Source organism: Pholcus phalangioides, unplaced genomic scaffold (genome assembly GCF_987345545.1).
Source record: "Pholcus phalangioides strain wild (caught in Gottingen) unplaced genomic scaffold, Ppha-v1.0 ptg000016l_1, whole genome shotgun sequence".
Classification (NCBI taxonomy): domain Eukaryota; kingdom Metazoa; phylum Arthropoda; class Arachnida; order Araneae; family Pholcidae; genus Pholcus; species Pholcus phalangioides.
The window spans coordinates 10,473,405-10,545,493 of record NW_028301609.1 but is presented as its reverse complement, the minus strand read 5'-3'; the positions used below and the strand labels follow the sequence as shown (position 1 = coordinate 10,545,493).

General features: G+C 37.7%; 1 protein-coding gene and 1 non-coding gene across 3 annotated transcripts; both read right to left on the bottom strand.

The window, feature by feature from the left end:
* Positions 1–15,467: 15,467 nt before the first annotated feature.
* LOC149075029 (BTB/POZ domain-containing protein 9) lies at positions 15,468–65,482 on the bottom strand. Of its 2 annotated transcripts, none has more exons than XM_089246048.1 (10): positions 65,441–65,482; positions 63,599–63,779; positions 35,217–35,373; positions 31,618–31,783; positions 29,237–29,370; positions 25,679–25,795; positions 25,413–25,522; positions 23,696–23,954; positions 23,270–23,448; positions 15,468–19,755 (listed from the first exon to the last, which is right to left on the bottom strand). In XM_089246048.1, exons 2-10 carry the CDS (start codon positions 63,775–63,777, stop codon positions 19,572–19,574), a joined length of 1,485 nt encoding a protein of 494 aa, XP_089102174.1. In that variant the 5' UTR covers positions 63,778–63,779; positions 65,441–65,482; the 3' UTR covers positions 15,468–19,571. The 2 variants fall into 2 exon arrangements, with proteins under 2 accessions (XP_089102174.1, XP_089102175.1); XM_089246049.1 differs by lacking the exon at positions 65,441–65,482 and adding an exon at positions 65,405–65,423 and having other exon boundaries at positions 19,479–19,755.
* Positions 33,342–33,413, bottom strand: TRNAA-GGC (transfer RNA alanine (anticodon GGC)). The gene has a single exon. It is a non-coding gene; the product is annotated as a tRNA-Ala (tRNA).
* Positions 65,483–72,089: the final 6,607 nt, after the last annotated feature.

The following is a 72,089-nucleotide window of genomic DNA, read 5'->3' as shown; positions in this document are numbered from 1 at the left end:
TACCTTTTGACATTTCAACTCACTTGGTCACTCACTTGGTCAAACATACGGTCAATTGTATGATCAGTCACTTGTATGATCAGTCACTTGTATGATCAGTCACTCAGTCATTCACTTGGTCACTCAAATGGTCAATAATTCCGTCACTTATATGATCACTTGGTCACTTATACGGTCACTCACTTGGTTACTCATACACAGTTAATCGCTCGCCACTGTGGTGGTCGAGTGGTCATAGTGGCGGACTCGTGTCGCGAGGTCCCGGGCACGAACCCCGCCGTCGCTATAGCGGTGGTCAGCTGAAGTTGGTTTTCTGTGGTTCCCAACTTCAAGGCGCGAATGCGAGCCGATCTCCCCTTTAAAAAGTCGAACAGCAGACCTACAAACAGTACAAATGTAATTCAATCACAACACATCACTCACTTCACTTCTGAAATATAGATGGCAGCACTGAAAAATCGAACACAACACTACATACTCACTCAAGACTGTTAGGTACCCACACACAGTTACACTTCCGGCACAACTCACTAGGTAGTAAATCGCCCATAGATGGTGATAGACCTGAGTTGTGTTCGGTTTGAAAGAAAGTCAATCACTTGGTCACTCAAATGGTCAATCATTCGATCACGCACTAGGTCATTCATTTGATCGTTCACATGGTCATTCACTCAATCATATAATTTCTCACGTTCACATGCTCATAGAGTCACTCACTTGGTCATTAATTGGGTCACTCACTCAGTTAATCATGTGACCACTCACACGGTCAATCACCCGGTATATCACTTGATCACAATTCATACGGTCACTCATAAAGTCAATTTTATGCCCTCATTCACTAATATGGTCACTCACTCATGCAGTAAATTTCATACTCACTGGGCCACTCACCCACTAATTATGTTCACTCACTCATACAGTCAATTTCATACTTACTCGGCCACTCACTCACTGATACAGTCAATTTCATACTCACTCGGCCACTCACTCACTGATACAGTCAATTTCATACTCACTCGGTCACTCACCCACTAATTTATGTTCACTCACTCATACAGTCAATTTCATACTTACTCGGCCACTCACTCACTGATACAGTCAATTTCATACTCACTCGGCCACTCACTCACTGATACAGTCAATTTCATACTCACTCGGTCACTCACCCACTAATTTATGTTCACTCACTCATACAGTCAATTTCATACTCACTCGGCCACTCACTCACTGATACAGTCAATTTCATACTCACTCGGCCACTCACTCACTGATACAGTCAATTTCATACTCACTCGGTCACTCACCCACTAATTTATGTTCACTCACTCATACAGTCAATTTCATACTCACTCGGCCACTCACTCACTGATACAGTCAATTTCATACTCACTCGGCCACTCACTCACTGATACAGTCAATTTCATACTCACTCGGCCACTCACTCACTGATACAGTCAATTTCATATTCACTCGGTCACTCACCCACTAATTTATGTTCACTCACTCATACAGTCAATTTCATACTCACTCGGCCACTCACTCACTGATACAGTCAATTTCATACTCACTCGGCCACTCACTCACTGATACAGTCAATTTCATATTCACTCGGTCACTCACCCACTAATTTATGTTCACTCACTCATACAGTCAATTTCATACTCACTCGGTCACTCACCCACTAATTTACGTTCACTCACTCATACAGTCAATTTCATACTCACTCGGTCGCTCACCCACTAATTTACGTTCACTCACTCATACAGTCAATTTCATACTCACTCGGTCGCTCACCCACTAATTTACGTTCACTCACTCATACAGTCAATTTCATACTCGGTGTCATACTCGGTCACTCATACAGTCAATTTCATACTCGGTGTTATACTCGGTCACTCACCCACTAATTTATGTCCACTGACTGATACAGTCAACGTCATACTCACTCGGTCACTCACCCACTAATATGGTCACTCACGCAGTCAGGCATTCGTGCGTTCAAGGCAGGCGAAATTTCCGGATCCCACTTTCTTAAGACGTTAGAAATGGAAAAAAAACTGGAGAAATTGAGACATTTTTTTTCTTTTCTGAGAGGTTGCCGTTGAGAAATTATCGCCATTCCTCAACGTCACATCGAGTTTATATCTTGTTAGAAGAGAGGAGAGAATTTTCTTTCAATCCTCAAAACTTCGCGCAACTTTTTCCTCTTCCCCCGACCATTACTTCCTAATATCTGGAAAACTTTCCTGGGAAAAAAAAAAGGGCATGTATGTAGTAGGATGTCAGCCAATTGCCAACGTCTGAGACAGGAAAAGGAAAACCGGAGAAGGTAACTAATGTCGAAAAAAGACATGACTAGAGAGATTTCTCCTATAATTTTTAGAAAACATGATGAAAAAATAATTTTCTTCTGAGATTTTCCTCTTCAAAAGAGGAAAAAATATCTGGTATATAATATGTATGTTATGGCAGAGGGTTCTCCTTTATTTTTTCAGTAAAAACAACAAAAAGATCAGCTTGGAGCGACCCATGGGACTATTTAGTTTTCGAAATTGGTAAAACCCGTGATGCGATGAATGCATTTCTAACAGGACTGTAAACGAGTTCGTACGACTCGACTACGAATCAAGTCTAGGTTGTGACCCATGGCTCAATAATTGAATTTTACGAACCGTCTGGACAGCCCTTTTTCAATCGAGTTTGAATCGGGACCCATAACTAAAGAGATTTCTTACGACCTGTCTCGGAAGCCATTACGAATCGACTTTGAATCGGGACCCATGGCTAAAGAGTCCTTTGCTGTAAGTGGGTTTGCACGACCCGTCTTGCAAGGTTCCCTGTGAATCAAGTTTATGTCGTGACCCATAGCTGAAAAGTACCGCTGTGGTCGTCAAGTGGTCATAGTGATGAACTCTCATCGTGAGGTCCCGGGTTCGAAACCCCACCGTCGCCGCAGTGGTGGTCGACTGAAGTTGGTTTCCTGTGGTTCCCAACTTCGAGATACGAATGCAAGACGATCTCCCCATTAAAAAGTCTCGCCGCAGAGAGTAACAGGCCTACAATGGTAAAATCTTCAAACCTTACACTTCGATCATAGTTCGAAAAATATGTAGTAGATGGCAGCACTATAAAAAGCATTACACAGGAACAAGCTTCATGTTAGGTTCACAACACGCACATTCCATCATGTACCAATTCGTTAGAAGTTCTGCAGAGGAATATGGACGAGGTGTGGTTTAGTAGTAGCTCAAGAGTACCCTGCTGTTAGTGCATTTTTTTACGACTCATCTCGGAAGTCCCTGGCGAATCAAGTTTGGGTCGTGACCGCAGGCTCACGAGAGTCCCTGGCTGTAAGCCGAGTCGTATAACCCTTCTCTGAAGCCCCCTTCAAATAAAGTTTGGTTCGAGACCCATAAGCACGGCCGCAATTGAGGGCGGCGGTCGGGCGGGTTTTGTGCCCCGGGCACCGATCGCTCCCTTTAACTGATTCTTCTACATTACATGTGGGCGCCAAAATGCGTTCTTGTCCCGGCTTAAAAGTATGTAGTTGTGGCTCTGCCTATAACCCCAGAGCCAGGCTGTTAGTTAATCTAAACGACCCATCTCGGAAGCAACAGTGACCCAAGTTTAGGTCGCGAAACACAGGTAAACAATCCCTGTGTTACGGTAAATTTAATAAATCGATTATTATACATAATAACTAGTTTTATGCATATTCTAACCATAATTTAAGGGGTCACATAACCTTTTTAACATTGGGGGGGGGTAAACATAAAATATCATTAAAAATACTATGTTAATCATGGATTTATTAGAATTTTTTAAGCAAATTTTCGATTAAATAGGCTATTCTATGCTTGTGCATAAAATTTTACATATCTATAATACTCAATCTTTTTTTTAACATTTTCAAAAAAATACATTAAAAGCAACTTACAATATTGTGACCATAAAATATTGAAATTAAAATGAAGAAAATGGGTTCATTTCATAAAATGAACTAAAAGGTTGAAATCTCATCGACTCATTCTTTTTTAAAATTTAAATTTTCAAAAATTCAAAAAAAATGTATATATTTTTTTTTACAAATCAAAAATTTATGTATGGATCTTCAATGCTTTTCATTCATTTTATGAAAAATGAGCCGTTTTTTCTTCATTTTAATTTCAATATTGTATGGTGGTCAACATTAATGCCGTGTCATTTTTATCATGCGCACACACAAGCTGTTTTTAAATTAATATTAAATTTATGTATAATGTAGGGAATTTTTTTCTGAGCAGAAAAAAAAACTATGTACACGGAAGCATTCTCATTCATTCTCAGACCCTAATATATGATATATACTCATAATGTTAAAGTTATATGAGTGTAAAGTTATGTTTTATACTGGCATAGGATAGCATATTTAATGAAAGATATGTCTAATAAATCAATGGTTTTTATTTATTTATATATATATTGTTGTGGATAATTTTCCACAAGACTTCGGGATTGCAAAACAAGAAGCGGTTCGACGGACAAACACAGATTCATTTACAGAACAGCAATTTACACGTATTTACAGGCTAATCAGACAGCTAACAACTTTCTCGCAAAGTTTAAACACGACTGACTGAATCTCCTTGTGCCTCTCTGAGCCTGTCTAGCTTCTCTCAGTCTGCCATCTTGCGAGCGCCACGGTATTTATAACCCGGATAGAAACTTCGAGAAAAAGAACATTCCATTTCACAGTTTCCTAGTCGGCGGCGCTACCGTATGGAGGGGCGGGACTTTCTAGATTTTTCTCTACACGCCCCGCCAGTCGCTGCGCTTAGACCGAAACCGGTATCGACTGATTTCGACATTTTGAGAGCCATCGAATGAATCGCGCCATCTATCGTCGAAAGTTCGTAACTATATATGTATGTATATATATATATATGTATATATGTATATATGTATATGTTTTTAATGATATTTTAACTTTACCACATGTTAAAGGGTATATGAACCCTTGACTTACCATAATTATTATGCATACTTATCATTCGTCTTTGTAAGTTTGATAAATTTATCACTTTTACTGGCGATTATGCGTAATAAACAAGTGGGGTTAATAAATTTGATGAATACCTGAAATTAACCACCTTTAGCTGCGACTATGCATAATACCCAAGTGTAATTAATGAATTTGATAAGTATGAAATAACTACTAATGAATCTAGTACAGAGGTTTCCAACGTAGAGTTTCTCGTGGAACCCTCGATGGTTATAAGGCTGTTCAGCGGAACACTTGATGACAATGAGACTGAGATAGATGGCTTTTTTTTTTCTCAGCAAGAGATATCAAGGAAACAGTTATTTTCCGGATATTTTTGCTGAGGTGAACTCGGAAAGAAAATTCATCACATCTCCGCCGGGACTCGAACCCAGGCCCTCTTGCATACCGGGCAAGCATGCTACCATCTACACCACTGGAGACATGACCCTGCCTTCCTTATTTCACGCACTGTGGCGTGAGGCGCTGAAGTAGAGGCATTAGTAGCCTCTCTTAACTTCAGGAAATGGCCCCCGGGTGAGACGGTTAAGTTAAGAGAGGCTACTAATGCCTGTACTTCAGCGCCTCACGCCACAGTGCGTGAAATAAGGAAGGCAGGGTCATGTCTCCAGTGGTGTAGATGGTAGCATGCTTGCCCGGTATGCAAGAGGGCCTGGGTTCGAGTCCCGGCGGAAACGTGATGAATTTTCTTTCCGAGTTCACCTCAGCAAAAATATCCAGAAAATATACTCACTCGGCCACTCACTCACTGATACAGTCAATTTCATACTCACTCGGCCACTCACTCACTGATACAGTCAATTTCATATTCACTCGGTCACTCACCCACTAATTTATGTTCACTCACTCATACAGTCAATTTCATACTCACTCGGCCACTCACTCACTGATACAGTCAATTTCATACTCACTCGGCCACTCACTCACTGATACAGTCAATTTCATATTCACTCGGTCACTCACCCACTAATTTATGTTCACTCACTCATACAGTCAATTTCATACTCACTCGGTCACTCACCCACTAATTTACGTTCACTCACTCATACAGTCAATTTCATACTCACTCGGTCGCTCACCCACTAATTTACGTTCACTCACTCATACAGTCAATTTCATACTCACTCGGTCGCTCACCCACTAATTTACGTTCACTCACTCATACAGTCAATTTCATACTCGGTGTCATACTCGGTCACTCATACAGTCAATTTCATACTCGGTGTTATACTCGGTCACTCACCCACTAATTTATGTCCACTGACTGATACAGTCAACGTCATACTCACTCGGTCACTCACCCACTAATATGGTCACTCACGCAGTCAGGCATTCGTGCGTTCAAGGCAGGCGAAATTTCCGGATCCCACTTTCTTAAGACGTTAGAAATGGAAAAAAAACTGGAGAAATTGAGACATTTTTTTTCTTTTCTGAGAGGTTGCCGTTGAGAAATTATCGCCATTCCTCAACGTCACATCGAGTTTATATCTTGTTAGAAGAGAGGAGAGAATTTTCTTTCAATCCTCAAAACTTCGCGCAACTTTTTCCTCTTCCCCCGACCATTACTTCCTAATATCTGGAAAACTTTCCTGGGAAAAAAAAAAGGGCATGTATGTAGTAGGATGTCAGCCAATTGCCAACGTCTGAGACAGGAAAAGGAAAACCGGAGAAGGTAACTAATGTCGAAAAAAGACATGACTAGAGAGATTTCTCCTATAATTTTTAGAAAACATGATGAAAAAATAATTTTCTTCTGAGATTTTCCTCTTCAAAAGAGGAAAAAATATCTGGTATATAATATGTATGTTATGGCAGAGGGTTCTCCTTTATTTTTTCAGTAAAAACAACAAAAAGATCAGCTTGGAGCGACCCATGGGACTATTTAGTTTTCGAAATTGGTAAAACCCGTGATGCGATGAATGCATTTCTAACAGGACTGTAAACGAGTTCGTACGACTCGACTACGAATCAAGTCTAGGTTGTGACCCATGGCTCAATAATTGAATTTTACGAACCGTCTGGACAGCCCTTTTTCAATCGAGTTTGAATCGGGACCCATAACTAAAGAGATTTCTTACGACCTGTCTCGGAAGCCATTACGAATCGACTTTGAATCGGGACCCATGGCTAAAGAGTCCTTTGCTGTAAGTGGGTTTGCACGACCCGTCTTGCAAGGTTCCCTGTGAATCAAGTTTATGTCGTGACCCATAGCTGAAAAGTACCGCTGTGGTCGTCAAGTGGTCATAGTGATGAACTCTCATCGTGAGGTCCCGGGTTCGAAACCCCACCGTCGCCGCAGTGGTGGTCGACTGAAGTTGGTTTCCTGTGGTTCCCAACTTCGAGATACGAATGCAAGACGATCTCCCCATTAAAAAGTCTCGCCGCAGAGAGTAACAGGCCTACAATGGTAAAATCTTCAAACCTTACACTTCGATCATAGTTCGAAAAATATGTAGTAGATGGCAGCACTATAAAAAGCATTACACAGGAACAAGCTTCATGTTAGGTTCACAACACGCACATTCCATCATGTACCAATTCGTTAGAAGTTCTGCAGAGGAATATGGACGAGGTGTGGTTTAGTAGTAGCTCAAGAGTACCCTGCTGTTAGTGCATTTTTTTACGACTCATCTCGGAAGTCCCTGGCGAATCAAGTTTGGGTCGTGACCGCAGGCTCACGAGAGTCCCTGGCTGTAAGCCGAGTCGTATAACCCTTCTCTGAAGCCCCCTTCAAATAAAGTTTGGTTCGAGACCCATAAGCACGGCCGCAATTGAGGGCGGCGGTCGGGCGGGTTTTGTGCCCCGGGCACCGATCGCTCCCTTTAACTGATTCTTCTACATTACATGTGGGCGCCAAAATGCGTTCTTGTCCCGGCTTAAAAGTATGTAGTTGTGGCTCTGCCTATAACCCCAGAGCCAGGCTGTTAGTTAATCTAAACGACCCATCTCGGAAGCAACAGTGACCCAAGTTTAGGTCGCGAAACACAGGTAAACAATCCCTGTGTTACGGTAAATTTAATAAATCGATTATTATACATAATAACTAGTTTTATGCATATTCTAACCATAATTTAAGGGGTCACATAACCTTTTTAACATTGGGGGGGGGGGTAAACATAAAATATCATTAAAAATACTATGTTAATCATGGATTTATTAGAATTTTTTAAGCAAATTTTCGATTAAATAGGCTATTCTATGCTTGTGCATAAAATTTTACATATCTATAATACTCAATCTTTTTTTTAACATTTTCAAAAAAATACATTAAAAGCAACTTACAATATTGTGACCATAAAATATTGAAATTAAAATGAAGAAAATGGGTTCATTTCATAAAATGAACTAAAAGGTTGAAATCTCATCGACTCATTCTTTTTTAAAATTTAAATTTTCAAAAATTCAAAAAAAATGTATATATTTTTTTTTACAAATCAAAAATTTATGTATGGATCTTCAATGCTTTTCATTCATTTTATGAAAAATGAGCCGTTTTTTCTTCATTTTAATTTCAATATTGTATGGTGGTCAACATTAATGCCGTGTCATTTTTATCATGCGCACACACAAGCTGTTTTTAAATTAATATTAAATTTATGTATAATGTAGGGAATTTTTTTCTGAGCAGAAAAAAAAACTATGTACACGGAAGCATTCTCATTCATTCTCAGACCCTAATATATGATATATACTCATAATGTTAAAGTTATATGAGTGTAAAGTTATGTTTTATACTGGCATAGGATAGCATATTTAATGAAAGATATGTCTAATAAATCAATGGTTTTTATTTATTTATATATATATTGTTGTGGATAATTTTCCACAAGACTTCGGGATTGCAAAACAAGAAGCGGTTCGACGGACAAACACAGATTCATTTACAGAACAGCAATTTACACGTATTTACAGGCTAATCAGACAGCTAACAACTTTCTCGCAAAGTTTAAACACGACTGACTGAATCTCCTTGTGCCTCTCTGAGCCTGTCTAGCTTCTCTCAGTCTGCCATCTTGCGAGCGCCACGGTATTTATAACCCGGATAGAAACTTCGAGAAAAAGAACATTCCATTTCACAGTTTCCTAGTCGGCGGCGCTACCGTATGGAGGGGCGGGACTTTCTAGATTTTTCTCTACACGCCCCGCCAGTCGCTGCGCTTAGACCGAAACCGGTATCGACTGATTTCGACATTTTGAGAGCCATCGAATGAATCGCGCCATCTATCGTCGAAAGTTCGTAACTATATATGTATGTATATATATATATATGTATATATGTATATATGTATATGTTTTTAATGATATTTTAACTTTACCACATGTTAAAGGGTATATGAACCCTTGACTTACCATAATTATTATGCATACTTATCATTCGTCTTTGTAAGTTTGATAAATTTATCACTTTTACTGGCGATTATGCGTAATAAACAAGTGGGGTTAATAAATTTGATGAATACCTGAAATTAACCACCTTTAGCTGCGACTATGCATAATACCCAAGTGTAATTAATGAATTTGATAAGTATGAAATAACTACTAATGAATCTAGTACAGAGGTTTCCAACGTAGAGTTTCTCGTGGAACCCTCGATGGTTATAAGGCTGTTCAGCGGAACACTTGATGACAATGAGACTGAGATAGATGGCTTTTTTTTTTCTCAGCAAGAGATATCAAGGAAACAGTTATTTTCCGGATATTTTTGCTGAGGTGAACTCGGAAAGAAAATTCATCACATCTCCGCCGGGACTCGAACCCAGGCCCTCTTGCATACCGGGCAAGCATGCTACCATCTACACCACTGGAGACATGACCCTGCCTTCCTTATTTCACGCACTGTGGCGTGAGGCGCTGAAGTAGAGGCATTAGTAGCCTCTCTTAACTTCAGGAAATGGCCCCCGGGTGAGACGGTTAAGTTAAGAGAGGCTACTAATGCCTGTACTTCAGCGCCTCACGCCACAGTGCGTGAAATAAGGAAGGCAGGGTCATGTCTCCAGTGGTGTAGATGGTAGCATGCTTGCCCGGTATGCAAGAGGGCCTGGGTTCGAGTCCCGGCGGAAACGTGATGAATTTTCTTTCCGAGTTCACCTCAGCAAAAATATCCAGAAAATAACTGTTTCCTTGATAATGAGACTGTTCAGCGGAACTCAAACAAATTTTTTAATATTTATCCCAAAAAAAAAACGTGTCCCTATACCGCCGTCTCAACAGCATCATAGCCCACAGGGCAAAGTAAAAAAAGCATTGTTGCCTGACAGTTTTTTTGCCCATTTGGGGCATTTGCCCTGCTCTGACGAAATTTTAAAGTAGCCTATCGTTCAAGTCGGGTCCCATTTGGTATATATATGCAAAATTTGGCGAACGATCGATCTAAAATTGTAGATTTGTATGGAGAACACACGCACACAGAAAATCAATTTTATATATATAGATTTACGTACAATATGCGAGAGAAAGCGTTCGAGTAGAGTTACCAGAAATTTTAAGCTGGGACATATGAGGATTCATGTTCACGAATCTTCACCTATGTTCCTTACATATGTTTACAAGAGATGGCGTCACTACACCAACAATGAACAACAATTATTTTTCAAATTAAACATTACCGCACCTCCAGTACTTTCAACAGGGTATTTATTAATTACTAGCTGATACCCGGCGACGTTGCCCGCTCCGTAAAAAAATTCATATATGTATAGCTTATTAATTATTTCTTAATCAAAAAATTTCTGCATCAAGTAAAAAAAAAATTACTTTTATTTTTAAATATTTTAATTAAAAACTTCAGGCAATCGCTTGTGGATACACAAATATTTCTTGTTTTTCCACGTGGTGTGTAGATGTACAAACTTTTCGGATTACCAACACGCGAACAGGTGACGTAAAGCTGTCCGTGTGAAAAACAGGGCTCAAGTAGGTTGATACCTGCCACTGCTAACGACTGGCCTTGCGCTTTGTTGATTGTCATAGCAAAAGCTAAACGAATCGGGAACCGCGATCGCTTGAAAGTGAATGGCATTTCGTCGGTGATAATTGGGATAATGAAGAGAGACGTCTCCTTTGGCACATCCAGTTAGAATCGTTGCTTCAAGGATGTAATTGTGCAATTTCTTCACCCAGAGTCTCGGTGTCTCCAAATTTCGTAAAATAATTATAGGTGCTCCGACTTTGAGGGTCAAGATGTGTGGTGGCACATCCGGAATATCCAAAGAGTTCAGAGATTCTGCCGGATACAGAACTGTCTGCGCTGTGTCTGTGACAGTGCCAATCGATTTGTAAGATGTGGAGTCTCCTGGAATAATTTTTAGGATTTTTTCGTTGATCTTGTTCATGCTGTCATTTTCCGGCGCCAGAATTACTCTCTCACAGTCACTCATGCTTTTTGTGATTTTGCTGAATGTTTGGGAAGACTTTGTCTCCAAGTTCTTGAACTGAGTTTAACAACTGGCAAAATCCATTTGGGAATGTAATCAGTCCAGTGCTTGGGTCTATGGGAATTCTTCCATTGCCAAGTTTGATCAACTGATGGGAAAATGATAGCAGTGAGTGCTGAGTCATTTTGCAGTTGAACTCGCATGTTGGTGGATAATGATAATTTTTTAACTTCGTGCCAGAGTGTCGATGATTTGAGGCAAGCATTGAGTTCATCAGCTGGCGTTGAACATTTTTATTCCCAGTTTTGTTGTCGTAGTTATTGCTCTCTGTTGTTAGTGACGTCACACGTTCAGTTTGTGCAGCGAATATTATTCAAACGCCTTTTAAGCATTTTTTAATTTGGAACTATACCTCTACGATGGGCGGTTGATGAGCTAAAGGCCGCATTAGCACTTACAGGATACCCTGTATATAGGCTAGCAGAAATACCCGGCGCTCTTCCCGGGTTTCCTTCAATTACTGGGAAGATTGGAAAAGTTACAAACCGTTATAAAGGCATAAACTGTTATAAAGGCAGAATTAAAGGTGTGACAAACCATTGTAAAGGCGTAACACACGTCTGAAACGCATTGTTAGGAAACTACGGTAGCCAAAGTAAACGTTCCGAAAGTAATTAATGAGGCCCCAAAACCATTGTTGCCCGACAGTTTATCGGGCATTTGCCCAGCTCTGACGAACTTTTAAAGTAGCCTACGGTTCAATTCCGGACCTGTTTGGTATATATGCAAAATCTGGCGACGATCGGTCTAAAACTGTAGATTTGTATAAAGAACATACATACTTTCACATTTATATATAACGCCCCTTTCACACGGAGCGGATGCGGACGCGGGTCCGCATACCCTTTCAAACGAGCGCTGAAGATGCGGACGAATCGCCCGCATCTTTAGTTCGAAATTCGTGCATAAAAACTGTTTTTTTCGCAATTTTTGTAATTATTTTTCTCCTTCACCCCTGATTCAGTGCCCATAGGCAGCCTAGAGGCATTCTTTGGTGGTTTTTATCATTGAGCCTAAAGATGCCTCCATTCCGATCCTCACAAGTAGTCGATGGGAGAAAATATCTTAAAATATTTTCAAAAAATTTTGAAAAAAAATCTGTCTTTTCGGAAAAATATGAAAGAAAATTCCAAAAACATCCAAAACATTCGATGTTCCAAAAAAAAAAAAAAAAAAAAAATTCAGCAAATATCAAAGAATTTGCAAGTATAAAAAAAGGGAGGGGTTGGGACTTTCAAAATGTCTGTGCTTAGAAATATTCACATCACAATTCTGTCTTAGGCTGGGATTACACTATAAAAGCTTTGTAAAAGCTCTTTGATAAAACGTGAAAAATTCAACCATTAAGATCACCGGTTGCATTTGCTTGAATGCAACCGATGCGCCTATTGGTTGAATTTTTCAACTTTTATAAAAGATCTTTTACAAAACTTTATAGTATAATCCCGGCCTCAAGTACGGATTACACTATAAAAATTTTATAATAATTCTTTTAAAAAAGCAACTAATAAATTTATCGGTTGCATTTGCAATTTATTAGTTGCTTTTTTCAAGTTTTATAAAATAACTTTCATAAACCTTTTAGAGTGAAATCCCATCCTTATATTAGTCATTTCTGAAATATAAAATTTCATTTTTTTAAGTTTACAGACTAAATATTGAGTAAAATATACTTGTAGGTATCGAGGGAACCACCAAAAATATTCAAGCGCTAGGGTCTTCAAACGTCTTAATCCGGCCCTGAGTGAACACCGTACGTGGATAACGTTGTTTAATAAAAGTATTTTTTTTAAAGTTTAAAAAAATTAAAAGATTAAAAATTAAAAATAATAATAAATATTTAAAATAATATTTCAGATATTTATATTTTTTTAAATAATTTTAAAAATTTAAAAAGAAAAAAATTGAAATTTTTAAATTAAATTTAAAAGTTATTAAAGTATGTAGTCAATTAAATATTCGTAATGAACAGAACAGCTTATAATTTTGGTCCCGTCAGTGGCCGTTGTTGGCAGGTTTTATTGTATAAAATTGTGAAATATGGACAAAAGGCAGTTAAAGTTTCTATATCTCCATCTCAGAAGGAAACGGAGGGATAGACGTATGTAGGTACATTATATTAATGAGCAGGAACCATCATATGGTGTTTTTAAGGGTATTTATGGCAAATAATTAAAAAAATTCCGTGAAAAATCACCTTCAAAAAGTAGCCAAAGATGCGGACGAATTCGCTCCGCATCCGCATCGTCTGAATAGCTCCGAATAAACCTATTGTCAAAACTTCTATGTGCGGATGCGGAGCCCGCACTTAGGTTTTGACACATGCGGACGACGTCCGGACCCGCATGAACATTTCCTAGGTGCGGAGATTTTTCGGCTCGTCTGAAAGGCGCAGTATATTCCAATTGTTAAAACTTCTTCCGGACCCGCATCCGCTCCGTGTGAAAGGGCCCTAAGATCAAGCACTGAGTGCTGTTTCACACATTTTTTTTGTTTCTGAATGGAAGAAAAAAAGATATATTGCCTGATTCTTAATAAACTACCTCAGGGCTGTCTTAACGCATAGGCCCGCCAAGCACGGCCCGAAGTGCCTTCTCGGGTGCATAGAATCACCATAATAATGGAGATGATGCTACGATAAATAGCAGGGTGCCACTTGGACGAATGCCACATTTTTTCCACACAAAAATACAAGCAATTGACAAGTGGCCACATAATTTTAATTCCCCCCCCCCCCTGTTGAGGGTTTTGTCCGGGTCCCTCTAAGGAGGCGGATTTATAGTTTCGGGAATTGGTTATACAAATTTTGTCACCCTTCACTCATTCTAATCTAGTTTTCTTAACTACTTATTCCACCAAATTAGCCATACTGGGCTATTATAGCCCGCTTAGCCCTCCTCGCCCAGACCGTAAATATTCTTGTGTGTTCGTCACTCTTTCGGTCGTTCACATCCTCTAGGTCAGTGGTTCTCAACCTTTGGAAGCCCGCGGCCCGGTAAATCGCTTTTGCGTAAGTAAAAGGCTCGGCCATACACCCACAACCAACGAGAAATTAATGGGAAAATGAAACTGCGAATCACACTCACTGCCCGGTGTGACTCGTGTTAGGGCCCGGTGGTTGAGAAACACTGCTCTCTAGGTCACTATTTTCATTCCCTCCGCTCACCAGGTCCTCCTTTCGGTCGCTCGCGTACTTGCACGCTGTTTTGGTCACTAACATGCTTGCATTCTCTCTTGGTTAGTCATCCACGCGGTCTGGATTTTTTTGTACGGCACTATCACGTTAAAATTCAAAACAAAGAGCAGTTTCTCGAGTATCAGTAACAAGAAAGTTTTTTTTCTTTGAAAGCTTTCTGGGATTTTTAACAATGCCGTGGCATTTGATCATGCGGAACCCGAACGTTGGAAGGATCTGGGACATTTGGGATCGTCTTGAGATTATGTATAAAATTTCGATTTCTGAATCAATTCAAGCAACCACAGTTCCCCGGCTCCGATGCATCTTAGATTTGCCACCCTACTAAAGCGGCGCCCTGTACAGCCCAAGAACTGTCCCTCGATCCTCCCCATTTCCCTGAGCTGTATCATAATTACTTAATTGTTCTAAAACACATTCCACAGACCACTTTCTGAAAAATCCCTGGGTTCAATATTATGCACGAAATCCAGAAAGATGTTTTTTTGATTCAGTAATCAATTCAGTAAATAGAAAGGCCATGCTAATAGGTTAAGAAGGAGACGACGACGACACAGGTCGAAAGAGAAAGGGGCCTGCATATATAAAAACGCTACGTAACATTGCTTTAAAATCCATAACTTGGCACAACTGTCATTTTTATAAATTTGAGGAATAACACTAGGTCAGAGTGTTCAATCTTTTTCATCACCAAGTCATGATTCAAACCCAGGTCTATCCGGAACTGTTAATTGAGCAAACCGCACATCACTGTCAGGCACATTCATTGGAAACACAATCAAGACGCTTTCGTGAAAACTAATTTTTTTTTAATATGAAAATGTATATAAAAAATACCAACATGAGTATACACCATTAAAAAATACAAGTCTCTTGAATACAAAAACCTGTTGTGTAAAAAAAGATATTCAACCAAATTCAATATGAATACAAGAATACAAAAATACATGTTTTATAAATATCACTCTCATTAAGTACAAAAACCCATATTCAATCACAAACATCACCCATTAAGAGAACTAAAATTCAAAAATCCCCAAAACATTGAAAGTTTTATAAACGTTATTTGAGGAATTCCTTTAAGTACATGTATCACATCTCACATCACCTTCGCCAACAATAAGAATATATAAGCCTAGTTAGGGATAGTATGTCTTTATATTGGTAAGACTAGGTCAGAGTGTATGAGTCTGATTTTCAGGTGTTCAGGTAGAGTATTTGCCTAGCACTCCATGGAGCTGCAAATTTAAACAACACACAGTTATATAATCACTGATTTCTGATCACATCCGACCCTACCTGTGAGGCTTTGGTGATTACTCAACCATGAAAGTCTGTGACTCTCACCACATATAACTATTAAGATGACTAAACTAATTTGAAATTTCCAGATAGAATGAAAACGAAGCTCAAATGCAGTGATCTCTAACCCAGTGCCAGTAGGCACTGTGGAGTCCAACAAGGTTATCCTTGGTATTGCTAAGTAACAATGGCAACAACTGTGCTAATGTAATGATTTTCGACAATAAATTTGGACTTTCACATCCTCCTCCACATGAAAAATTACACATGCAACGCCCCCCAACACAAAGATTGGGAAATACCACTGTAAATAAATATATATTTAGACACACTCATTTCAAAGCTATGAAAAAATTTAGGTGCGCTCAAACCTTTAAAAAGGAAGTAATAACTCAATAGTAATAACTATTATTATACTAATAACAATAACTCAGAGATAACTTGACACCCCCCCAACGGGACCAAGAAACATGTTGACTTAAGCAAATGCCAAGTTAGCAGGGGGGGGGGGGGTTATTTCATTTCACTTTTAACAATTTTCTAAAATCATTTATGTATGTATATGTGCGCATGCATATTGTTGAGCATCTATCATCTACAAATTCATAAAATGTTTTGATCTGCAATTTTCAATGAAAAATTTTTGTATTCAGAGCGATCTTGAATTGGAAAGGGGGAAAACATATTTGGATTGCCAGAAGATTTGCTATTTGTGAATGAGGCAGCACAATTGCGCAAAAAATAACTTCTCTCACTAGAACATTCAATCTAGCTCTTTCTCGTGGTCCAAAGATTCAGCTTTAATTTCAGTGTGGGAGAGAATTTTTGATACATATTGATCAACAAACAATAAGCAGAAATAATGAAACATAGAACTTTTGAAACAAATGAGACTAATGTTGTAAAATGTTTTGAACTGAGCAATAAAGCATGGTGCTGATTTCTAAAAATGAGTTGTGATAACGCAGTATAAATCATAGTGTCAACTCAAGTGGGATGTGATCATCATACATCACGCCAGAGATCCCCCCCCCAATAAATTCATTATTGTGCCAAGCATGGGAATAATAAATGTTGAATTACCGCGATAGTCAAGTTATCCACATGTAGAGTTATAGAGGCTGCACTGTATTGAATCGACCTAAGAACTTCGAAATTCCCTCTTTAAAACAACAACACTTAGACATGTGATGTGTGTGCAGTCAAACAACAACCATTATCATGAGGAACATCAGTGTCTACGATAGGATATGCAGGACAGTATATGTCTGACAAAAAAATGTCAAAAAGTCAAGCTATATCAGACCTATATTGACAGACAAGTTAAAGCAACAAATATTCACTTGAGTCAATGCGCAAATAACCATTCAAGAGCTAAGTAACATAATAAAAATAGATTACTGGAATTGATATAACAATAAATTTGTGAATAAGTTCATATAATTGAATGCTATGATCCTATTTACAATTAAGGGTGCAACTGTTTTATTATAGTGGAAGTATACACCAAGAGGCAGGAGAAGGGCCCAATCATCTCCAAGGGCAGAACCGAAAGGGTCTACAGAAGGTAGCACTGCTAGAGAGCCCAGCTTATAAAAGGTTTGGGTCATTACTGTCCCAAAATTATACCAGCAATGCTACAATAAACCATCAATGCCACATCTTACTCAAATGTATCGTCTATGTCTAGACCCATCCTCCTCACCAAAGAGTATTCAATAGGTGCTCCCAATGCAGTGAGCATTTGGTGTATAAACAATGATAAAATTTGTTTTTTTACATAGTAAGAGACTCTGTGTAGAAGTTCAATATCAAGCAAATCAATTTAGGATAGAATTTGGTGTCTTACATGAAGAAAAACTAACAGAATGCATCGTCTAAACATACACATAATACTGAAACAAATGAATTTGCAAAATAGGAACTAATAGCTTTCTTGTGAAAGAAATCATCCAAAAATTAAATTTGTATAAAATTAAGATAATTACAACCATCATAGCAAAACAACATTGAAGGAGAGATACAATCCGCTTCACATCTCAGCAAGAGATGTCGTAGCAAAACAACATTATGCTCTCAATAATTGTATGCTTGGCATTATGTCAATTTTTTTTGTCTTAATAATGCAGAGTATGAACCAGAAAAGATGAGCAAAACCAAAAAGGATGATAGTGCACACATACAAAATTTTGCTGTGAATCAATCTATTTAGAGACTGCTTAACGCATGAGCATAAGCAGGAGTGTTTCTCACACATATCTTCAACATGCAAAAATGCAAAACATAGTGACGACTTCACAAAAGGAGAAAATAACGTCTACCAATAAACAATATTGACAGATTAAATCACAAGATACCAGGCATTGAACATATAGCTGCAGCAGCGAAACTAATTCTGGTGATGAGATCTTTAGGTGTACCGTACCAAATGAGAGTCTCATAGATGATGTTCTTCAGATGTGCAGCAAAAAGTCCAAGAAACATGTTTTCTTTTACATTTGTTACAGAGTCCCCTCTACCATGTTTGCTGTTGCGAATGAACTGTGTTCTACGACAAAAAAAATTGTTTTGGGCATGCTACCACCACTAAAAAGTTTCACTCATCTTTACTCACCCTGTAGAAGACTTATTCAACAACAAACTTCACTATCCTTATAGGTAAAAGATTATACCTTCACTGACCTGTTACAAAAATACGAGAGTCTGAAAAGTTAAGGACAGTAACTGCTTTCATCTCTCCTTGCTCAGATTCGGAGTGATATATAAGGAGAGGCAATTGCTTGTGTTGGTTTGTAGGTTCATCCAACATTTTGTAGGACAGACCAATTTTTTACTCGCATTACATATGCCTTTCGGAAGGGATGATTGTTCCATTGTCTCTCCTTCTGAGATTCATGCCTGCATCTCTCCCAGATATTATTTGAGCAGTGTAAAAAAAGACATCAAAAGAAAAAACTCCAAAACACTAGAAGATAACATAAATGATACATGTGGTTCATTTCTCAGTTAATATGCAGAACTGAGAAAAAATCAAACTCAAAGATGCACCCGAGATTATAAAAGAGAAAATGAAAACTACAAAATATGCATCAAAGTATTCAACTTTGAGACAAATGTATCAGTGAGACCAGCAGCTATCATCAGAAATGATACCAGGCTTAATTTATTCATCATTGTTTTAGCTATTCCTCAAAGTAAGGCTCTCTGAAATACTAGGCTGACCCATCTAACATCTTGGTCTCCACTGCTCTTTTCTTCAAGTGACTTACTTCACGATATATAACTGACAACACATTTTAAAACTAACACCATAAACACCTTGAAACTTTTTCACCGAATTTGTGAAGTCCTCAGAACTCATCAGTGTAATTTATTTGCAGCAAGAAAACCTTATGCAAAATTCATTCATTGATGTTATTTTTAGTACGATATCTGTGCCATTAATTGTCAAATACTGTTAGAACCATTACTATTTGTCATAAATAAATAAAAAAAGCCAACAATCAGCTGGTACCGAACATACAAATACTTGTGATGATTACAAATGAGTAGACCCCCCCCCCTCTCCCCAGCAAAAAATAAGGGGGGAAAAGACCTATTTCCCGAGAGTTGTAAAAACTTCATAATCTAAGACAGTAAAGTTGTAGTCGCCCATGAAAAGTGTACAGGATGCATTTTCACCATCGTACGAATGAGGTAGATTTGAGTAGCTCTCCATGTTAGCGTTGCAATTATGAGAGACACAGAGGTCGGCACCAGCACCAAATATCGGACCATACCTGTGAGAGAAAAAACACAACAGCATTTTAATATGCATGCAAAAGTACATTTCTGATCATGCAAGATTAATGTCGACATTATCCACTGTGCCCAACAATTACCAAAAGAGCAACACAATCGTACTGGGAAAAATCAGAGTATGATTACCATTCTAATAGCTTGTAAATTAAAATACAGTAGACTCTTGCTAATCCGGCACATATCAAATTGACGGATTACTGGAAATCAATTCGAAAAGCCTGTTTAAATAATATAAGCTTCTGCATACAGACATACAGTGACATGTTTTCCACTTCTATGCTCGAAGAATCCCCCTCCCCCCAGAAAAAAAAACGAAGGATTACTGGATGGGTCGAATTAACGCATGGCCAGATTATCAAGAGTCTACTGTATACACATATATAATTATATGCTCATGATTATTAATTCCATTCATAAAAATTGACCAGACTTTTCGTGAAATGGCTGAAGATCCCTGGCCAAAGAAAAGGCATGATTCAAGGACATTGGCAAGTTGACTTTTTTTCTTTTTTTGTGATAATTATGGATTCATTTCTAATTATGATTAGCAATGGCGACCCTAACTATGAAAAGAATTGAAATACCAATATCTTAAGGAATTGATGTCAATATTGTAGGGGATTTCTTGCCACTTTTGGGCAATATACAAAATTCTCGAGTCTCAGACATTGGCCAGGTCAGCTGGCCGGTTTTGGGCTCAGCCACAACATATATACAGTGAAACCTTGCTACAACGATACTCAATATAAATCCCTTGCCAAAAATATTTTTTAAAATTCTTGTTTGGTTCTCCTTGTTACTTTTGTGGTAAAGAGGTTTTTCTTAGAGAGGTTTGGCACTTTGTTGGCACAGTTTGTACTTTATAACACCTCCCCTTGCAATGAGAAATGTTCCTGGAGGTTTTGCATAGCTCATTAGTTCTGCTTAGACGCCCAATTCACAGGGCGCCTTCCTATTATTGTAAAGGGGTGGTTTTAACAATGAAGTACCATTGTTACCTGATGTGGTCCTATGTTGAGTCCACCTCGACATAGGATCGCAAAAGGTTAAAATTCTAATTGTGCCTATAGTATAATGTTGAACTCTTCTGGACACAACTATATTTCTTACAACGATAAATCTTCTATAATAGTATTTTCTAATTGTGGGGGGGGGGGGGGGAATGTGCTTTGACTTCCAGGGGTCCATGGAAGTTTATTGGGGGGGGACGGGGGGTCCACAGTCCAATTGTAGAATTATAAAGAAAAAAATTACTGCTACATTAAAAAAATAAATAACTTAAGAAACATTTTAATTCAATTAATGTACAAAAGGATCACGGCACCGTTGGTAGACTGCAGTTATGATTTGTAAATCAAAGATGATGATGATTTCATTGACTTAGCAACCAATGAAAGGATTAAAATTACATTCAAGGAAGGAAACCTGACTGACTTCTGGGCTAAGGTTGCCAATGAACTGAAACAGCTCGAGAACAAGGCTTTGATTCCATTCTCAACTACCTACCTCTGTGAGCAATTTTTTCATGACTGCTCCAGATAAAAAAATAAATCAAGAAACAGGATACTCAATTCAAATGGTGAGCTATAAGCAAAATTGTCAAAGAATATGGAATTAAATCTTGTTTTTCTTATAACGCAAATACAAGTGCACACTGAATTGCTATTTTGTATCAATCATGTGTGTAATATATTCTTTATGTATAAAGCTCATGCATTTTCATTAAGTAGTCAAAACTCAAAAATGTTTCTTGGCTGGGGGTCCATGACTAAAAGTAGGTATTTGGGAACAGCTGCTCCGTAACAATATTTTTAAGGAGATTTAGAAAAAAACAACTACTGTGATATTTTTCAAATCTTGCTGAAAATCACTTTTAATATATTTTTTAACTCCTAATTCCTTAACAAGCTGGACCCATGGATGTAGACTTTCCATAGTGAAATTCAATAAATTTAAACTCAAAAGTTAGATACTAAAAAATGCCTCCAAACTCAAAAACAGCAATATATCTATCTCAGAAGATTTTCCCTTCGATACACGCAAACCTCATGGTCAAATCTGGAGGGCTAGTCAAAAATTCAGAGACAAAGGCATTAAAGTAAAACCTATTCACTTTTTCACTCATCAATAACACTAAATATGTCTGGGACCCCAATATTAACAACATTATCCTCATCTCTCCCCCTTATGCTTCTACAAACCCTTCCTTGCCCTCCCTCTCCTCCCAAACCCCTTTGGAGCCCCCCTTAGGCTACTCCCCAGAGCAACCCCTCCGTCCACACAACCTCCAAATTAAAAAATAATACCTTTCAATTGGGAACTATTAACACTCGTTGCCTAAAAAATAAAACAGATTTTCTTTAATCATCCATAATCACATAATCCCTATTTTCTTGGAGTTACAGAACCATGGCTACATAATACAATCTCTAATTCTGAAATTTTACCACCTGAATATAATGTTTTTTGACAAAACAGAAACTCTCGGGGGGGGGGGGAGAACAGGGTTTTACTTACTTTCAAAAATTCTATCCTAGACTCGACCCATTTCCTAAAAAAACCTATTTTTGCTTCCACTGACTGCCTCAAATACAGCTTCTTTCCTCAAACCATTGATGAATGGAATGCACTCCCAAGCTCTGTTGTCGAATCCCCCACTATCACTAGTTTTTTGTCCAATATCAAACAATATATCTTTGTCATTTTCAATCGTATCCTCTTGTATAGGCTTCAGGGCCAACAATATTGTATAAATATATATATATATATTGGTACATGCAGGAACGAGTTGTGTGTATATGTATACAGGGGGGGGGGGGGGCACTCTTAACATATTTATGTTGTCACTACCAGTTTTCCATATTTTGAAGTGAAAATGGCAAATGCTTCAATTTTCATGTTATGTAAGTATCTTTCATGTTATGTAAGTATCTTTCATGTTATGTAAGTATCTTTCATGTTATGTAAGTATCTTTCATGTTATGTAAGTATCTTTCATGTTATGTAAGTATCTTTCATGTTATGTAAGTATCTTTCATGTTATGTAAGTATCACGTTGAAGGTGTGAATACTCTCTTAGAGAGACTTCTCTGAAATGGGGGACCCCAAATTTACTGCAAGCATACAAGCTTCAACTTTGCAAAGATGAAATTTTGATCTCGGTCTAATTAGTTAAGTCTAACAAAATAATCAAATGAAAAAATATATATATATGTCCTCAAAATAATTCAAATCTTTTTCCTAATTAAAATGATAATTTTGAAGCTTGCATTAATAATAGACAACAACAAGCTATCAATGTTTTCATTTTTCCTTCAAAAGTCCCTTTCCTAACTTATTTATTCCATGAATGGAGCAAATTGCTGCTGATGCAAATCCATGACTACTTTACATTGCCTGTTTAACACACTGATTATAATGTTATTTCTGGCACATATAAGTGATTGGGATATTTAACAGAAACTTTAAATGTGGCATAGTGGTCTAACTTACTCAGGATGATGGGCAATCGCAAACATCTTCTTCACAACATTGTATTTTGTTGGTGGCACGTCAGCATTATTTATCAGAGTGAAAAGGAATGCTTTCTCGGATGGAACATAGCGACCTCTACCTCTGGTTTTCCCCCAAGGTACATCACTGAACCCACCACATAATTCTCCATGAGAACCCTAAAAAAATAATTATTGTTATTGAAAGTGAAATTTTTGTAATTACTATTTAAACATCAATATTTTTAAAATAATAACATAAAGACGACTTTTTATAGGATTATGTGCAACCTTGATCCATTACTTCAACCAATTTACTGCCATTTTACAGAGTTTGAGACACTTAAATGCAAAATAATTTGACAGAAAACAGTGAAATTTTAAAGCAAAATCACTGAGATAAAAATTTCAATTTTATTTATCTCACCAGCACTATAACAAAAGTAGGACTATGGCCATCACAGTGGTAGTGGAAGGCTTCAGCAGAATAGCCATGGGTTGAAGCCCGGTACAGTAATCGCCACATCTGTTTGGCATTTCCGAACCATGCATTCAACACTCTCTGTAACTGGAGCTTCTCACCACTGAGCAGATGTGATCCTTGAAAAAGTTTTAAGGACGTTCTTGGTTGTATTCTCTTATCTTCAGAGTGTGAGAATTTATTTGGCAAAGCGGCAAATCTATACCTGTGCAAAAGAAATGACAAACTCGCATTATTTTCAAATCAATGTTCGTACATCATCAAGTAACCAAGATCAAAGATGCTGTGATGCACCAGGAACAGATTTGTCTATTTTTTTGTTTTCAACATGAAATTGATAAAATTTAACAAATTTTTTATTTGTAAAGATACTTTTAAGCCTGTAGGAGATGTGCATTGCCTGGCAAATTAATCACACACATTAAAATTTAGTTACACCAATTTTAAGCAGTTCATGACTGAAAAACACATTTTTAAATTTTCATATTTTTTAAACATTTTTGCAGTTCAAAATCTCATAATTATTGAAAAGTTGAATATTTTATTATTCTGGGCAATATTACATGATTTAATAAGAGAAATTGTACATTTAAATGATTCCAACAAGCAAATTAATGGCAAAAAATTATGGTTAAAACTTGATAATTTTTGAAAAAGATGCATGCTGAAGTTGATGCTTATAAAAATATTTACCCTAAAAAAAAAAAAAAAAAGAGATCTCTCGCTAAAATTTATAAAAGAATTCACAGAATGTAAGGGGAAAAATGAGCGCATAAAAGTATAGAAAATTTTGAATATTCCTTAAAGAAAGATGAATTTTCCTGTAGGAACGCATGGTAAAGCAAAGTTCTCATGCATGATGACATTAATATTAAAAGAGGTCACAAGCAAAATCTCAACACTTGATTTTAAGCCACATGGAAAAAGTATTCATTCAGATCCTTGGTGGATTTAGGAAAATTTGAATGACTCCTCAGACTTCTAATAAATTTCACACGTTCTTGATTGAATATAGCTTGGATTTAGTCATTGACAACCCTTAGTGATGTCTCAGGCTTTTTCAACCAATTTTACAGTTTGAGACAAATATATTTTTTGACCATCACTTATAGGAATATGCCATCTTTTCAGAGTATAAAAACGCCAATTGGTGGGTATATATGGCCATTAAGCATGCAGAACTATGCAACTGAAATCATTTTACTTCTGATCCTACTTCAGAACAAGCACAACACCAAATCATAACACTTCCACCTGAAGCTTGCTCATAGGTGCAACAAAATATATTATGATCTTTTGTTTGTTCAAAGTTTGGAGAAACAAAACATTACTTTGACTTTTGTTTGTATAAGCAGATGTATACAGTTGAAAAATATATTAATCTAATAGGGTAAGCACAAGAGTGATCGCCTAACCTTTGATAAGATTTTTTTACTGTATTTTTTAAGCATCAGACACACAATAGAAGGGGCGTCAAGGTCAAGAGAGAAAGGAGAGAATTCACAGACATTTAAAATAATGTTCTGTATTTTTATTCTTTTGTTTCATGGACAAAATTATACATGTAGGCTACGAGAAGTGGAGTTCAAAAATGAATATACAGCATAAAATGTGTATTGGATTCACATGAAATTGATTGATGTAAAGAACTAAAACATTTTACCTCTCCAGAGATAATTCCATAGGCACTGCACCTGTAGGTTCAACCTCTTCTGCAAAAACTTGGCTGTCTATCAACAGTATCCGGACATGGTTGATAACACCAGACATTTGCTAAAGATGGTATTCTTAGATGAGAAAATATAAGCACTTGGACGCATCCAAAGAAATTACATTTTTGTTTAATGTAAGCTTTTAATGAATAATTACATAATGAAATTGTATCGGGTAACTAACATTAAAATTTGAGTGAATAAAAATGTGTTTGACCTGTGTAATTCTTGCTCGTTCTTCCTCATTCCAATGGGCAGTTGGCTGAGTAACACCAGATTGATGTTTCGCCCAAGCAAGCACAGCTCTCCACACATCCTCTTCTTCAACAGCCAACTACGAAAAATTGTGAAACAAATTTAACATATATTTTTCTCACCAAGGCCAAACAATTTTCTAAAATGCATTTCAAATGTATTTAAAATAAATTAAATGCTACTCTTTTCATTTCGTTAATGAAAGAATCAATACATATGCAAAATCAGAAGCCACAACAGTCAAATTTCCCACACAATACTATCACATATTATATAAATTTCTAATCTCCTTTGGTGTTGATATACACCCACTCCTTCAATCAGTATGACCAGATTATGAATGCGAAAGGAACTGCAGACTCAGCTGTATGGAAAAATTAACTGTGTGGCAAAACATGCTCTCACAGAATACAACAGTAAATGTAAAAGCACTCAAGTTTGATCTGAAAATAGTAGTTAGCCATACAAGAATTTCCAAAAAAGTCATCAAAATCCAAAAAAACTATTTTTTCATGTACTGTAATTTCACACAACTATGGTCCAACATAATAACATTTTCTAGATTTATCATCGTAACTACTGCATTCAAGCCATTCAAAAAAAAAAAAAATCTTGATATTGCGCCTGTAGAAAGATCAAGCATTAATATTGAACACTTTTTTATACCTTATGTTGTTCAAATATGGACTTTTTAAAAATTAAATTTTGGACCATAGTTGTGTTATGAAGTCCCATCTAATGTCCATCTTAATGTCAATCTAATATTTTGTGTTATAAATCGTTTACAAACCATAGTTAAGAGAATGTACTAAAACTATATCATATACCCATCTTTATATTTTTTGCTAGAAGATGAAAGATGACGAAGGGTTTTTCCAAATTTGACCCCTAAGGGGGGTTAAAAAGGGGGGGGGTCATAGATAAATCACACCGAGCCAAAACTGCCCAAGCTATCATCATGAAATCTGGTCAGAAGTTTTGTTTACAGTATGAGTATGAATCATAGTTGTGTGCAATTATGATACACAATTTTTGTGCCAAAAACAAAATTAATCTATTGTGGTTTCTATCTAAGTTACATAAGCCAATTACAGAAAAATTTGAAAATTAATACACTAGAAAAGAATACAAATTTGTAAATCTTGGATAGGGTTGGATTTTTAATGTCAAAAACTGGTTCAAACTGTCAAAAATCATCAAAAACCTAAATGAATGCTTTTGGATAATGTTTTGAACACATTAGGTATGTAACATGATATGAAGAACTTACTTTTTTACATATTACAATGTATCATTTTTAAACATTAATTTATTACAATAATTAAAATAAAATACTAATTACAATTTGCAATTGACATAAAAAAGTCTAGAACAGATATTTTAGAGTCCATTTTATCTAAACTACTGATTACGTGTGTTCAATTTGCTTAGCGAAATAGAGCTGTTTATTTAAAATATGTGTGATAGGAGATCACAAAGGGTTGGGTGTTTTGTGACTTCAGAAACCCACTCAGTATTAAAACAGTCAAAAACTTATTGTTAATGTTGTCAAACAGCTTTTTTTCAACCTGCTATGTTAAATAACAAAACACTTGCTTTTACGTAGATTGCAGTGTTTTATATTGAATTATATAATTACTGAGAAAAAAAATTTCTATTCTGATTTTAAATTTTCTGATCTGCTCAAATTTTTATTCTATATAACAATTCTCACACAGCATCTGTTAATATACTAATTAAACTAATTTATTCTCACCCTCTCATAAAAATTTATTAGCTCAGGTTGTATAAATCCAGAGTTTTAAAAAGTATTTTCAATCAAAGCAGAGCTGGCAGGCCCAAAGCATTATTTTGCATGTTTAGATACAGCTTCAACTAGAAAACAATTCCATTATTTATAAATGCTTATGCATTTACCATATAAAAGTCAAACTTAGTTATTCTTACTCTTGCATTAAGAATAAGTCACAGGAGTTTCTTAAGCAGGAGTACAAGCCAGTACTGCCAAATTAAAGGGCATTTTAGTCCCGAAATTTAGTATTTTGATTGCTAGATATATTCTAATGTTATGCACAATAAGGGTGTGGTTTTAAGTATCAGTGATTATCTAAATAATTAAATAACAGAAATCAGGCTTGTGTAAAAGAACTTTTTAAACACCTATTTGTTATAAAAAGAACACAGCAGATGTTTATATCCATACACATTCATAAGCAGTTGAAGACATTTCGGAACATCAAGACTCATCTTAAATTTAAGAATATCAAACAGTTTCATAGTTTTTCCTTCAGCTTTTATGCTATGCTCTATTCGAATTGTATATATATTTTATAAGAAAAAATATAAATATAAATCATATATATGATAAAAACAAGATATATATGTATATATCGTCAAAATAATTCCATAGAGAGTAGAAAATTATTTTACAATCATATAACATAGTCATTTTAAACAATACATGCAATTAACGTGTGTATTTCGAATGGGAATTTTTATATTGAAAAGCAATATATGAGGTTTTTGACAGTTTTTGATGTGACAGTATAAACCGTCAAAAACTGCCAACCCTGATCCTTTATTTCTGTACTTGAAAATATTAAAAAAATCACACTTTAGTTTGTTCAGGATAAGAATATCACAGGCAGAAGCCAATCAAATAAGACTAAGAATATAGCTTAATCACAAGGGAACTGCAAACTAGAAAGGGGGAGAAGTGCGTAAATATATGATCTTTCATGGATTTTGCATCACTTCTGACAGTTTATGGCATATCAGCAGATTAAAAATCAAGAAAAACTATCGCCCACATCAACCTCCTACGGCAGATATAATATGAGAACATCTGATGATGATAAAAATTCATTTGCTAGCGAAATCCAGCAAATATGCTTCATCATAACATGTAAAATTTTTCATAAAAGAAGTTCTGGCAGAATTATGGAAATATTAAAATATGACCTAAAAATTTTGAAATTTCTTTGATTAGAGATTTTTTTTTTTGCGCCAACACAAACAGAAAAATCTACAATGATGGATATGTAATGAAATGAAAAAAAGTTGTTTTGTATAAAGTTTGTTGATTGTTTGCAGATGAGTTCAATACACTTTTCGTGCTTCGATAGGTGAATGTGAGCCGGCCTCCTATTTGAAAAAGTCTTTCCTCAGAAAGCAGGCAGGTTAACAACGCAATACTGACATAATATGAAAATTCAGAAACTTGCCATTTTTACTTCAAAATATGGAAGACAGATGGCAACATCAGCAAGCACATGAAACAAGCCCAATTCTGACAACATAAATTTGTTAGGGCCACACTCAGAATACACATTCTAGCAACCACTTTGTTAGAAATTCCACAGAGAAATGTGCACGAGGTGCATGTTAAGTAATAGTAGTACATGAGTTTAATATATTCATGTGGTGATATAAAACATTTCAGAACAAAAGATAAATCTGAAGACTGGTTTTCAGTATAAAATATTCATGTGCCTTAATACAAAATTAATGAAACAATTACATAATCAGAGGACACAAGATGAATGAGAGCCTCTTTAGACAAATTGAGGAAAGAAGAGGTCTTGAAGCACTCCAAAGCATTCTCCCCTATATATGCTGTGCATCGATCAGCGAATGAACGAGCTCCTTTATTTCCTTAAGAACAAAAAAGAAGTATCAGTCAGTTGCATTTCCTAGATAAGATTGAACATGCATTTGAATTTAATAAAAATCTATCCATAATTCAAGATGAATTGATTGGATTATACACACATCTTAGTCATGTCCCTGTACTGAACGCTCTAGGAACTCAAAAATGTTTTTTATTGCAGACATAAAAACGTTGCAGAAAGATGTTGCATTAATAAAAAATGCTTTTGGCTCACTAGTTTAGGTAAAAGACATTTTACTAGAGGGACTCATTCTTATATATAACTATTAAATTATATATTTTTTCTCAATGCAACACCTGTGACCCAGCCAGTACACTAGTGAGCCATTTTCGATTTAAAAACTCTGTACAGACTTAAGCAAATTAAAATGTATAGACATGTTCAATGCAAAAAATTGTCTATCTACCTATTTTGAAAACATCTTTAATTATACAAAAGAAATGAGGTTTGTTTTTCATAAGTTGTTAGAGAAACTCCTTGAATCTTAGTCCTCAGTATTTTTTATTTAATTTTATTACACAAATCATCACAAAAACATAAATGAATGGAGCATGACGTTTAGCATTAACAAGTGAGTGGTTGCTCACTTTGGTTCGAACAACCTACGTTCCCTTACGAGTTGAATGGTGTAGCTATCCCGAATGCTACTAGGGTCACCGATTTGGGAATTCTCATTGACGAGCAGCTTAGGTATTCTGAACATTGTTCAGCTGTGTTTAAAAAAGCGAATAGAATGCTTGGTTTGATTTTCAAAAAGGTCTCTTCACGTTCTCCTAAATTCATTATTCCACTTTTTCGAGGCTTAGTTCGTCCTAGACTGGAGTATGCTGTAAGGTTTTGGAGACCATACCTACAGAGGGACATAGACTTGGTTGAAAGGGTGCAGAGAAGAGCTATGCGTGTCCTTATTGGCACACGGGGCTTGAGTTATGAAGAGAGACTTCATTTTTTGAATATGTTTACATTGGATGAACGCAGGTGTCGAGGAGATATGATCGAAGTGTTCAAAATTTTCAATGGGGTGGATAGGATGGACCATGAACTTTTAGTACACCGCCAATCAGCTACTTTTACAAGGGGATACCAGTATCGATTGGTAAGGGACAATGCAAGGCTATGGTGTCGCAGGGAATTTTTCTCTAATAGGGTTGTAAATAAATGGAATAGCTTACCCCCCGGAAGTAGTAAATTGTAACACAATTGACATGTTTAAAAATAAATACGATAAACATGGTGGGGTAAATCGAGAAGCTATCCATGCTTAGAATAAGACAACCATAATATTCTTTAAGGGCAATGTATAATATTTCATCATGTATATATATTGTTTATAATTTTTGTGATTGTGTTTTTAATTGGGTATTTTGCTGTATTTTGAAATATACGACATCCATATTTGTTATGGGCATCTTTTTCTCAGCCACCTTGTTGGGCATTTTGCCTGTTGTGGCATTGTATTTGAATTACCTTTTGGGATATATAATAGCAGGAAACGACTCACATATGTTGACCCAAATTTGCAAAAAGGAACCACGGCTATATGCATTTTGGAACTGTATGAAGTTCCTTAACTAGTAGCAAGAATAATGAAAAACACTCCTTATAGCAAGAGTTACTCGCTGTTGTAGACAAAAGAGTCTAATTCAAAATGAATCAGCAACAAGAGCAAAGGAGGCTCCTTTGCTTTTGTTGATGGTTCAGTGATTAACTCTCGCTATAAGGAGTATTTTTCATTATTCTCGCTACTGATATGGAACTTCATACAGTTTCGAAACGTGTATAGCTGTGGTTCCTTTTCGCAAATGTGGGTCAACATACGTCAGTCATTTCCTGGTATTATTGATCCAAATATTCTTAAATCTGGTCACAATTCTAAAATGTTGCATATAGGTAACTAATTTAAGACATCTGATCAGTTTCATTAAACAAATAAAGTTAAATTACAAACTTTGAAAACAAATTTTAATCAGACTGATTAAGTCAATTAACTCAACTAAAATTTTTAAAATAAATAGTTGTTTGATTAACCAACCCAATTAATCAGATCAGCCCTAATTATTTCAAATGCATGTCATCTGCTCAGTATTAATCATAAGTTCCAAGACAAAAATTCCTCAAAAGTACCATTGTATATAACTTGTTTTGTACGCAAGAAACCCTTATGTGAAATTCAAGAAATAGCATCATAATTCTGATTCACAAGGTAAAAAAATTTTAAATTTCTTATTACCAGGAACCCTATTCTCCATTTCCAGAGCAGCTGGGAGAAATGTACAAGCATTATGAATGTTCAGAGTATTATTTATATGATCTTCGCAACACATCTTGAGTTCCTCGATTCCCAGTTCCTGTGCGATTGACAAGCATTCAAAAACTGTACCATCTTGGAGGATAACCTATCAATTAGGAAAAAAAATTATTAGGTTTGATTGCTCTTAAAAACATGCAGAATATTAAATTAAAGCTTGTTTGCATATAAAATATGAAAAACATTCACTTCAATTAGTTTTATGCACATTTCACAATCATTTTTGCGGCACAACAGTCTTTTTTTGCACACGATGGCTAATTATACCCCCCCCAGGACCTACAATTTATTGCCAATTCTGAATGGCAGCCTTTTTTACACTCACCGAGAGGTTGGTGCACTAACCCTTCGATGTGGTATGTTTTATCTTATATTTTTTCTGTGGTCATGTCAGTTTCTGTTGTACCGTGTGTTGGGAAAATTTCTGACAAGGACAAAGTGGGCATCGAACTCTTAACACCTCTAAACATCCTTTGGTAATTTAGGAGAGTAGGCCTATCTTATCGACCTGGGCTACTGCACCCTTTATGCACATTTTTCTCTTTTCTTGAAGAAACAATTAGAAACGCAATGCAATATTTTCAAGAAATATGCAGGGTCACCTTGGCCAAGGAAGATAATTTGTTCAATAATCACATTCGTTAGTCAAAACACTTTTTAATAGGTTACTATGGAAAATCATTCAATTTGTTCTAGAAACGGCTCAAAATTTGAAGATAAGTTTCATAAAACACTACGCAGGAAGGGCTGTGAAATATAAAAATACTGAGAAAAAACTTCACAATTTGATGAAGAAAAATTTAAATCAAGATAAAAAACTGAACATATATAACTTCACGCTATGTAAGTTACCCTAAGCAGTCAGGTTCACAAGCCATAGTGGAAAAAAAGTATGTGTCAAGTGTTGTGCTTATGTGATATAATCAGCCCAGTTCTTTCTTAAGCACATGCAAATGGAAAAGATAAGTTCTTAAGATTTCAAGAATGTTCAATTTGGTATCAAAAATCTTGCTGCATGTATTGATATTATTCAAGTCTGAGGCATTTAAATTTTTTTTAACATATTTTCTCTGAACTTAAATCGTTTGTCATACAAAATGACTCAAAATCCTTCTGAAAAAGAAAGAGGTTTATCTGGAAAGCAATTACGAGGTGGAAATAATTCATCTGGCTTGAGTGATAGTTAATAAATTTCATTGCCATGAAAATTCAGCTCATAACGTAGCTGTTTTATGAGAGCTCGTGCATTCATACCAACTGAAATGGTCGTTAGCCGAGGCAGAAAAAATCTTCATTATCCAAAAACTGTTTGGTAACTGTTTGGTAAAATAGTAGTTTTCACACAGTGTACTACAATGCAAAAATAATAATAATACCAACAACAGTAGTCAATAATAGCAATTTGATGGTACTAATGTTTTTGACATGTCTTGAAAATTTCAGAAATCTTTCAGAAAAACAAATAAGACTGAAAATATGCTTGAAACATTATTAGCATAAAATTATGATACCTGAGTTAATCTTTCTTGAACATTTTTCATCAAGACAATTTATATGGTTTATACAAGATATACAGAAGACTGGATGTTGTGAAGATATTTATTATTTGAGATGTTAATTTTTTAAGGAAGGAAAAAACTCATCTCTGCCTCTACCGGGAGTCGAACCCGGGTCACTCGATTGCCGGACGAGTGCTCTGACCACTAAGCTACAGAGGAGATAGAGATTTTTTTCCCAATCGAGGGACCCGGGTTCGACTCCCGGTAGAGGCAGAGATGAGCTTTTTCCTTCCTTAAAAAATTAACATCTCAAATAATAAATATCTTCACAACATCCAGTCTTCTGTATATCTTGTATTAACAAGTGGAGAGCGACATTCATGTCATACTTATATGGTTTAGTCTCTCTAAGCCAGCGTTTTTCAGCGGCCGGGCCTTGACATCAGTCAAAACGGGCAGTGAGTGATTCACTGTTTCATTTTTCCTCCTTCATTTCCCATTAGTCGTGTGTATGACAGGGCCTGCCACTCACAAAAAAGTAAGCAATCGGGCTGCAGGCTTTCAAAAAGGTTGAGAACCACTGCTCTAAGCTAACCTAATATGAGCATAACATTCTTTCTTCTCTTTTATTTGCCCTTAAATAGTAAAGTTATCTGCAACTTATCATCTATTCAATGATAACTTCAGCTAAGAATTCTGTTGTCAACTATATTTTTCTTACAGCCGAAATTTTCAAAAATCAGGAATTTTTGCCACAGAATATTTTCTATGTGATTTTTAAACTCTTTTTGATACTTAAAAAATATGAGTCAAATAAAAACTCAAAAAATATACTACTAAAAACATGAGCGGCATGATTAGAGAAATTGTAGTGCTCTCCTGAATTAATTTATCCCATTTCAGTTAAAATTTTACGTTAATCTTTCTAAAACATGAAATGTATTAACTGCAAACATTTTTTTGGGCAACAATTTCTTTTTCTTGCATGAAATTAATATATTTTTTCTAGAAAATGTGTATAATTTCATCAATTAATTTTTAATTCAATGGCAATGACATAAAACTGTTATATCAAGTGATTCTAACTTGGAAGTTGACCCTGTTCCTTTCACCGCATGTTAAACATTGAACTTTATGAGACATAAAAAAAACTTTTTTTGATTGACCAAACAGTCTGCTTTCGGAAAAACTCTTCTCTTGTAGCTTTACAAGCTTTTTATTTAACAAATTAGCACAGTTAATTTTTTTACAGTTTTTCTTCCGTAAAGGAAGGCAGTTATTAGAATGAAAATGTGAAAAACAAGATATCAGAACATAGGCGGAGATTGACTTGGAAGTCTGGGGGGGCAAGGTCATTATTGCTGGGGGGGGGGGGAAGCACGATGATGATGATGATGTCAGCTCATATATACATATATACATTAGATCAGTCGACTCCACATTCGACGCTGGGGTGGCAATGCCCCCCCCCCTGTATCTCCGCCCATGTATCAGAATTGTAAATTATTCATAGGTGCCAATTCAAAGACTTGAAAAATCTGTAGTTTATCATGTGATGATGTAAAACCATGTCACACAAACAAAAGAGAAAACCTAGGGAATTTTTTGGGATTGCAACGAGTGACTATACATGAATCTTGTTTTCCCGTGATGTATTTTTTGCCATCCTCATTTTTTAGTAATAATTAGCGACCTGATTGCTTTTGTGATCATTTTTTGGCTGACAATTACTGATTTTTAGTACCTTGAATCTTGATTTCTCACATTTTTTCTGAGAAAACATGGTCAGCCTGGAATTGTGAGCATTGAAATAGTATTTTCTTTAGGGATTTTTCATTCAAAAGAAGCCCAATTTGAGGACTTTTAAGGATTTTTCTATGAAAATTCTCGTAAAATTGGAAGAATCTGATTTCTGACCGGAAGATTTTAATAAGACTTCCAGGTAAATCAGAATCATTGGCACCTATGAATAACTGAATAAAAAGATCTTTCAAATAAAAAATGCAAGCAAAAATTCCACACCTTGCCTGTGTATATATAAAACAGAACTTCTCTGAAAACATCTGGCTTGGCATGTGGTAGACGAATTGGTGTTGGAGCTCCTAGAGGTGCAGGAACAACAGATGACCCAGGAACTTTGCATATCTCTCCTCGTTTAACATTCTGGAAGCTCGCACACCTGGTTATGCAATAGGATTAATGAATGAAAACTAAGACATTAAAATCAAATACTAGTCATTAATATAGCTACAAATAACCATGCACAGAAATGCACTCTAATATCAAACTGTGTTTACGTTTTCCCTTCTCCCACCCTCTTACAACAGTAAGAGCTCTTTAAATGCCTTAATCAGAGTAAAATGTCAGCAGATTTGGAGAAAAACAGGTTAATAGAGAGGGAGAGTGAAAGCGGTACAAAATCAGTTACATAGATATGTATCGTACCACAGGGCTTGGCAAATCAAGAAAGGAAAAAAATCAATGTGCCAGAAAATATTTTCAGGAGCCAAACGTTAAAAAAAAACTAGCCCAAGAATAATAATTTCTTTAACTTTTTCAGGATATAGCAACACCCTCCCCCCCCCCACACCCTTTCATGTTTATGGGTACAATGATATAAATTTCAAAGAATTTGTGTTGTCCCGACTAATTTTGTAACCACACATGGAAAATTTGAGATGTAACCCAATCCCAATTTCTCCGTCCCCTTGGCGACCTGGGCCTGGGATCTGTCACGCCCTACTGTATTACACTGAATAGTTAAATGTTACATAGTGGAAAAAATATTACGTTACACAAATACTACCTATCTAAAAATAGAGCTGTAATTGGAAAAATTCAGAAATTAAGTTCTGATGAGCCAATGGGGATTTCCAAAGAACGAAAAAAAAAATGTACACATATTTTGTGAAAAAATAAGATCACCCAAAACATCAACAGTGGCATCATAAATAGGTTGGGGTGGTGTGGGTCAACCACAATATTTTGCAGCATGGGGCCACGCAACTGTAACAAAGCTCAAGCAAAGCACACTTGTGGTATAAAGCACTTCTGACACTCCCCCTCCCCACGAACATCACATAATAAATGGGATTTTTTCAAGGTAGGGGTAAAGTTTTTTCTACACATGGTAGAACTTCTCGTTTACCAAGTTTTTCTTCACCCTGATCCTAAAGTCTTAAGATTAAGGATCTTAAACTCTTAAGATCTTAAGGTTTTCCTCAAAATTTTGGTTCCTGATTTTTCCTTTGGCTTTCTGGCAGAATCATGGAGAGAAGGAAAAATTTGCTTTATCAATGTTTGATTTGGCCCTAAATTTTGCAGCAAAACTTCTTAGCTTTTTTTGCTTGCTTAGATAGATGAATTCTGTGGCTAATATTATGCTGCCATCTATCAGCAGGGAATAGCGATATCAAAACCGAAAATGCAGCTTTTCACCAGTAGATGGCAGCAGGAATGCAGGTATCAATCGATTTTGCATAATACAGAGTATATTATACTGTGCTAACTTCAGAAAGGTCCCAAAAAATACTGGTACAACGACCGGGATTTAAAGCCTGTGACTGAAAAAAACCATTGTGCTTCCCTGATCCCCCACAAGAGGGTGGGTGTCTGGACCGAGCAGTGTTAACCAATACGTATTTATTCATCAGAAATCATTTTCACTCCTCCAAATTTCGTTGAATGAAAATACTAATCTCAATTAATCCTAAATTTTATGTAAATTTTTAATAGAGTTATTTCTCACTGATAAAAACGAAATACCCCTGACAAGAAGAGTGAAATTACTCTTCCAAATTATTTTTTCGGTTAAATTTGAGAGGAAGAGCATAGAATCAACATTATGTATTTTAAAATTTTTTTTCGACAATGGGGGGAAGGGGGAACGCGGAACAAGGAGGGGGGGGGGATGCCCTTGGATCTGGGCGAAAAATTTCGGGGAGTAGGAGAAAAAAGATCTACTATTTTAAAATTGACCAGCGGCAATATTAGCATTCGCCTCCGCCCACACGCACAAAAGCGGCCAGAGGCAAAATTCACACAGGTGCGAAATATGTTTTCGACGCCTACCAGTGAAAATACCTGGAAAACTACATCCCCAGTTTTAGTTTTGCATACAAAACATTCTTACCAAATTTTTTTGCAAATTATTTTTTACTTCACGCTGATTCGGCACCCCTCCCACAGCAATAACGTGAGCGGACTCGCATAGACAAAGAGGAGCCTCTCCCTCGACAAAGAAGACCTTTATGCTACTTACGGCCCTTTTAGGACATGGAAATCATATTGTACGAAGGTTTTAGCATCTAGCTGATGTGAAGATGAATATTCAACTACTTTTGCGGGGATTCGAACCCACATACTCTCAAGTGTCGGGTGGGCACGCTAGATCACTACATTACAAAGGCAACGAACCTGTTTTCTTATACCTTGTATGCGCTGAACGGGACGGTACACTGACAACCACACCCAACTCAGCCAAAAACTCACAATTAGCGTAGTGGTGTAGAGCGCTCACCCGGTATATGAGAAAGGCATGGGTTTGATGGCAGTTGAATTTTCTTTCCTGAACTCATCTTCACATTAGCCTGCTTTTAACCCCTTCAGCGACACAGCACAAAAATCACTAAACCCTCCTAGAAAGAGGGAAAACCTTTTTTCAATTCTTACATCCGATTTTCAGCAATTACAAACTAAGAGGTTTTGGGGAAAGTGCTCCATTGAGAAAAAACTTGGCAAAATATCTGGGCTTGCCAATGCTAAAACAAGTTTTTTTTTAAGGAGGCGAGATATCTCGTCAATGTCGCTTAAAGAGTTAAAACCTCCGTATGAAAAAGCGTAGAGTGGCACAATCTTCAGACATCATATTGTCTGATACATTGCACGCGCACACACACACACACACGCACACACACACTGAAGAAAATTCACGATTTCTTCTTCAAAAAGTGTTTAGCAGTCTTTCACAATTTAAAATAATTTACTGAACATGCATTGTCAATGATTTGTGTGCAGGACTGGCATAAGCGTTCCGCACAGTGTAGTTTTTTTCCTGTAAAGGAGTTTCTATGTAATGAGGTCATGACGGAACCGAAACTCACTCCCAATTTCTTGCTGATGTTTCTTATTGTGCGCTGTCTATTTTGGGTTCATTATCTGGTCGGCTTCTTTATCCAAAGCGTCCATGATGACGAGGTGACTTTGATCAGGTAGTGTATCATCATTCACAGATTACCGTCCCTCGCAAAACGCTCGTGCCAGTCCCGCACACGAGTCACTGACAGTGCATGTTCTCCGCACTCCAACTCCTTCTGCCGCTAAAAACGAATAACACCACTTTGATCTTCTTTACTCGCAAACATTCAGCAGATGAAATAAGAACCGATTGCCTGTTGGACGATACTTTAGACCGACCGCCAGCACATATCACGTGATTCCGCGCAACCACCTAAACGTGTCTATTCCGCAGTTGTAGGGGTTTGTTTACCTTTCTTACCTCTAGCTCAACCTCTCTCTACACAAAGTTTTGCCACACTCATACAAAAATAAACCAAATTATAACAATTGTTCCGTTTTCATTTGATCCACCCTTATAAAAAATACTGTGTAATATATGTCAATATCAGAACATACGAAGAAAAATTGTCACCCAATTGCATCCAGTACTTCAACAGACGCTTTTTTCAAGACATCAAGATTGAGATTGGGGGGGGGGGGGTGGAATCGAGTGCATTTGGATAGAAATTCGAGCATGCAATTCCAAAGATTAACACAGACCATCCGTAGCTGGAACTTTCACCAAGGGAGTGTGTGTGTGTGTGCATGCATGTGTTCCCCGGATCGAAATAGGAGGGGAGAATGACTGACAGGTTCATTTCCAATGAATTACTCACGCAGGAACGGTCAAACGAAACGTGGGATGTGTGAGCAATAGCAGGAAAAGAGGAAAGACGAGAAGCACAATCTACGAGATAGCAAAAAGTCTTTTCATGTACCGACAGAGACAGATTCGTTCGCTCCTTGGATTGATGGAAATTCGCCAAAATATAAGCAAATATTATACGAATCTGGGTAAGGCCTATTGACATTTCTTCGGGGGGAAAAAAGACGTGTTCGCCCAACGAATTAATACCCGTAAAACTGGTGGAGAGAAATAGACAGCCCTCCCTCCTTCGCTCTGCCAATTCATTTCCAATTCCCACAGCACATTCCCGTGACCACGGTGGCAAAATAAAAACGTCATATATATATAGAGAGAGAGGTAACGCCGGGTAAACGCACCGAACCCCACGGGGCAACCGAATAACAAATGAAGCGGGTTTTCTGTCGATACAACAAGCGTATCCTGCGATTTTTCATGTTTATTGCAAGAGTTGGTCTCGGGCTTAAACATGGATCCAAACCAAACAAACTATCTCGAGTGGTTTTTTTTGTCCTCCTCGTACACCGTTTTTAGTGATCCCAAGGGATACTATAGTGCATTCTGTCTAAAGATGGGCGCTCCATGAGACGGAAACCTGTCTTGAACGCAATGAAAACTTAGTCCCGTTGATGAATATTGTTTTGATGTGCACTTTTATAAAACGGGAAACCTGTCTAAAATATACTCACTGCACGTTGTACCTAAGGCACCTAGAAAGGGGGAGCAGACTCGTCGTCCTCCACCTACAAACAAAACAAAAATGGTTTTGCCGCTCCAACTGGCATCTAATTGTTGAAAAAACACCAGGATAGGGAACAGCAATTGGCTATACCTGAACCTGAAAAACCAGACAAAAGATGTTGAACCTTTAGAAGAGTGCATCCTCTTCACTGATTTGAAAACGTGATCATTTGAAAAAATGATCAGAACAGCACCGCAGGTTATTTAATAGATCTAGAACTGTGTCACTTAAGTAATCTGGAAATGTGCATGAAAAATGTGGTTAATTTTTACAAAATTAGGTTATGATGTCGCGGGCCACTCAAATGACTACAAGGGGCACATGGGCCGTGGGTTAAGCATGTATGGACCAGACCACACACATTCCACCTCACATCTCCTTATATATCGAAGTGTCCACAGGGATAGGTGTATTCGGAAATGAACGGGCACTCTGACTCTCTCAGTTAGCATTGTAGATTGGCTATACCGATACCACCAACGTGACACTTCACTCAAAGATGGTGGATGAGTCGGCCTGGGGTTTTGAGCTCTAATTGTACCCACAGTTTCTATTACACCCCTTGGTCTAATCCAGGGATCAAGCTATATCACCAACCTGGGGAAAAAAATAATAATCTCGTCAACCATTCTTAGTTTTAAGTCGACTAAAGGAATCACGTCACATTACACATTACTCTTGGCGATTACCTACAGATTTCTTCGGAATTTACGTAGTAGCAAGCTTTATACAGCACAATATAGTGATTTTTAATAAATGGTAAACAGGGCCGGAACTAGAGTAGGCAGGGGGGAAGGGGCAGTTGCCCTCGGAGGAATGACGAGCGATGGGAACAAAGAACATGCCCCACGCTAGACTTTTCACAAGCTCTTTTATAGTGAATTTATAGCATGAAAAAACCAAAAAAAGATGGTAATTGTCACGGACCCCATCAGCCCCACCCTTGTGGGGGCCTGCGAAGAACATCGTTAAAGAATTACCGAGTTTTAAAGTTATGGGGGCGGCAAAATCATGTTTGCCCTCAGCGGTAAAAATCCTAGTTACGGCCCTGGTGGTACATCTCTACCATTCAAGTATAAATCAGACTTGCCTTAGAAGTTCGATGAAGCTTTAATATTTTAAAGAAAATTCTCTGCGCCGGAAAATTCACCAGCCCGCAATTTATCGATAGGAAAATTCACCGTGAGCAAGTGAGTGAATATGCGAGCGAGTGAGTGCATGACCGAGAATGAGTTGGTGGATGAGTTAGTAAATGAGCTAGTGAGTACCTAACACCGAGTGTGTGTGCGAATGTGTGTACCTAACAGCCCAAGTGCGTATGTATTATTGTGTATGATTTTTCAATGCTGTTATCTATATTTCATCTCTGATGTCTATATCGGATGGGGAGCAGGGCGCGTCTGGTATCTATATTTCAGAAATGAAGTTTAATGATTGAATATTTGTACCGGTGTGTAGGTCTTCTACTCTGTGGCGAGATTTTTTAACGGGGAGATCACTCGCTCACTAAGGGCCGTATTCACCGACGTGGTTTAAACTGTAGTCACAATTTTTGGATAAGAGATCAATGTAGATTGGTTAAAAACCTGAACTTAAGCAATCCGTGTCGATCTCTTATCGAAAAATTGTGACTACAGTTTAAACGATGTCGGTGAATACCGCCCTAAGCCACTTTGTCGATGAATTGTTTGACGGTGAATTGTTGGCGATGAATTTCCCATACACAGGTTTTTATGCCACACGTGCTTTATGTACAAACAAATGAATTATGTACATAATTGATTGAACCATCATAAAAAAAAATTGCATTTTACCGATCTTCTCCCTCAAAACCGACCGATCTTAGACAAAGACTAGTTCGTCACGTTCAACAATAAAATATAATCAGATATCTTCAGGTCCGTCCACAGAAGCACCTTCCTCCTCGAGGGACACATTAAGAACGGCCACGACTAAAACGATCGTCCCGTGACCAATAACACAAGGAGCTCTGTTTCCTTTTCCTTTTTTTTTTTAATGCGACATGTTTCAAGGCACCCGATCACCTTCATCACACCACCAAAGGAGAAAAAATAAGTGGGGAGGGGGGCAATGAATTTCACGCGTGGGACCTGGAATATGGCTGATCCCCCAGGATACGGACACTTGACTTCCGATGGGATAAAACACGCCCAGAGGATCAAGGAATTTTTCACGAGTTCGCGGAAAACGTGACGAAAATCCTCAACCATTGAACTTCCTTTTTTTTTCCAGCATTAACTTTTTAGGGAACTCGCATCAAATATATCCCGCAACATTCAAGTTATTTAACTCATAAGTTAATGATACGAGCTTCAACACGTCATTTGAAGACTAGCTTTCGAAGCTAAAAAAAACATTTTGTCGATGGAACTTGGTCTCAGATGACTACTATAGGGTTGAGGGGGGGGGGGAGGAAGAAATAGAGTGGGGTGTAGATCAAGGGCGGTCCACCTTTAAGAGACTGCGGGCCACTTGAGTGATCTAGAAATGTGCCGCGGGAAACTCAAGTTACGTGGACCAACACCGTGGGCCGCTTAAGTGCTCTGGAATATTACCGCAGGTCGCTTAAAGCGATTTGTAAATGTGCAGTGAGCCGTTTGAGTGATCTGGAACTGTATCGCGGGTTACTCAACCGATCTGTAAATATGCCGCGGGTCACCGAAGCAAGACAAGTGATCTGGAAATGCGCCGCGGGTAACTTAAATTATGTGGTTCTGCACCGCGGATCGTTTAAGTGCTTGAATGATGTGGCGGAACTATGCCGCAGGTCATTTAAATGATCTGTAAATGTTCCGCGGGCGCTTGAGCGATCTGGAACTGCGTCCAAGTAATGTGCAACTGCACAGCAGGTCTTTTAAGTGATCTGGGAATGTGCCGCTTAATTCATTTTTACAGAACTAGGTCGAGGTCGCGGGCCGTAGGTAGCCCAAAAGGCCTTTGATAGGCAAGTAGTAAAGAAAGAAAGGGCCGTAGGCAGCACGTCGACCGGCGCTCGAAGAAAATGAAATTTGAAAAAAAAAACCCAGTAAATATGAAAAAAATAACTAAATATATTTTTAAATAATAACAATAAATCAGTAACTCTGATCAATAAATAAAACAATAGGCCTACGGGGCTCCGATACAGAAATTGTTTTACCAAAAAGAGCTCCGCGCGTCAAAAAAGGCTGAGGACCACTGGTCTAAATAATCCGAGGTGAAAGGGGGACTGAGACCACCTAGATTATCTGCAAAAGTATGTAACAGAAAACTGCTTTCTAAGTCGGGGGAAGGGATTTCCATTTCTACATATTTTGTCCAACGGCTCAATTCATCAGACCAGTTTTGATGGCAATCATTGATGTCCCGTATTATTTAAGATTCCAATTTACCGTATTTTTCCTAAATGAAATATGGTCATCAGATCATTTGAATATTTTTTCGCGAAATACATTTTTGTTGACTGCAAAATTGCCCTTTATTTCCCCCACTCTTCAACAACATTAGCAGTTTTAAGAAAATTACATTTGAGGTGATAAATTGCATTTTTTTTTTGTTGCAAAATATGGGATCGAAATTTGCTACATTTTCCTCGTTTATGTATGGTGAAACTAAATATGAAGATATAATTTTTATTTGCACAAATATTGATGTATCTACACTCATGTCCATAAATTAAGGATAATTCAGAATCACACGGAAATCGAAATCTAAAGTAAAAATTTCACCTGTAGAATTATCACACACTTCTACAAGACTGATATGCAAATTTCAGGAAGCCACCAGATGATGCCGATAGTACGTCACAATGACGAGAGTGCAAGAGGGGGGTATATAAGGAATGGTGGCAAAGAAGTGAAATTGTTCACAAGAGTTCTGTAAGGCGCCCAGTGCCATAAGCGAATAGTTATGACACAGAGGACGCATGTGGATGATGTTTTACGTGGTAGAATTATCGGCCGCCTGGAATGTGGGCGTACTCAGATGGAAGTATCCGAGGAACTTGGAATTGCCCAAAGTGTCATCTCTAGGCTTTGGCAACGATTCCAAGATAACGGAAATGTCAGTAGACGTTACAGTACAGGTCGCCCCCCCCCCCCCCGAGTTACAACGCCGAATGAAGACCGGTATTTGGCAGTAACTGCCAAAAGAAGCAGACGGAGCACAGCATCCGACCTGTCTCGTCAGCTATCTGCAGCCACGGGTACCACAGTCTCAAGGCAAACCGTGTACAGACGTTTGGGAGATATTGGTCTATATGCTCGCAGGCCTGTCAGATGTGTTCCGCTCACGGCAACTCACTGTCAGCAGCGATTAGCCTGGAGTAGAGAACATGCAATGTGGACATCGTCACAGTGGGCTTGTATGATGTTTTCCGACGAGTCCAAGTTTAGCTTGCAGTCTGATTCACGTCGGACTTTCATATGGAGAACGCCAGGTACCCGTTACCACCAAGACAACATCATTGTCAACACTTCAATCATAACACTTCACTCATAGTTAGAAAAACTGGTGGCAGATGGCAGCAATACACATAACTAGCATTACAGAGAAACAAAAAAAACAAAAAAAAAAAACTTCGTCAGGTTTCACTACACGTACTTGCACATTCCCGCGTGTACCGATTCGTTGGGGGTTCCGCGCGGGGTCCATGTGTGGTGTAGCAGTAGTAGGTAGGGCCTCCAAAAAATGGCTCGGGGATCCATGATGTCTTAAGTCAGCCACCTCGTTGGGCAATTTGCCTGTTGTGGCGTTGTATTTGTATTGAACGACACCGTTACGGTGGTGCAGCATTGCTCGTTTGGGGTGGAATTATACTGGGTTCCAGAACAGATCTGCATGTTCAAACCGTAACCATGAAAGCCCAAATTTATCGGGACATCATTCTGGAACAACATGTACGTTTGTTTAGGGGTGCCATGGGCGGAGAATTTGTGTTTATGGATGACAACGCCCATCCTCACCGAGCAAACATCGTAAACGAATGCCTTGAATCTGAGGATATAACCCGTATGGAATGGCCAGCATTCTCACCTGACTTGAATCCGATAGAGCATGTGTGGGACATGCTTGGCCGACGAGTTGCAGCCCGTCAGCCACCTCCTACATGTGTACCGGAACTCTGTAGGCCTCTTTTTTTCATTTATCTATCAAACTTACTTATTTATTTTATTTTCCTTTCCAGGGGCTCCACGCCTCTGGGAAGTGCACACGGAGCACCAGTTGAGAACCGCTGCACAAGAGCATAGTTTCCAAAACATTTTGTTCCATCGCCACCTACTCAAGTGAACCCATAGGATCCTATGTTAAATCCGTAGCTTCTATCGCCCCCCTGGACCATTCCATTGCCTACTTTGGGAAACACTGCACTAGAGGGTTGAAATATCAGCCACATGAACATAGCTGATTAGTTCGGTCAACAGTATTCATGAAAAATCAGAAAGAGAAAAATCCCAGAATTAATGAAAATTCACAATTAGTGAGAGAAAAAAAATCTAAAAACTGATGAGAATTCAGAATTAATGAGAAAGAAAAATTCCAGAATTGGTGTAAATTGAGAATTAACGACGGAAGATTAAGTGACTATATCACTATACAGAGAGGAGTCCCCCAAGGATCAAATTTAGCCCCCTTACTTTTTATAATATTCATAAACGACTTATGTAAACTAAATATTCATGGTACTATGATTACTTACGCCGATGATTCAGTTCTTTTATATTCTTCCAACGATCTTAATACACTAACAACTAAAATAAATCAAGACCTGTGCTTAATCAGAAAGTGGTTCCTAGCCAATGATTTAACCCTAAATCTTTCAAAGACTAAAGTCATTCATTTCAACTTAATTTACTCTGAAATTGATTTTAATCTAAAATTCCATAGCCCAATATGTTTGATGAACCTCGACTGCTCCTGCCAAAAAATTCAGCAGGTACAAAATATCAAATATCTAGGACTTAATATTAATAGCAATTTAAAATGGAAACTTCATGCACTAGAAATAGCGAAAAAACTACGTTTTATTGTATATAAATTCTATTATCTGAAACAAAAGGTAACAGCAGAATTTCTGAGAGAAATTTACTATGCCTGGTTTTATTCAATTGTCAATTATGGTATCATCATCTGGGGTGGCGATTACAAGACAAATCTGCTGCCTATTTGTTCTATTCAAAACAGATGTTTTAAAACTATTTACAGTGCTCGTTCTCAAATCTCAATTAATAGAAATTTAAATCTACTCCCCATAAGACATAACGCCATCTACCGAATCATACTCTACATATATCGTAATAAATCAATATGCACTCAAAGAGAGTCCATATCATTGAGAAGACCAAACGAAATTTATCGCATACCCTCATTTAGAAAATAAATATTTCGCAAACATTTTTACTACCTTGCTCCTAAACTATTTAATGCTTTACCGTTGGTAATGCAGAATATATCTAGGTTTGCATCATTTAAAAAAATCACTTTTTGAATTTCTAATAGCAATAGACAATATAGATGTATATTTTCAATTATAGAAGCGAATTATATTATTATCCATACGCCTGTAGTTGCCTCATATCAATTGTTATTATATCAAATGTGAACTTGTATATCAGCATAATTATTACAAAAATTTATTTGAAAATTCATTTTGTGACGATTGGTGAGGTGTATACGAAGCGACGAACATGAAACATTCCTTTATTTTGCATTAACATGCGAAACACACATCCCTTCGTGATGAAGGTTAAAATCGAACTCTCGAGAATGTCTTCTCTCGATACAACTTAAATCTCACGTGTCTCGTGAATAAAAGTATTACTGTACATCCTTGTTAACAGCTTGCCTGTTACATACTCCCCCTCTGGTTTCGCGGACGTCCCGGCAAGGAACCAGCAATAGGCGTTATGGGAAGTTGTTCAGTGTTCTTGTTAGTTCCAACTTTGAGTGGTCGTCCCTTCTTTCGTGATGACACTATGGATACAGCATCCGGTTTCGCACATGGTGTGAGAGCAGAAGTACGATATACGCTGACAGAGACACCCGATTTGGCCGGATCAGCGACTATGTACCTCGTAGGCGATCTCTGGGCTAGCACAGGGTACGGTCCATCTCGTTGTGGCGTGAACTTTGTCGACCAGTTCTTCCTTCGAGAACTCGGTTTGGAACCGTTGTCAACATAACCTTTGCGTTCATCCCGTTTTTGTTCCACTTTCTGCTTCACAGAAACTCTTGTAAGGCTTTGCATGGGAGTCAACCTGTTTTCACGACTTCTTTGGGCATGGCTGCGACTTTCTGATCGACGCGCGTTAGGGGTTTGATCCGAATATTTAATGCCGCTCCCCCTGCATTTATCGTTCCCTTCTCTAGCACTGCTTATACTTGTTTGGGTCCTTGACTCATGGAAGCTATTGCTAGACGTTATTGTTTGGCTTGGCATTTTACAACGATGCAGTATGTGATAATATCCTGGTGATCCTGGACTGCGTCGCCTGGCACCGGAAAGTTCGACTCGTTCGTTCCTGCGGAAACGTAAGTCTAGTACTTGCCTGCCTGTCGGAGTAACTCGTGGTTGCCTTTGCACCGATTGGTGATGAAAGCTTCTTGCGGATCGGTGGATTTCGCTATGGACAGCAGGACGTGGATAGCCAGAAACATGACGTGGATAGTCACGGACGCGACCTGTTTGGTTCCTGAGACGTCTAGACCGATCGCACCGCTGAGGTTCCGATGCCATATCACCATGGTGAACTTCGCCTTCGGGAGTGTCTCCTCCCCCTGGACTGAAAACATTTTCATTCTTTTTCAACGACCTGTTCAGCACTTGTTTCCGTTGCTGTCCTTCAACTTGTCGTAGTTGGCAAGAATTCAAGTTAACATGCTCTACTACATGTTGAACAGTTTTAATCGTAGACTCGTTCACAAAGTTGAATCGCTTCCGAGTATTTTCCCCGAAGAACCATTGCCTTCGCTTGAGATCCAACACGATACCAGCTTTCTCTAGAAAGTCGATTCCCAAAAGAGTTCTGTTACCGACGATTCCAGGAAGAACTATAAATTTCGTCCTTAGTCGCTTCCATTGGATGTTGACCAATACCGTTGTGGTCCACACATTCATCGTTGATTGCTGTCCGTTTGCAAGACGCATCTCGATAGTTTCCCGATGGAATTTGGCGTTTTGCTCTTTCAAAATACGATGCAGAGTATCACTTGCGATACAGTGCGTAGCACCACTGTCGGCACAGGCAGTTCCCACTTTGCCATTTACATGAATTTTTAACAATGCTACGGGTTTTGTTACAGAAGAGCATAGATTCAGTTCCAACTGACCAAACTGAGCGGTTGTCGCTGTCATTTCGGGATTACAGGTCGGACACTGCGCTCTAATTACCCCCGGATATCCACATCCATAGCAGCTTAGAGGTCGCTGTTCATCCAGGCTGATCATGGGAAGTGTCTGTTCATCTGCACGAATCACTGGTTTCGATGACGTCCATGGATATTTCCTCGGTGTTTGCTTTCGACGACCCTCGACATCGTACTGTTGGTTGAATTTCTTTGGGAAAGTACTCCTGGCATCTTCATACGCGTCGAGTTTCTCCGCTAGTTCCGATGGGGAGATCAACATGGCCCATACATCGATGAAATGTTCTTTCACTTGTGGAGGGCACTTCTTCTTCATCTGATCAGCTATGACTAGATTAATCAAGTCCTCGAATGTTGTGACCTTAACTTCTGTTAACCACCCTTCAAGATACGTTTTCAACTCAAAATAAAAATCACGCCATGAACTCTCCGAGTTCTTCCGATGCTCTACAAAAAGCTGTCGAAATCTGTCCGCATGTAGCTTAAATCGCTTTAACAGCAGTTCCTTGAGATACCGATAGTCCTTGAACTTCTCGTCAGGCTCCCTGGCACAGATCCTAGCCACCTCCTTCGGTAAGCTATTGATGAGATACGTAATCCACAATTCTTCCGGAATCTGGTGTAATCCCATGTGTCGTTCGAACAGGACCAGGAACAGTGAAATGTCATCTGATGATTCAAAACGCGGAACCGACACTTGAAAGTCCCGATTTGTCACAGCCGGTCGAACGGAAGCTTGGCACTTCTCCGCTTCTATCCTCAGTCTCTCGAGTTCGAACTGCATTTCTGCTCGCCGGTTCCTCTCTTCGGCATCTTCCCGTCGAATCCTCTCCTCTGTTTCTTCTCGTCGAATTCTTTCTTCTGCTTCTTCTCGTCGAATTCTTTCTTTCTCTTCGGCATCTTCCCGTCGAATTCTTTCTTCTGTTTCTTCTCGTCGAATTCTTTCTTCTGCTTCTTCTTGTCGAATTCTCTCTTCTACGAGGGTCTGTAGCACTCCTTTTGCGAAGACCTCATCGTATTCTTTACTGGACGTAATCAGCTTCTTCAGCTCTATCACTTTCATCTCGGGTTCGGTAGGTTCGCCCATCTCTTCGGCAAGGCGACGGAGTTCGCCTTTTCGATATTTCGCCAAGTATGCCATTTTCACTCACTTGGTACCTAATTAGGATGTCCGCTTAGCTAAAAACACTCACGCGTCTATTTTAAACGTTGGGCGCCAATGTGACGATTGGTGAGGTGTATACGAAGCGACGAACATGAAACATTCCTTTATTTTGCATTAACATGCGAAACACACATCCCTTCGTGATGAAGGTTAAAATCGAACTCTCGAGAATGTCTTCTTCTCTCGATACAACTTAAATCTCACGTGTCTCGTGAATAAAAGTATTACTGTACATCCTTGTTAACAGCTTGCCTGTTACAATTTCATTATTTATTTATTTTATTTTATTTTTATTATAAGTTTTGTGTTATTTTTTTGTTTCTTTCGTCTTTATCTTTAATTAGTTGCTCTGTACAGGCTCAGGCCTCTTGACAACAAATATTGAGATTTCACTGTTTCATGTATTATTTAACTTTGGAAACAAATAAAAATATTTGGAGAAAAAAAAAAAAAAAAATTTCCAGAATTGATGAAAATTCAGAATTAATGAGAGGAAAAATCCAAAAACATAGAAAATTCAGAAAGAGCAAAAATACAATTGATGAAAATTGAGAATTAGTGAGTGAGAAAAATTCCAGAACCGATAAAAATTCAGAAACAGAAAAAATCCCAAAACTGATAAAAATTCAGAAACAAAAATCCCAGCATTGATAAAAATCCAAAATCAAATCAAATCGCTTCGGCATAAATTCCTTAGCAGGGCATATACAGTACAGAAACATCACAGAACATTTGAGTGTCAAAAAAAAAAAAAATTGATGAAAATTGAGAATTCATGAAAGAAAAAAAAACAATCCCAGAATTGATGGAAATCGGGATACGCCCCTCCCCCCCCCCAATCGCGGTGTCCGCGGCCGCACCTGTCGCACACCCCGTTTGGGGCGGCTCCGCTCCATCGTGATGATGAGAAATCTAAATGATGACCGATTCATCAAAAAATTACAAAGATTAAACTTCTCGTTGAAAGAGCAAAAAAAAAAAAAAAAATCATAAACACATATAATTCTACTTAAAAAATCGAACGTTATCGACCGAGGAGAGAGAGAGGCTCTTTCCGCCTTCTCTTCCGAGAACAAAAAAAAAACTCAGAAAAAAAGAAGAAATTCATACATAGAAATATCGAAAACCAAGAGGAAATTCTATCAATTTCTTTCAACATCGGAGAAATAAGAAGCAAAAAAAGGAGATGCGAAAAAATTTATTCTTTTACAGCGAACGAAACAATCGCAAACACTTCAAGCGAAAACAACTCCCGATAATAATAATATCAAGTATGGAAGGCGGATAAGGAGGGGGGGTGTCCTAAAGCGGGGGGGAAGGCGGGGGCCTCCAATCACATCCAAAAGTTATTTAACTTTAAAGAAAAAAAAAAAAAGAAAGAAATCTCTCGACTTTAAATAAAAATCCGATATCATTCGATATTTTTTAAAATTAAACTTGGCACGCGGAAATTCGCCAACGATATTGGGGAAAAAGACAAAAAGAAATTCCGAATCCTCTTCCGCATCCTTGGAGAAAGAAGACATCCTTTCGATTATTCCGAGCATTGCCCCCTCCCTTCCCCCCCCCCCAACCTCCCATTTTCCAAGTATGAAGGCGAAGATTCCAAGATGGCATGGAGCCTTTATACAGAATGGATCCTTTGCCGTTATTCTGCTCTTCTCCCCTCCCGTTTCTGGAACTTTCTCTGGGTGCTTTTAAAAAAAAAAGTGCATATACATACACACACACCATGTTTGGTAGAATTCTTCAAGCACAAACGAAAAGGAAAAAAAGAAGAAGAGGTACAAGAATCATCGATTTCTTATGTTTTCTTATTGCTTGAAGTCCTTTTTTTTTCTTATCTTAAAATATTATTCTTAAGGGTGACTTCACCTTGAAAAAAAAAAGGGAGATAAAAATGTAAATAAATAACTAAAAGACTAAAAATGGCCGAAATTTCTTATCATTGGACGAGCGTTCTTGGCAATGGTCTGACACCGCACAGTGGAATTTTCTTATTTTATGCATATAAAACACGTCCGAAAATACAACTTTTGTCTACGTCCCTATGGGAAGGATAGAAATGGAGCGAGTAGTAAGTGAGTGAGTACTTTTAGTGCGTGGGAAAGAGTGCTTCTTTATGTACAATGTATAAGTGTGGAAACACGGCCTTCTTCGAATTTGAATTGCACATTTTGGAGGAGGTTGAGAAAAAAAAAAAACCCTCTTCTATATTTTCCTTTGACTCAGAAACAGTCTTTATAAATTCGGTTCGAGAGTTTCAAGTTTTCTCTCCAGAATTTCGATGCGAAGTCGCAGAAAATGTCCGAGAAATTCATTCATGACTAAATTGTAATTCGTCGATAACTGACCACGTTATGTTTACCTAATTATTTTTTCCTAAAGCCAATAGGGTTGCACCCCAAACAAGGGCGAGCACAGGCAGATATAACTCCATTGGTGGCCCCTGGTAACTCGAGATGGAGAATCTATAGTTGAAGCTGCAAGTGGTGCATGTCGGAATATGCCGTGTATGTGTTTTGTGCTTAACGAGTATTTTTTAAGTCTTTTCTTTTGTCTCTTCCAAATTCTTCGGAAGCAAACATGAGTTTATTTTTGCTTGTTCGTATTCCACATTTTTTTTTTTGTAGGCCTGATAGCTGATTACAGAGAAAATTCTTTTAAATGGGAGTTTCTATTGGGGACGGCAATCTCTCTCTCTCTGGGCACTCGAGACTGCAGCTCTTGCCTGCGGTCTTTGATTTGATCAAAGGGGCTTTAAAAGTCATCTTCAAATCTATGAGCGGTTGCTTGCTAGCAACGCAGTGCTTAGTCAAGCTACTGAGAGCTCTTGATATTACAGCTCTCAAGATTTCGTACTCCCCCTAGTTACTGAGCGTCTCTCCAATCAAACACACCATTAGACCTGCATGTTCAAAAAATAGCATTACGCTGTTGGAATTTGAGAGTGGTCAAAATTGCCGTATGGTAGCCTTTTTGGTGATGATGAGACAAAGACTGTGCTCGTAACCGTAAATAGGTTGAAGACCTCCCCCCCCCCCCCGCCCACGGTCTAGAATCTGACCCAGTCCAGAATTTACTTATTCCCTAGCGGGACAAAGCGGGGGTCACGATAGGTCTGGAGGTCTAGAATCTGTATCTATTTCCAAAACCGCGGCATAGGAAAACAAATAATTGACTACTTAACCCAGATCGTACTTTTAAAGGTCGATCTACTCGGGAGAGACTGTTGAAGAGGGTCGCACCTTAGCCAATAAGGACTGGGAGAATTGTGACACCGAGCGGACTAAAACAAATATGAATGGCTACCACCCACAATTCTCACTTCTTCATCCAGCGCATTAAAAATTTATTGATCCTTCCTACTCACAAATTGGTCAAAATATAAAGTCATCAATCCACCCGCTTTGGGTAATAAAAATATTCCTTTCCATCCCAAGGAAATTTATAGGATACAATATCGTGCACGTAGCTTTCACCATCCTTTTGGCCAGAACCACTACCCCCCTCAAGGAGCGATATCGTCCACTTTGGGAACCACTTACCTACAGTTACAGTTGTAACATAGCGTATCGTTGCATAGCTAGGTTTTCTCTCTATAAAATTGCAATGTTTCATCGGCCCGTCAGTGAAAAATGTATTTTTAATGTCTGCATTATTTGAGCACAGAGGAAAGGATTCCTATCATTGATTTGTTCGTGGACGTACAACCGAGCTCATCATTCACCCAGAGCAGGAAATTTATCAACTAAATGCTGTTGCAACGACCGAGACCAAGAAGAAACCCGGGCCCATTTTGGCTGCTGTTCAAGTCACATAAATATCTTTTTTTTTTTACTCTGTCCTAAAAACCCACACATAAATTTTTTTCCGACACCGTGGTTTTTACTTTCTAGATCTTTAAGACGCGGATACTTTCATTCGAAGATCACGGCTATAGAGTTATAAAAACTCTCTTCAAAACAAACAGTGGAGGGGGAAAAAGGGACAGGAAAAGGGTCCCCTCAGACATTAATCGAAGATGTTTCGGTATTTACAGCGAAGCACTACTCAGCTACTACAACCAGCGGCAAGGTGAAGCCATCCTAAGAGATCACAACACTGTAAATAACTTTGCCGCGCATTAAAAGGCAGTTTTATGCCACGGTGTGCATCCCACGGTCCCACGAGGGAGCCCAGGACGTCCATTAGCGGAATGAGCAAGCAATCAGAGAGAGAGAGAGAGAGATGCGGACACAAACAAGCAAGCAAAACACAAGAACTCGAAAGCCATTAGAAAATGGCGGTCATTCAAGAGCTGCTCTCTCTCTGTATAATACTACAAAGATTGTGGTGGTGCATCATGGACATGTTGGTGGCACAGCGGCGGGAGAGCATTATTATCTCTGTGTGTATGTGTTGTTTCGTGAGTCTGTTTCAAGCGTCGTTATTAACGTGATTGGTGCAATAACTAATTTTGGTCTCTCTCTCTCCCTATCTCTCTTTGAACTGAATACACGTGAATCCAATTCACCGCATTCGCAAATTATTATGGCGATAAACGAATAATTTCAGCGGTAAATACATAGATACGTTTGGCTTATCACGAAAATAATCGTGGTTTAATTTCAGTTCACGTTCATGTTATAGTATAAAAAAGGGGGAAAAAAAAACAAGAAGCCGATATAAAATCTTACTAATTGCCAATATGAACGGCTGGGATGATAATAATGAGCGGGTATTGCACTTTAATTCATTACAATTAAAATTACAAAGGATAAATTTCCAGAATATTTTGTGTTAAGTAAAGCCCGCGGGTGCATTTCATTTTTAAGTGGATTGGACCTCATTCAGTTGATTACATTGACGAAAATCGATTTTCGCTTCGAGTCGCGGGCTGTCTCCAGCCCTTGAGAATAAGCATTCAGCTATCAGTTGGTGTTCCTAGTTCCCGCGAGCAACTTGGGAACGGGTGTTTCAGAACTCATGGTGCATACCTTAAGAGAGGTGACAGAGCACAATAAGACAAGCCCGTACAACCCATGCTCGGAACTCCAGTAGTTAAGCGCTACCGTCACCGCAGTGGTGGTAGGCTGAAGTTGGTTTTCTGCGATTCCCAAGTTGGAGGCGCGAATGCGAGTCAATCTCCCCGCTAAAAAGTTTCGCCACTAAGAGCAACAGGCCTACAACGTTACAATTATTCATCCATTACACTTCATTCTCTATGAGTTGAGAAAAAGCCATAGTTTAAAAAATTGATTGCAGATAGCAGCACTACACATAACAAGCATTACACAGAAACTAACTTCACGGAAGGTTCACTGTACATACACACATTCCAACTTGTACCAATTCGTTAGAAGTTCCTCAGAGGAATATGGACGAGGTGCATGTCTGGTTTAGTAGTAGTAGTTAGGCGTTTCAGGGCGGTACATGCTGTGTAATGAAATGATAAGAAACAAGATAGAGAGACAGAATGACAGAACACCGATGAATATAAGGAAAAATAACTTCTAATTACACAGAGGCATCATAGCAGCTGCTCAAAACTGCGGCCGCCAATAGTGACGCAGGCTTTACACCGTCGATGTAGTGTTGAGAAGCGCCCTCAATCACTTGAGTTCCGGGCGTGGGTTGCATGGTGATTTGTGCTCGTCTAGTTGTGTTCTATCACCCTCTAATGGATGTGTCATGAGTTCTGAAACACCCTATATATAGCCATTATCTTCTATAACAACGATTCTCAAACTTGTGGAGCTCACGGCTCTCCTGCCCTTCAGTCTACACCTACCATGAGAGTAATAACCGTATAAATCCGGTGAAAACTCTGGTTCCTTCGTAACAGCTATCAGTAGATATACTTCATTATCCTCAGCTCGGTGCGACAAGGCTTCACGACACATTTTTGAGCCACGACGCACACTTTGAAAAACCCCGCTAGCCTCCACCTAGTGTTTCTCAACCTGAGGCAATATGCAAGGGGGAAGCCCTTGTGGTCCTGGGATATTTTAGGGAATTAGGGGTGAAAATATGACTTACGGGAAGCAATAGCCGGTGGTTAAACAGAGCTGTGAAAAAAAGTTCAAATATGAAGAAATAAAGTTTTTAAGAGAGAGTAAAATATGATGGGAAAACTGTGACCACTTTCAGAACCCAGCAGAACTACATATAAAACCAGGACTATCTTAACGTATGCGCCCATCCATGCATGGCCTGTGGGAGCTTTATGTCCATAGGGGGCTACATGATGAGATCTGATACTATGTTTTTCGAGAATAAGTATGTAAATATGTTAGCTGTTACTTTCAGCTTAGTATGAGCAACCCCTCTCCCCCCCAGAACAACGCTCTGCTCGGGGGTGCCCATGATGTTGAGACGGCCCTGCATTGAAACTCCACTTATAGGAAGTTCAATGAACACTAGCTTACTGGAGGTCGACCTCACTTGAAAATGTTTTTGTTCATTAAGTTTACTCAAAAAATAAATTTAATAAGTGTAGAAAGAGTTTTGCTACTAGATGAGGAGAATGGGGGACCCTAAAAAAAACACGGGGGCACAAGAAGAAAATATGGTCCTAAGTAGACCATGGCTGGGAAACACTGGTGTACGCTAACGTACACAAAAGAGCTGAAATTATGGTATTTTCTTGCATTTACAATTAAAAACATGATACCCCTTGAGAAAATCCTGAGTACGCTACTGCTGGTCTGAGAGACAAAATTCAAACAAGGCATCGATACTTGTACCCCACCTCCTCAAAATCGAACAAGGGTGATTGAAGACAGAGCAGTGTTTGAGATTCCTATATCATAAAATAAACATGAGCTTTGTTCCGCTTTTGATTCCTCGACTGAGCTTATGCTATCGCACATGATCACAAGGCATTGTTGAATCTCGACTAGCCCTCGACTTATTCAGCTCCATTTTGTGAAGATTGGATCCCAGGCAACAACTGCCAATCACAGACATATTTCTGGAATGATTATTGACACACCCCATCATTCCGGAAAGAAAAAAGTACCGAGAATTCCTATGGACAATTCCGAATCCAATCAAACCTGCTGAGTCAGCCATTATTAGGAGCCTTCCCGCACCCAATGTTGACAGCACAGACAAGATTCCTAACTTAAGGGGGGAAAGTACCATCAATCCCCTTATTCCTGCCACCGAATTTACACAGTACGTAATTTTTCCCCCTATAGCTCCCACTCTGTGCCACCTTCATCTTTTCCTCAGAGTTGCCTGAAAGAACTTCTGTAATATGCTCTTCGAGGCGAACTTTCTCCGACGCCAAAAATAAGGGAGAGCTCCAGATATTTGAACAAAGAGGAAAAGGTAGGTAGGAAGAACCTCTATACACACAGAACACAGACGCGGCCAGACCGAGACGAAGGTTGAATCATTGATTTTTACCGGGTTTTCTGCGGGTATCGCTTCCGTAGGCTCCGGTACCATCCCAGAGAACCCTTGATCAAATTTCGATTTAGATCTAGAACATTCTGGGAAAACTCCTCCTACTTCCGAATTTCTAGCTTCAATCCTATGCCGAAACGCTTTTGAATAACATCACCCGGCTCGGCTTTTGCTGCGAGGGGTGTCAAGACCGACTCTGCCGCGTTAGACTTCAATTATCTGGCTTTGGAAAAGGGGGGAGAGAGTTCGAAGTCCGAAATTAGATTTCGCACAATATGTGTATGCCGAGAGGAAGGAAGAGCGTAGAATGATAGGGAATGTCGGTGTTCCGTAAGACTGATCCCGAAAGACTGGCACTCGGAGCATAACGAAGGTTGCTCTAGGAATTTCTTTTGAGGCGACACCGCTAACTGGCATTCCTTCGCTACGTACCGTCGAGCTACACGAATGTCGAAAGATCCGCCATCAATCAAATCAATCATGGATTTCTCTCTCTCTTCGGCATAGCTTTGAGGGACAAGAATACTTAGAAATAATTGACGTTAGCACACAACCTTGATGACCACAAACCATCAAGACTGTAACCAGACCATTCATACGTGAACTGAAGGAAAGAAAGTTAAATTTCGAAAGAATAAATCGTTGGGGGGGGGGGGTGTGTGTGCAAGGATTATAGTGAACACGGATACAATATTGTTTCTTTGTGATCTTTACTTTGAAATATTTTCTCACGTAGAGTATTCGAATACACCATAAAACTAAGTTGAGCAGGCTGTTGAATACACAATGAAATCTTGGTATGAAGATTTTCAAATGACTGAAGAAAATTATCATTATTAGGGATCCATCGTTATGGATGGAATTCAAGTTAATGAACTATTATCCCTATGGGGGAAAAATCTCCCACACAATACAAAGTAGAGATGGAACGAACATTCAACGGCAGAAAAAATATATATATCAGCTTTTTTTCAAAATTATAACGATTTTGAATGAAATATAAGTTTTTGGTTTGGAAACTAAATAAGAATAATTTTTAAGTGATTCACATTGATCTATCATTGAAGATTGATATACACTGCATTAACATGATATTGAACTAACAAATATTCAATGGCTGAATATTGGTTTTTCTTAAAATTCATTAGTTTTAAATAAAATTGGTACTTCAAGTTTTAAATTCAAAATAGCATTGAGAATAATTTTAAACTATTGAAAAGTTTATTAGGCAGTCGAAAACCTGAACAAACCCTTCAAGAATCCAGTTGTGTTATCAACACATAGCATGGGCTGGTACCCAACCATGTTGATTGGAATTCAGAAAAACAATTTGAAAATAAATTACGACTTCATACGACGACTTGTCAAAACAACTGTTGAAATATGGCATGAAAATTAGACTAGAGCGGTAGAAGCAGTAAAATTTATATAAGGGGCCGTTCAAGTATTACGTCAGCAAATTTTTTGCCATTTTTGACCGCTAACTGGTATTCCTGCATATTGGTGGGATCAGAGACGTATGCGGGGGAGGAGGGGGGGGAATAGTGGGGCTCGTGCGCCTCCCCGACGATCAAAAATTTATTTTTTTAATGCAAAATTTATTTGTTTAATTAAAATTTCGGAAGAAATTACCTTTTATGTGTTATTATAATCAATTTTTGTTAAATTCAATGCTATTTGAAGAACGCAAAATTTCTTTTTAAGAAATCCATTACTACCCATCTTCTAAGATATGAGATAAGCCCTCGGCTCGCGGACCAAATGTGGCCCGGAAGTTACTTGATGTGCCCTGTACCCCTCAAACCTAATTTTGTAAAAATTAACTAAGCGGCACATTTACAGATCGCTTAAGTGACCCGTGACACAATTCCAGAGCATTTAAGCGGCCCGTGAAATATTTTCAGACCACTCAAGTAGGCCAGTGGCACATTTACGGATCACGTAAGTGACCTGTAACGCAATTCCAGAACACTTAAGCGATCCGTGGCACATTTAGAGATCCCTTGAGTGACATGTGGCACAGTTTTAGAGCACTTAAGCAGCACCCAGTGCGGTTCTACATCACTCAAGTTACCAGCGGGCCCATTCCCGGATAGCTTGAGTGACGCGCGGCACAGCTTCAGAGCAACTACTTAAGCGGCCTGCAACACATTTCTAGAGTACTTGAGTGGCCCAGACACATTTCCAGTTCCGCGGAACATTTAGATATCACTTAAGTGGCTCTGTAGATGACTTATCAATAGGGGGGATGTTAGTTCAGGTGCCTACACAAACTATAAAAAGGTTTCTCTTGTTTTTGGCGCACTGAGTAAGATGCCATTAAGAATATTTCATATTACCATAAAGGGTAGTTGATGACGTATAAGCATCATCAAAATCCCCCACCCCCTTGTCATCAAAAGTCAGCAAATCGCACCTCCCCCCCCCATCGATGCTGACGTAATACTTGAATGCATAGGCGTAAGCAGAATTTTCTCAAAGGGGGTTTTCAATTTTTTCCCTCTCGGGGGAGGGATTACGTTTTTCCCTGTAAAATAACACTATAATCTCGACTTGAGCGGCAAAACCCCCTTGCGTACGCCAATGCTTGAATGACCCCTAACCAAAGTGTGAAAAACTATACATCAGACTCTGGTCCTCTACATCACAGAATCTGTTAACACCAGATGGGCTACGCCGGTTATTTTGATCGTTTTCGATCTTGCTCGATTTTCACAACGAACCGTATTGTTTAGATTGCTGAAATTGCATGATTTTTCCTAACAATACTAAGACCTTTATACTGTATAACTATAACAAATTTGAAAAAAAAAATTGTTTGAGATGAATTTTTAGTTACACCTAGAAGGACCAATTTGACCAGTAACGTTATACACTTTAACTGCACGCACAGCAAATATTTTGTCGAATCATGGCATAAGATTTTCTTTAAGGCAGATGTTCGGGCTTCGGCTAATTCAGTGTTTTCCAAAGTGGGTAATATCAGCCCCCTGTGGGCGATTGAATGGTCTGGGTAATGGTGGCTACAAATGGTGAAATAAAAATATGACAAAAAATTTAGTAATGGGAATCACTGAATCTTCTCAGAACGCTGGTAGAAATTTGACCCCTTGATGACGGTTTTACTTCACAAATACTTGCTGAAAAACTGGAACATAATAATACTACCTTGGTTGGTATAATAAAAAAGGATTGAAGACATATTTTGCATGAGAAACCTTTTATGAGAAACTAGTTTGGATAACATATAAAGACAATTCATTGAGCATTTTCTAAAGTGTGGAAAAAGGAAAGTATTTTTGTACTAAAGTTTAATACATTGAAATATATATCCTCAAAGTGAGGAAGAATTTCTTGAAACCATTGAGTTTTAAAACAAAATAAAGTATAGTGTTGATCAGATGACTCAAAAGCAATCTGGGAGAGTATTACTCATTTGCAAGCGTGTTTTTCCCCAACATTCTATTTGGCATCAATAAAGGCTTCGTCAATTTGTAAAAAAAACATAAAACCAGAATTTTCTTATTGTCAAAATAAGCTAGAAAAGATTAGAGAACCTTATTTATTGAGAAATCTAAATTTTGCTAACAACAACCACCACAGTATCAGGAAAACGAGAGATGTCAATTTCGTGATGCAATAGCATAACAAGTGGTACATTTTAAATGGCTAAGAAATCTGTAAGTGGAAAATACATTTGTAATGTATTATAGGTATTGAAAAATGTAAAAAGGGTGTAATGTGCGAATACAACTGTACTTATATAGGCTACTGCTCAGAATATTAATATCTTTTATTGGTTATGCTACGAAATGAACACCAGAACTTTGCTACTGGACTTGCCGTTGCTGAGATCTCTTCCAGCCCAGTTTCGTTGGTTATGCTAATCTGTGAAACTTGGATATTTTGAGCAGTGAGAACTTCAATGGAATTGCTCTTTTTAAAATTTTCCAACTCTCAGTATTAGTTATCGTCACACTATAAATGCACTGCAGACAACCATGGTTATTTATTAAATACACATATTTAGTATTCAATTAAATTGACCAGAGTAACCCTCAGGGTTGTGTGACAGATGTGACTACACAAGTCCCCATGCTTGAAGGAGTTCCGCATACATGGTAATATATAAAAAGTTATTTTTTTTTACAAAAATAGAACAAGATAGCCATGTTTCAATTATACAAATTACAAAGAATATTCATAATGATACAACAAATAAACGAGGATTATTCGCAACTTGAGGGAGCCCCACAGATCATTTTCTCTACCGGCTCTGCGTCTGGTAATGGTGGTCTTAGATTTGGCCTAATCCTGAGAGTCTACTAACATTTTATTTTGGGCTTGAAATCAATTTAACTTGGATAATAATGCAGGTATTATAAACTATAATTAAAACAATAGCCAGATTAAGTGCAACCAATTTTTCAACTAGTTTTTGGATACTAAAATGAGCCTTTGTGTTTAGTTATTTTTTCTTCCCTTCAAAAATTATAAATGCCTTTTTTTAGTGCCTATTTTAGGCATTTTTAGTGCCTTTTTTGCCTGCCTATTTTGACCATTTTCAGTGCTTAAATTTCTTGGCTCTATTGGTCAGAAATATTTAACAAGAATTTTTAAATTAAAAATAGCTGATTGGTTGCGAAATTGATCATTTGATCATTTTCTGCACAAAAGGGTTAATTAAACCACAGGACCTTCAATTTATTGCTGATTCCAAACGGCAGTCTTTTTTTTTATACTCATCGAGAGGTTGGTGTGCTAATCTCTTGTGGGATTTGTAATTGACTTTAAAAAATTGAACAAAATTACTGCACCCGATCGTTATCCTATGCGCTGTATTGATCAAATTCTTCAGCGAATAGGTGACTCAATGTATGTGTCTATGTTTGATCTGGCATCAGGATATTGGCAGGTTCCCATCAGGTTAGAAGACCGGGACAAGACAGCATTTGTTACAGAGCCGGCATGTACAGATTCAAAGTTATGCCTTTCGGCCTGAACAATGCCCCTGCCACGTTCCAATGAATGATGACAATGGTCTTGGATCACCTAGTCAGTAAATGTACTGATTTCTATCTTGACGATATTGTCATGTACAGCAAACATTTTCAGTCACATCTAAAAAATTTAGAAACTGTTTTCACTTGTCTAAGGGATATGCTGGATTAACAATTAACCCGAAAAATGTAGTCTTAACAAATGATGTAATTCATAAACGAACCCTCGAGTATTTGGGGCTCAATTTAATCCGAGAGGGTTGGAACGTAAAACCCAGTCAGACTGATGCAATCCAGCAGATTACAAAACCGAAAATTGTCAAACAACTTCAACATTTTCTTGGACTGTGCAGTTGGTATCGACAATTTGTCCCACATTTCGGAGATATCTCTCATCCTCTCTACCAGTTGGCAAAAGAGAATCGGACCTTCAAGTGGAAAAAAGTTCATCAGGAGGCATTCAAAGAACTGAAGAGGGTCTTGATGTGCACACCAGTTTTGACCACTAGAAAGATGAATTGTCCTTTGAAAATGTATACAGATGTGTCTAGCATTGGCATAGGAGCCGTACTACAACAGGTTGAATCCAATGGAGAGAAACCATTAGCATACGCTAGCTGCACCCTAAACACAGCCGAGAAGAACTATTCGGTTACTGCACAAGAAGAGCTTGCTGTGGTTTGGGCATGCAATAAATTCCGAGCATGGTTTTCTGGTGACCCGGACGTGGTTAACACAGATATTCGGCTGAATATCTCAGCAAAATTTGGCCGAACCGAATATTCGGCAAATAAGCTGAATACCTAATAGCAGCCAAATATCCATCCATCCCATCTCTATTAAGAACCATTGGAATATCGAAATCTAATTCATCTGATTTTTTAATGTAAGTTATAGGATTGGTTGCTGCCTTCATTTTCTTGTTTGTTGTGAAAATGAGAGGTTCTCTTCCATATAGAGCGTTGCTGATGGAGTACCAGAAGATAGAGAATCAAAGATAGCGGAGAGATAGGTCAGTCCAAGAGAGGCAGCAGAGAAAAGTAATTAAGAATAGTACATATTGTATAGTATATTTATTTAAAGAAACGAAAGTATATACGCATATAGAATATAGTAAATCAAAGTGTAGGTAGATTATCAAGTAATGTTCAACTTGTACCACACATATGGTCAAATTTGCGCTCAGCACACAGAATTGCATAAGAAATTATAAAATTTAGTTTCGGCTGCAGAAACGTCAAAATTTTTTGTTCAGTGTTGTTAGTAACGTTAAATGCTCTCATTGTTAATTATGTTAAATCTATTTACAGCATTTTGTAATAGATTTGTTATGGGCACCTTTCTCTCAGCCATCTCGTTGGGCATTTTGCCTTGCGTTGTATTTGTATTTTAATGATCAACACAACTAATAATAACTCCAAATCCATTATGCAGTCATCAAATAATCACCAATTTTATTTGATCATTTTTGTCACACCACAGTCATTTTCTGCACATGAGGGCTAATTAGACCAGGACCCACAATTTATTGGTGGTTCCAAACGGCATGCATGCTTGTTTTTTATACTCATCGAGGAGTTGGTGCGCTAACCCCTTGATGTGGGACTCTCTGCAGTAGCAATTTTTTTCCGCGCCCATGCTGCCGTATTTGCTGTGTACCTGTGTCAGGAAAGTTTCTGAGAAGAATGAACCGAGTATCGAACTCGCGACACCTCTAAACATCCCTTGGTACTTTAGGCGAGTATATTATTGACCTGGGCTACCACGACCAGTAAATATATTATTTGCAATACAAAAATCTCAAAAGAAAATCACCTCGCTCGTAATATTAAGCGGTGGCCGTAGATAGGAATTTCTTCTCGTCCAATGATGAATACAATATCAGCAGATTCCCTGTCTTCGATAAGTCGCTGCAGGTCATCCAGAAGACGTGGAACGCCGGCAAGAGGTTTATCAGCAAAATGGATCGCAGAAGGAGTCACTCTCGTTCCCATAACTAGAAATTCAATGACAAATACATTAAAGATAGCTGTCATAATTAGATTGGAATGATCAACAGATTCCAAGTTTTGCAAATTCTATATAAAAAAAATTGTCCAGAAAAAATTAAATGCACTATTCAACCGGTCATTTGCGCATAATGTTTATAGCAAATCGAGAAAAAATCTAGGTGCCAACCAAATATTTTAGGAAACAAGCATATTGTTTCTGCCTGATCTAGTGATCACACATAGAATATTTTAGGTACCAATATAAAATTTTTAGCCACAACGGCAACCTTTCTTTCATTCAACCCGAGCACAATTCAGGTCTATTGCCATGGGTAATTTACTACCTAGTGAGTTGTGTCAGAAGTGTAAGTGTGTGTACCTAACAGTCTGAGTGCATATTTTTTCAGTGCTGGCATCTATATTTCAGAAGGGAAGTGTAATGATTGAATATTTGCTACTTTTTTAGGCCTGTTTCTCTCTATGGCTTTTCAACTGGGATATCGACTCACATTTGCACTTTGAATATGGGAAACACATAAAACCAACTTCAACCGACCATAACTGTGGCACCAGGTAGGGTTCGAACCCGGGACCTTACGATCCAGAGTCCAACACTCTGACTACTCGACCATCACAGCGCATATAGACCTACAGTTATTTACTTTCTGTATTCCAACTATTACAAAAACATTCAAAAATATTTTTAAATTTTGATAGTATTCAGGGTGGAGCGGCTTTCGAAGACTATCCCTGTGCCCCTCCCTGCCTCTGGGCGGCAGCATAGTATAATTTTTATGTGGCAAATGACTTTGTGTAATCATTTCGCTCAAATTGATGCATAAATATACACTCAAACTTGTACATCATGAATGAAAATATACATAATGTCTCACGGAAATCTTTAACTATGGTCATGGGCTTCCTTTGAGGGGGGAAAGGTTGACAATGCGGCAAACTGGTGCAGGGCCATCTCAACAGTCTCAGGAGCCTTCATGGGTAAAAGTGTTGTTCGTTCTGGGGTGGTTGGGGAGGTGCCTACATAGCTGAAACTGCATTATGAATACTAATTCACATAATAGCTCTCCAAAAAAAACATAGTACCAAATCTAATTATCACGAGGCACCTGGGGTGGAACATGCATATGCATTGAGGTCCAGGATTGGATCAATCCTAATGTTTGAAGATGCAGTTCCAGGATGCTAGTGGGTAGGGTCTCGTCAAAAGTTTGGCCCCTGGGCAAATATGAATTTTTGGGGCCTCTTACATATGGCGTTGAGACCAAGGCAGTCAATTTTTGGCCCGTTTTCCCATGCAAGAAACAAGCCCTGCCACTGGATGGGGGCCGCCAAAAATATATCCCGCACGGGTAGATATTTTTCTATCGAGTCACCTATGTGGGGGTAGAGCCATGCATATGGTAGATGCATATTTTGACAGGGGTCCCGGTCGGCCTCCTGTCAAAATATGCATCAACCACTGGGATCCACAGCTACAAAGATGACCGAAAAAAACGGGATTTTAATAATAAAGAGATTTCTAACAAAATTTACGCGTCTATTTTATTTCCGATGTTTAAAGATATCCACAAAATCATGATTGATTAATTAATCTTTGTATTAAATTAATTACATGCTGCGAGACGGAGTTGAATGACATTGAACTTACCGCATGTAAACAAACATAACCCTTCAAAATAAAAATAACAACAACCTGTGCTATGTTCAGTTCGTGGCTGAACCAATCATCAAAGACTTCTTATTCAGATCGAAAGAAGAAACCTGTTTTGATTCGTTCGTTTCCCAGATTGCATATACGTCATCACAAGTTCATGCAATAAGGAGTATTAAACTTTTAGCGGTATATTTTCGGCTCAGTTTAATTTTTTTTCAACATCAAATTGTATTACGTCATTTTATCCATTTGGAGGAAGAAATTTCGAGGCAACAGTTTTCTTTTTCAAGAAAACAACTTGAAAATTTTCTATCGTGGAAAAAAAAAAATTTCGAGAATTTTTTTTCGACTTTGAAGAGAAAAGAATTATATAAACGCTTTCACACACACACACACAAAACCGTACAGGAGAAATAAAGTTATACTTAAATTTAAACTTAATAAAGTTAAACTTATATTTCTTCTCGATGCACAAAACCAATGCTCTTTGTGTTTTAGCCAGGAGTCTTCAACGCATGGATCGCGGGCCACAGCGATCCATGCTATTCATTTATTGTGATAGGATCCAGCGATCCATTTTATTGTGGCCAGCAGTTCAGAAAATGGTCGGAGTTGACGAAAGAAACATTCATACTAGATGAAAGAAACAATTTTGGAATTTATGAAAGAAACAATTTTGGAATTTATGAAAGAAACAATTCCAGAATAAACGAAAGAAATAATTTCTACGATAAATGAAATAGATAATTCTGCGCTAAATGAAATAAATAATTCAACGATAAATGAAATAGATAATTCTGCGCTAAATGAAAGAAATAATTATGCGCTAAATGAAAGAAATAATTATGCGCTAAATGAAAGAAATAATTCTACGATAAATGAAAGAAATAATTCTACGATAAATGAAAGAAATAATTCTACGATAAATGAAATAAATAGTTCTACGATAAATGAAATAGATAATTCTGCGCTAAATGAAATAAATAATTCTACGATAAATGAAATAAATAATTCTGCGATAAATGAAAGAAATAATTCTACGATAAATGAAAGAAATAATTCTACGATAAATGAAAGAAATAATTCTACGATAAATGAAAGAAATAATTCTACGATAAATGAAAGAAATAATTCTACGATAAATGAAAGAAATAATTCTGCGATAAATGAAATAAATAATTCTGCGATAAATGAAATAAATAATTCTACGATAAATGAAATAAATAATTCTACGATAAATGAAATAGATAATTCTACGATAAATGAAATAGATAATTCTACGATAAATGAAATAAATAGTTCTACGATAAATGAAATAGATAATTCTGCGCTAAATGAAATAAATAATTCTACGATAAATGAAATAAATAATTCTACGATAAATGAAAGAAATAATTCTACGATAAATGAAATAAGTAATTCTACGATAAATGAAATAAGTAATTCTACGATAAATGAAATAAATAATTCTACGATAAATGAAATAAATAATTCAACGATAAATGAAATAGATAATTCTGCGCTAAATGAAATAACTAATTCTACGATAAATGAAATAAGTAATTCTACGATAAATGAAATAAGTAATTCTACGATAAATGAAATAAATAATTCTACGATAAATGAAATAAATAATTCAACGATAAATGAAATAGATAATTCTGCGCTAAATGAAATAACTAATTCTACGATAAATGAAATAAATAATTCTGCGATAAGAGAAAGAAATAATTCTACGATAAATGAAAGAAATAATTCTGCGATAAATGAAATAAATAATTCTACGATAAATGAAATAAATAATTCTACGATAAATGAAACAAATAATTCTACGATAAATGAAACAAATAATTCTACAATAAATGAAATAAATAATTCTACGATAAATGAAAGAAATAATTCGATGATAAATGAAATAAATAATTCTACGATAAATGAAAGAAATAATTCTACGATAAATGAAAGAAATAATTCTACGATAAATGAAAGAAATAATTCTACGATAAATGAAAGAAATAATTCTACGATAAATGAAAGAAATAATTCTACGATAAATGAAAGAAATAATTCTGCGATTAATGAAATAAATAATTCTGCGATAAATGAAATAAATAATTCTACGATAAATGAAATAAATAATTCTACGATAAATGAAATAGATAATTCTACGATAAATGAAATAGATAATTCTACGATAAATGAAATAAATAGTTCTACGATAAATGAAATAGATAATTCTGCGCTAAATGAAATAAATAATTCTACGATAAATGAAATAAATAATTCTACGATAAATGAAAGAAATAATTCTACGATAAATGAAATAAGTAATTCTACGATAAATGAAATAAGTAATTCTACGATAAATGAAATAAATAATTCTACGATAAATGAAATAAATAATTCAACGATAAATGAAATAGATAATTCTGCGCTAAATGAAATAACTAATTCTACGATAAATGAAATAAGTAATTCTACGATAAATGAAATAAGTAATTCTACGATAAATGAAATAAATAATTCTACGATAAATGAAATAAATAATTCAACGATAAATGAAATAGATAATTCTGCGCTAAATGAAATAACTAATTCTACGATAAATGAAATAAATAATTCTGCGATAAGAGAAAGAAATAATTCTACGATAAATGAAAGAAATAATTCTGCGATAAATGAAATAAATAATTCTACGATAAATGAAATAAATAATTCTACGATAAATGAAACAAATAATTCTACGATAAATGAAACAAATAATTCTACAATAAATGAAATAAATAATTCTACGATAAATGAAAGAAATAATTCGATGATAAATGAAATAAATAATTCTACGATAAATGAAAGAAATAATTCTAGGAAAAAGGAAAGAAACAATTCCAGAATAAATGAAAGAAATAATTCTAGGAAAAAGGAAAGAAACAATTCCAGAATAAATAAAAGAAATTATTCTAGAATAAATGAAAGAAACAATTCCGGAACAAACTGGGGAAAACTCAGAATTACTGAAAGAAATTATTTTTTAATTTATCAAACAAATAGAGAATTAGCGAAAACAATAACTTATTTCAATCAGAGGAATAATTTCATTCCGGTCGAAATTATTTCACAGTCCATAAAACAGTAATTGCTTAATTATTGAAAGAAACGATTTTAAGATATATTGAGAAAGAAATTTCAGAATTACTGAAATAAAATATAATTAAAGAATCGTTTCAAGTGACTTCAGCTTAAACTTAATCTCAGAATTAATCAATTTAATCAGAAATTAATCAAAAACTCTTTCAGAATTAGAGAAAAAAGTTATTTCAGAATTAATCAAAATTGATAATAACTAAAAGAAATAATTTCAGAATAAATGAGTCTACAATTATTTTTGTCCCGGTTTAACTCGGGGCTCCATTGGCCTTTTCTATTAAGATATCACTAAATTACATGAGTTGGTGGCCCTCGGACTTCGCGGGAAGTTTCAATTAGGCCCGCCGTGTCTGAAAAGTTGCAGACACCCTTGTTTTAAGCATATGCCATCTATAGCAGAATGCCTTATCCACGCGAAGCTCGTGGCGTCACTGAAGAAGTCCATTTCACCTATAGTCATTAGATATACTGCAAAAAGTAAAGATATCGCATGCGTCGGCCTGCTATATCCCATGGCTACAGGTGAAATGGATTTCTTCAGTGACGCCAAAGCTTCGAGCGGAGGCCATCTGCTATAGACGGTGTTGCCTAAGCTGATCATATTTCCTCGATTAAACGAGAAATCGATAGTTGTCGACAAAAATGATGCGAAAGGCATGCCCGTTCCACATCACAGAGTCAGGTATCCTGGCTCCTCCTCCTAACCAGATCATAGCCCGCCGCTCTGTCTCGATAAAGAGATATGAGCAGGAGGTCGAAGTAGACCTGGACCGTGCTGGAAATCAGAGCCGCAACTAGATACTTTGTCACCCTGGCCAAACCAGCATTTTGGCGACCCTCGCCATGCAGAGGAAGCAGTTGAAGAGTGAATTCGGTGCCTCTTCGGGTCTAGCACCCGGAGTACCAGACCCTTCTGCTCATTCCTAGTTGTGGCCCCCAAAGCAGAATGTGCCATTGCTATTATGTGTAAGCGAATTTTTACCGCAGAACATTTTCAGTCAGCTGAGGGCTCGTTGCAGAACAACGCAAAACATACTGCTTTGGGGGTTGTGACCCTGCTGGAAGCTATGAGTGTATGTGTTACAAACCTAACGTGAAGCTTGTTTCTGTGTAATGCTTGTTATTTTGAACTATATGTGAATTGTAATGACTGAAAATTGTACCGTTGTGTGTAGGTCTGTTGTTCCCTGTGGCGAGATTTTTTAAAAGGAATAACGGCTCGTATTTGCGAACCATAGAAAACCAACTTCAGCCGATCAACACTTTAGTATCGGTGGGGTTTGAGCCCGGGTCTTCACAATATTAGTCCGTCACTATGACCACTCGACCACCGCAGCGGCGGGCACCTAGGCTGGTATCTTAGGTGGGCCGCAGACAATACTTTTCACGCCTCTTCCCCCCCAATACCGAATTTATAACATGAAAAAAAAAATGATCAGAATCGGATGATCGGCATGATTACTTCCTATGATCGGCCCCTGTATACTAAATTTATATAGTGAAAAAACAAAAATGTATGAGAATTGTATCAGGCCCCCAAGGCTGGATCCTCCGCTGTGGTGGTCGAGTGGTCATAGTGACGGACTCGCATCGCGATGATCCGGGTTCGAACCGCACCGTCGCCGCAGTGGTGGTCGGCTGAAGTTGGTTTAATGTGGTTCGCAACTTCGAGGCGCAAATGCGAGAGAGAGCCGATCTCTAAATTAAAGTCTCGCCACAGAGAGCAACAGGCCTACAACGATACAATTATTCAATCATTCCACTTCCTATTCATAGTTTGAAAAAACTGGTGGCAGATGGCAGCACTGCACATAACAAGCATTACACAGAAACAAAACCTCACGTTAGGTTTCGCTACATGTACACGCACATTCCAACATGCACCAATTCGTTAGAGGTTACGCAGAGGAACATGGACGAGGTACATGTATGGTTTAGTAGTAGTAGGACTGGATTCTGTCAGCCCCACACTAGTGGATTAAAATGAGTTAAAAATTTATTTGGTTTTTTAAATCATAATTTTTTTATATAAAAAACTCAGGACAGCCAAAATTACGGGAAATAAGGTAAATGTCCCGAGGGATACGGTTCATATGGTCACCCTATTTATGCTCTTCCTCACCGATTCTATAAATCAGTGGTGTGCCTTTTTTTTTTTTATCAAGTTGAGCACAACTCCGGTCTAAGCCTGGGTATTACTACTGAATGAAATGTGCACTTAACAGTTTGAGTGCGTATCTAGTGTTGTGCAAAAATTTGTGGTGGGCCAAAAGGTAAAAATTTCTCACAGGAAATCATGAAAATTCAGAGTAAATTCGTAGCATAAAAAAAATTATATATATGTATATATACATTTTTTTTAATTTATATATTTTTATATTATTTTTAGACAATTCTCTCTCTATATCAGATATGGTATTATTCTTTTCCCCAGAATGAGTATGTAAGCTGTTACTTCCAGCTGAGACAGGTCCCCAGAACATCACTTCACCCGGGGACCTATGATGTCGGGACGGCCCAGCATGGAACCTCCACAAGAGGAGAGCTCACTGAACTCTGGTTAGGAGTCCGAAGACAGACTTTATTTTTGTTCACCGTAAATTAATTTGCTAAAAAAATCAATTCAATAAGTAGAGTGAGAGAGTTTCGCTCTTAAACGAGGGCAGGAGGGGTCACTGCAGAGGCGTCGGAAGTATTTTTGCATCTATGGGTGGTCTGCTTATGTGGCAGTTTTTGATTTTTGTATGAATTCTGAAGATGCTCAGACCAGTGGTGCAGAATACAGAATACCGTGGGCGTGCACTACACCCCCGGCTTCGACGACACTGGTTCCCTGGATAAGACAGAGGAGCATTGAGAAGAAAATATGGGCCATAGGCTAAACAAAATTAAAGCAGCAAAGTACAGTGTCTGCGGATCGCGAGAATGTCGTGGCAACCTTCTTAGAAATCACTGCATTCATAGAATAAAAGTTATAAAAATAGTATCAACAGTTCCTTCATTTTCCGCTAGAGGCACTGTCTGTCCAAAATTTTCTCCCATCCATTGTTACTTAGCAACCATGTTGGAAAATAAACACCATTCTCAACAGCAATGCTCTTTTTGATGACCTTGAGCTAGGCCATCTTCCAACAGTGTTTATACGACATTGAACTGACTTTGTTACATTATAACAATAGTTTTCGAAATTGCTCACGAGCAACAATCATTTTTTCCAACAATGCAATTATCGGAGCGATATAGATTTTTGAGAATGAACGCATGCATGGGATTAAACCCTTATATCTCTTGAACGAAAACAGACCAGAGCCATGGAACTAAGATAAAATGTAACAAACTGAACACATTTTATCAGATAAAACTATCTCAACGCCCTCTGGTGAATAATCCAAGAACTTTTTGACTGAATTTCAATTCCAAAGCCAAATCAAATACAAGAAAATTCAAATTACAGTAATTAATTCAAAATATAGTACAGTAGGTTGGTGTGCTACAGGTT

Coding starts and splice junctions, on each gene's coding strand:
- LOC149075029 (XM_089246048.1), bottom strand. CDS start 63,777: ATGGGAACGAGAGTGACTCCTTCTGCGATCCATTTTGCTGATAAACCT. Junction 35,374..63,598: donor CGCTTAATATTACGAGCGAG/GTGATTTTCTTT, acceptor TTGCATAACCAG/GTGTGCGAGCTTCCAGAATG. Junction 25,796..29,236: donor ATCTTGTGTCCTCTGATTAT/GTAATTGTTTCA, acceptor AATTTTTCGTAG/TTGGCTGTTGAAGAAGAGGA.